Source organism: Catharus ustulatus, chromosome 3 (genome assembly GCF_009819885.2).
Source record: "Catharus ustulatus isolate bCatUst1 chromosome 3, bCatUst1.pri.v2, whole genome shotgun sequence".
Classification (NCBI taxonomy): Eukaryota; Metazoa; Chordata; class Aves; order Passeriformes; family Turdidae; genus Catharus; species Catharus ustulatus.
This window is the reverse complement of record NC_046223.1, coordinates 16,212,030-16,282,991: the sequence shown is the minus strand read 5'-3', so window position 1 is coordinate 16,282,991 and position 70,962 is coordinate 16,212,030. Positions and strand designations below refer to the sequence as shown.

General features: G+C 41.7%; 2 protein-coding genes across 2 annotated transcripts; both read left to right on the top strand.

Moving 5' to 3' along the window:
* Window positions 1-2,270: 2,270 nt before the first annotated feature.
* EPCAM (epithelial cell adhesion molecule) lies at window positions 2,271-8,830 on the top strand. The gene is made up of 9 exons (XM_033055508.1): window positions 2,271-2,496; window positions 2,870-2,977; window positions 3,545-3,785; window positions 4,058-4,123; window positions 5,328-5,391; window positions 5,746-5,847; window positions 6,014-6,211; window positions 6,598-6,639; window positions 7,265-8,830. The coding sequence occupies exons 1-9, from the start codon at window positions 2,430-2,432 to the stop codon at window positions 7,304-7,306; spliced, it is 930 nt and encodes a 309-aa protein (XP_032911399.1). The 5' UTR covers window positions 2,271-2,429; the 3' UTR covers window positions 7,307-8,830.
* Window positions 8,831-14,239: 5,409 nt separating this feature from the next.
* Window positions 14,240-60,100, top strand: MSH2 (mutS homolog 2). Its single transcript, XM_033055761.2, has 16 exons — window positions 14,240-14,465; window positions 15,961-16,115; window positions 16,511-16,789; window positions 17,104-17,250; window positions 18,248-18,397; window positions 20,504-20,637; window positions 38,737-38,936; window positions 43,920-44,029; window positions 46,014-46,137; window positions 47,178-47,328; window positions 49,531-49,628; window positions 50,669-50,914; window positions 52,373-52,577; window positions 52,947-53,194; window positions 56,222-56,394; window positions 58,433-60,100. Exons 1-16 carry the CDS (start codon window positions 14,246-14,248, stop codon window positions 58,601-58,603), a joined length of 2,811 nt encoding a protein of 936 aa, XP_032911652.1. The 5' UTR covers window positions 14,240-14,245; the 3' UTR covers window positions 58,604-60,100.
* Window positions 60,101-70,962: the final 10,862 nt, after the last annotated feature.

The window sequence follows — 70,962 nt, the reverse complement described above, 5'->3', positions numbered from 1 at the left end:
TAATCATGAAATTACTGTAAATGCTATACTACAAAAAGAAGCACAGTGCACCTGTGTTTGTAGCAGAGTTACCATAGTACTTTCTACAGGTACTAACTCATATTTTGCTACCTGTCACACCACGAGAGTGCCAAAATATCCTGTGAGAGGCACAAATACCCTAAGACCATTCAGCCAACAGACACTAAAGGTTACAGCTATTTTTTGACAGCAAAGATACCTATGTGGTATTTGAAGGTGGTTGTAGAAAGAAGCAGGGCAACTTTGAGCAGTAGTCACCCCAAGATTTCAAGACTGCTTGGATTTGTAAAAGTAGGCACAGAGGTTTGCCTACACATAAGAAGGATCAAGAGAAGAGGACAAGCTGTGCTCAGGCTGTTCTGTTCTTCGACATTTACGTATTAAAAAAACAAATAAATAAAATAAAGGCAAAAGCCTATCATAAAATTTATTGGTCCTTATCAAGGCTTACATAGGTCAGCTAGGCAATTTGATAATGACAAGACAGCTCTTATCATCTCAAACAGACCAGTACTTTAACATGGAGTAAGAGATTTATAGTAAGGCAGGCATTTCTGAGCTTATTGATCCTACTCATCTTTCTGGAAAATGCTATCACCCAGTAATGCAGGAAGTCTATATCTGAGACTTTAGTCTTCCCAAGTCTTCATATTGCTAGGTCAAGCTTTTATTTGAGACTTTAGTCTTTCCCAAGTTTCCATATAGCTAGGCCAAGCTTTCCTTTTGAGTCTTTGATAAGTGTAGCAGAAGAATACACTTATCAATCAGAAACCACACAAAACCACAAAAAGGATCGAGATAAGTGCTGCAAAACCCTGGTTCAGGCTATACCAGGAGCAAATCCAAAGAGCAGTCCTTTAACTTGGATCCATCTGAGACAGCAGCAGGGCAGTGAAGACAAAAAACAACACACAAAACCAAGTACCACACAAACACAGCTGCACACAGACATTAAGATAGCTCACTGGCAGTTTCACTTCAAACATGCAAAGTGTTCATACCGTTTCACTTAGTGAAGTCTACATGTGCAAAAGCAGAAACTTGTTTTTATTGTATACTGAACTGGTAAGAGGAAGCTTCAAGTTTTTGGGCAGAACGTTATTCTGGTTTTATCCTGTACTAAAATAACTTGTTTTTCTAGGGTGCTAATATATCCTTCAGAAAGATCTATGCATATTTTTTAATTGAATAAATAAACTCAAGGTTCACAAAGCATGGCTGGTGTACCATACCTATCTTTTGTCATCCATTTTGGCATTGCTTTTATACTTTGGAAAGCCATCTTAAAGCCTGCAGCCGGCTTTCCCGTGTTTCCTCCTCGGAAACCTGGCAGGGCTCTGGCACTACCTCCCATTTTGCAGATTCCCACAGAGCTGCGCTGCTCAGACAGAGCACTCAGAACTACTTTTTCCTGAGCGAAGAAACGAGGATACTGCAGCACCAGGAGCGTATCTTCAGAGCAACCTTGAGGTAGAGACATCGACTATGCATTCTAGAAAGGAACCAAAAGCGAAAATAAAGCCACAACGCATAATTAGTAAAGATCCTTACAAAAGTGTTCATTCTATACAGATAAATTTAGTTTTTCAGTTTACTGAGGAATTATTAGAATTTATGTCAAGTACGGAGTAGTTCACACGGCACCCCTGGATAGGAACAAAGCTCGCTAGAAAGTGCGAGTGTTCCCTGCTTGCTCTCGGCTCGCCGAGAGGGGAATGGAAACCCGCCCCGCCTGTCCCGGGGGAAGAGCGCGGGGCCGCCGGGCAGGGCAAAGCCCGCAGGGCTGCCCCGGTGCTCCCAAGGTCAGCGGCGGGCGCGGGGAGCGCGGGGCCGGGAGGGACGGGGCTCTGCTCCCTCTGCCGTGTGTCACGGGGCGAACACGCCCGGGAGCTCCCGGCCATGACTAACACTTTCCCCTCGACGGCGGGGGCAGCTGTGCCCCGGCTCCCCGCGGCAGCCCCGGCCCGCCGCCCCTCCGCCCAGGCGGGGCAGTTTCACAGCCCCGGTAAAAAGCGGGCACGGCCGCGCCTCAGCCCGCCCCTCGCACGGCCGCTCCCCCTCCATTCCCATTCCCATTCCGCAGGAGAGGCGCAGTCGGGGCCGGGCCGGGAGCGGGTCCCGCCCTGCCCCAGCCAGTTTCGCCCAGGTGCGGGGGGAGGCGGGCGCGGCGCTGGTTTAAGAGCGCGCCCGGCGGGCTCGGGGGAGGAGCCGCCGCCGCCGCTCCCCCCGCGCGTCCCAGGTGTAACCGGAGCCGGGAGGGCGCGGCGCACCCACCACCAGCACCTGCGGAACCTGTCGGGCGGCTCACACCGCTCCGCCGCCGCTGCCGCGCACACACCGCTCCCTCTCTGCCCGCGTCCCCGAGGACCTTCCCGCGGCTTTTCCGCGCCCCGCCGCCCTCCCCAGCCATGAAGCCGCTCTGCGGGGCTGCGCTCCTGCTGCTGCTGCTCTGCGCCGCCGTCTCTGCCCAGAGCCGTGAGTGCCCGTGCCCCTCTGTCCGCCCCGCTGCTGGCCGAGCTCCCCCGCCCCGGCACCCCCTCCTGCCCTCCGCTGAGCGCCCTGTGCCGCCCAAGTGACACCGTCCCTGTCCGCCGGGGCGCGGAGGGGCAGGAGCGCCCGGCCCCCAGAGCGCTCCTTTGTCCGCGCCCCGAGGGGAGCCCCGGCGTTCGGGAAGGGAGGGCGGGTGGCCGGGGGGGAGCGGGGGGTGCGGGCACGCCACGCCCGGCCGGCGAGGGGCGGCTTTGTTCGTCCTGCCCGGCGCCGGAGCGCGGGTGGCGCTGGCGCTCGGTGACCGGCTCGGTGGCCCGCGGTGCCCGGCGCTCGGCTCACGGCCGCGCTTCTCTTGCAGCGTGTGTCTGCGAGAAGAACAAGCGTGTTACCAACTGCAGGATGGACAGCGGCGTGTGCCGCTGCGAGGCCATCGGCTCCCCCGGTGTCACCGTGGACTGCAGCACCCGTGAGTAGAGAGGCACGGCCGTGCGGGTGGCACGGAAAGGCGCCCGCAGAGCGCCGGGGAATATGTGAGAATTTGAGTTCCCAGCAAATCATGGAGGCGAGGAAGTAGTGCTTCTTCCTGGTCTTCCAGGTCAACCGGTGTTGGAAGATAAGCGTTCAGGGTTTCTCTGCTTGTACTGATGCAGGCTCACATCTCCTCCTCTATATTTGTTCTCCGGTGGCAAGAATTTCTTGAAGATAAATGTGTAGCTTCCTTGTAAGCACATATCCTCACTTTTCCTACAAGTCTAAAGGGGAAAGAGCCTTGTGACAAGACCTCCCTCTGGGCTCAAGCTCAGATAAGCTGTGAGAAATGGAAGCTGTAAGTCCTAAGGCTGGATTTGTGGGGCTGACATAGCCCAGTTGTATTGATTCTATGCACCACCTACGCATTAGACATCTCTTCTTCCGTGTAATGGCTTCGAATGTAGTTGCCGCTGATGTAACCTTTTGTTTGTACGGGCTCAGAGCTCTGTTTTGGACATGCGTGGTCTGATGCTGCTTAACGCGACTTTCTGGTTATTTTTAGTGACTTCAAAATGCCTGCTAATGAAAGCAGAAGTGATGGGCTCAAAATCGGGTCGTCGTGAGAAACCAAAAGATGCGTTTGAGGATACCGATGGCCTCTATGATCCCGAGTGTGAGAACACCGGTGCTTTCAAGGCGAAGCAGTGCAATGGAACCACCTGTTGGTGTGTGAATACAGCGGGAGTTAGAAGAACTGACAAACATGATTCAGACTTGAAGTGCAAAGAGTTAGTCAGAACGATGTAAGTCTTTCAACAGGGTGTGCTGTGACATGAAAACATTCCTGTGTGAGGCTCTGCCTTGTGTGAATGATGCACTGGGGATGAATGAAGATGGTGCAATCAACACTTGGTTACTGCTGGGTTTTTTTTCTTCAGAAACAAGGAGGCATTGGATGGGTTTGGAAGAGTCTTTGCTTGGCTTGGTTTTGTCTCATTGTTCAGTTTTTTAACCTGGGGTTAGATTGTTTTGGTATGTTTTATATGCCTGTTCAAGAATATTCATTGTACTTCAGGTGGATCATTATTGAAATGAAACATGCTGAGAGAGATGCTCCTCTGAATGCTGAATCTTTAAAGAAGTAAGTGATGATAGTAATGTGTCGTGGTAGTGTATGCATGTCCTGCTAGATATCTAGTGTATTTCTAAACAGTTGCTAAAAGCACTGTAAGACCTGTGAACTCATTTGGAAGACATCTTAGAAGTGAGCTGTTGATCCTTCGTAGAATTGTTTTAATCTGTATTGGAAACAAATTAACTCCTAAAGAGATTCTCTTCCATTTAAAACTGATGGCTAGGTTTTTTTCCCCCTCAAATCAATATACTATAAGAAATGGAAGGTAATGGATGAAACTGTTCAGAAAGTAAACTGACAAAAGTGGCAAAAGGACTACATAGAAGTAATAGGAGGGAAACAAACGATTAGCCTTTTCTTTCTTGTATTTTTTTTTCCATTTTGTTAAAACAAAATCCTACTTGTAGCTATTAGTTCACCTCCTTTCCAGAACAAATGCTGCTGTCCTGTAGCTCTTGCTCTGAGCTCTTAAAACTGGTAAAGCCTCTTTTATCCAACACAGATGTTTATTTTACAGTAAGTGCATCTTCACTGTTAGGAGTTAATTGAACTCTAGTATGAGGAGAGTGCACTGGCTTTGGTTGGGGCAGAGTTAATTTTCTTGGTAGCAATTGGTGTGGTGCTGCGTTTTAGACCAGTGACCAAAAAGGTGTTGGTAAATCTACCAGAGTTCTAGCTGCTGCAGAGCAGTGCTTACATAATGTCAAGGCCTTCTCAGACTCATTCTGCTGGCCCAGTGAGTAGGCTGGGGATGGGCAAGAGGCTGGGAAGGGGACAGGGCTGACCTGAATTGACTGAACACTGTTGTATAGTGTCATGTTCAGCAGTAAATCTGGGGGAAAGTTTTTTCCCAAGTAGCCATTGCTCAGAGGTTGGCTGGACATTGATCTCTCAGTGATGACTGATTGTATTTACATCACTTGAGGTTTTATATTTCCCCCACCCAGCCCTTTCACTTCCTGGACTGTTTTATTTTAACCGATGAGGGTGGTTTTTTTTTTTTTTCCCCTTTGCATTTGCCTTTGTGACTCTTTTCCCAATCCTGCTAGGGAGAAGTGAGTGAGAGACAAGGTGAGGGTTTAGCTGATAGCTGAGGTCCGCCCACCACAGAGACTGCAGAAGAAAACAATTACACCATTCTTCTCTACTTCTCAAATGCTTTATGTAAAATAATACTGTTTTTACAGCCATGGCTTTCATATTCTTGCAGGTTTTTCACGGACACCATTACCAGTCGTTATCAGCTGAATGGCCGCTATATAGCCAGTGTCCTGGTAAGAGTCACAAAGTTTAGTAAAGTATCAGAACTTCATTTTGTTGTAACTTAAACTAATTGACTAATGCAATACAGCGTGAATTCTAGTAGAAGCTCTCAGAATAGTGATTAGTTAGCAAATAGCTGAACAGAAATGCTGAGAAACCACCCTGCTCTCCTTAGTCTGTAAGATAACTTCTTTGCTTCACTTAGAAAGTGGAATTTGAATCCTACTGTAAACAGTTGGCTTCAGTTCAAGAACCATAAACTTGAACCAGGATGCAAGTTCACAAACTGGATCATAATGTTTTGGTGAATATTTGATAGCTGGATTTAAAGTACCTTCTTAATACCATACTTTTTTTTTTTCCAGTATGAAAACCCTTACATTACCATCGACTTGAAGCAAAATTCCTCAGAGAAATTGTTGGGAGAGGTGGATATAGCTGATGTGGCCTACTACTTTGAAAAAGATGTGAGTTAGTCGTGGGTAAAGCCTGCCAGAGGCTGGGTGTGTGTCTTGCACTGCACTCAGAAGTCTGGCTGTGTACTGGCTAATAAAGCAAGGTGAATTATTCTTGTGACAGGATAAATGCCTACTACAATGTGAACTAGCAAGTCTCTTTTCCTCTCTGTTTTAGGTAAAAGGTCAATCCATCTTTCACAGTAATCCTGGACTAAATGTCAGCATTGACAACGAGCCAGTGAAGCTTGAGAAGACAGTGGTCTACTACGTTGATGAAATAGCACCGGAGTTTTCCATGAAGTCTCTGACTGCTGGCGTTATTGCTGTCATTGTAGTGGTGGTAGTAGCAGTAGTGGCGGCAATTGTTGTTCTGGTGAGTTCTAACAAAGCTTCCAAGCAGAACGGTACTGGTCCAACTTAGGAAGTAACAGCATGTATGTTTGGACTCTGACAAAAGTCTTCCTTTGTAAATTGGCTTGCTTCTTCAGACTTGGGAGGTGGGAAATTGGTGATGGGCACACTGTCTCAGGTTACAACTGAAGGGTGTCACCCGGAAAACAAGTACTGGGAACAATTCACAGAGGTGAACAAAGTGCTTCCTGGTTTAAAGTAGTTGAGTGTGACCAACAGCCTTGTTTGTACCCACCTCACCTTGGAAGGATGGGGAATGGACAACTTCGGGTTTTGTGTGTTTTAGTCAAAACCAGATAAGTTGCTTGTTCATCAAGACTTTAAAAATATTTCATCCTTCTCTTACAGGTCCTTACAAGGAGGAGGAAAGGGAAGTACGTGAAAGCTGAGGTAATTAATTTCTGTTTATGGTGCATATGTGGGGAGGAGGTTGACCAGGAATCCAGAAACTCCGAAATTTGTTGGTTAAAAGCCTGCTTTGGGTGTTTCAGATAAATTTAAGGAGACTGAAAGTATTCAAATTGTGTAGCTAGTTTTCACATCTGTGTAGTTCTGCACTAGTTTCAAAGGCAGCTGATGATCTGCTGCTTTTCCCAGGGCTGAGGGGGTGGGGTTTGGTTTTACTGCAAATTCTATTTTACATATGAATAGCAAAGGGCTGTGCAATCCACAGGATGTGCTGATAGTCTTGTTCTGTGGTGAACAAATACCTTTACTGAGGTATTTGCATGGATCTTGCAGTTTCCATTGAAGAGCTACTTTCCTGGTGCTTCACGCCAAGTGTGGAGCCTTTTGTGAAGGAATCCAAACAATGTTGTAGCTAAATAGTATTGTCTGCTTCCTGCATCTACCCTAAGTAGTGCTGCTTTTTTTTATTTTTAATTTTAAATCTGGTGGGTTTGTCATGGTTGGTTCTGTTAGTGTTGCATCCAATCCAATTGCTAATGAAAATCTGAGCTGTTAAGTCCCAATGATTTATTGGTATGTTTATCTCCCTCTACCTCCTCCCCTTCAGGTGAAGGAAATGAATGAAATGCATAGAGGACTGAATGCTTAACTAAATCAACTGAAGACAAGCCACATTCAAGCAAGAAGACAAAAACATTGGAGGCATGAATCTTAACTCTTTAAAGTTTCCTCCTGAAAGGAAGGCAATTGTGCTCACTTAATGATTGTTAAAACTCTTAACAACCAAGACTGATAACTATTCAACTACTTTTACTATTTGTTGAGAGTTAAATGCACCATCTTACTTGAGTAAAACTTAACTATTGCTCCCTGATTTTATTTTTTTTATGATGATGAAACGAGTTGACAATTGCTGTTACTAGGGTTTTGGAGCATACATGCCTTAAATGCTTATTTTACCCTTGTTGAGAGTTCCATTGAAAGTAATGATATTGTAGCCATGTTGTAATGAGATTGTCTCCTATATAACTGAACACAACGTTTTTATGGCAGTTTGTACATATTTGAAGTTGCTGTAACTTTTTTATGACTTGAATTAATAAAACTTTGAAACAGGCTTCTAATTCTTCCATGGTGAAATGATAATCTACTAAGTTATCATGCTTACAAATTTGTAGTTTGATAACTTCAAACAAGGAACCTCAGCATAGTTGAAAATAATTCTAGAACTCCAACTTCCAGTGCCCTCTAGTATCTCAGTAGCATGATATTTTTTCTTAAAGCTGTGAAAAGTGCAACAGGAGTGAAATGATAATATACAGATTGTTGCATAAAAAAACAACAGGCTGAGAATGCAGTAATTTCAGAAATGCATAGACTGATCTTTCAATGCTATCTAAGTATTTAAAATAAGTCTCTAACCTAGGACATCTCTGGTGCAGGGGTGGGGGTGGACAGGCTTTGCATCTGATGGTGGAGCTGGGGGAGAGCAATTTACCCCATTACTGGGATTTTTGTCTGTGGCAAACTCCTTGCACAGTAAGGAGCTATTTCTGCTGTTGCTCTCTGCCAGAGGTGCTGACCAGACTGCCACAGGCTCTCAGCCTCTCAGGACATGAGAGCGTGCTTTGGCTGTCAGTAACCTGTACCATGGATGTTGGCTAGCATGTCTGATTTATAAAGGAAATGCTGTAACTCCTGTTGCCAAAGAAATAATGAGATGCAAGATAAGGAACTGAATGACAAACCTTGTTACTAATGTGTGTGTTTTGACCCACCCTGGCTAAAACAGGAAAAGTGGGATAAATTACTGAGAGGATGTTCTACCTACAGTTCATTAAATTAAATGTGAAGCGTGTTCTATCAATATGCCCTGCGTATGACAGGGAATTTGCTGAACTCTGGTTGTGGTATCTCCACTGTCACAGTTCACCAGTATCCCTTCTGCCCTGTGCAAGCATGGTACCTCACATGTGTGCATTGCTGTGTTGGATAGTGCACAAAAATCTTCAAGCAGAGACTTTACTGGAATGTTTTGCAGGCTTTTCAGGCAGCTTTGTCAGTGATACATTCTGCAGGGCAGGCTCTCCCTCTGTGCTATTCTCTTTCTCCCCAGGTGTGCAGGCCATCTGCTGAGGTGTGATGCATTTTGTACAATTCTGTAAGCTGTTAACTAAATAAAGCCAAGTTTTCAGTAAAGTGGTCATGTGTATTACTGTCTTCCCCAATGCTTCAGTTTCTATCTCCTCTGCTTCCTTAAAATGCCTGCAATATGGTGACCTTGCCATTTCTTTCTTCACCCCAAAAATCTAATGCCATTGTTTTCTCTCCTCCTTCTTCCCTCCCTGCTTCACAGCATATTTCTGGCCTGTGGGATGGAAAGAGGTGTTGTGGGCTGGGCTGGAGCTTCACGTGTGCAGACTTGACTGGACAGGCTGGTACACAGCTGCTGTGTGGCCTGGACCTTGTCCCAATTGGTTTGTTTGAACATCATCTTCTCCCTGCTTTTCCCACACTGCAGGGAGGCATTCAGACACTTTCCCACTTTTTTTTTACTCAGTGGAGCTTTTTATGTCTGATGTGAAGCTTAGTGCTGTATCGTGGTCTTCCTTGTCAAACTTGCCTGAAACCAGCTAGGGGATTAGAAAACCAGAAAGTTTACAGAAATTCTTAAAAACCCCAGACTTTAACTAAATCCACAACTGAAAGGAAAGCACTGTTTCTAAACTCAGTTACTGTGGTACTAACATGTGCTGCTCAGATCTCAAAATGGTGATCAGTAATAGTTTTTCATTAGTTTCCCACCATAAATAGTTTTATTGATATGTTGGCCTTTGTTATTCTATTTACTAAAGACTGCACTTGTCCAGCTGCATAAAAGTGTGTATTTATAGAGAAATGGAAAAAGATGAGGGGAAAAATACCAGAGAAATTAGTGTATTGGTATCCTGCAGCTTACTGTTTTATAGATTTTTATACCAAGAGGAGACTAATGTGATGAAATTTAAAGGAGAAAAAAAAAAGCCATTATCAGATTGTGTCAATTCTCCACATATGTATGTGATAGTTCTCATATACAGAGCAATATGGCAAAAACTGATTGCTACTGAAAAATAACATTAAATGGTCGCTATTTTCATACTTGGATACTATTTTTAATACTATAGGAAAATATTCAGCAAAGTTAAGAAGAGAGTTACCTGTAAAAGAAACAGACTAATAGAACTTAATAAAGGACTAGTAGTCACTGCATCAATTTTTAACTAGGTAAATGTTTTGATGCTTCCATTTGCCTTATTCATTAACTTCCTTATGTGAAGGAGCATATTTTTAAAATCTAAAGCTCTGCATAAATTTGAGATACCATGTTTCCTCTCTTCTCACATAATGTTAATTTTGAGAAAGCATATGAAGGGCAGATTGAAAATGTATTAAGACTGGATAAATGAGATTTTTGTATTACAGAGAGGAATAGACACAAACTGCAAGAAACCTTAGTAATGATACATATCTTTGTCCCTATGTACAGCATTGGAAAATAGTATTTGTATAGGCAAGTGCAAATCGATTACTTCCTCATTATTATGCTACTAAATATATGTTATTATTACTGCTAAGTAAAATTAAATATTAAGTAAAGACAATTACAGACTTCTTAGAAGAGGGTATGCTAATAATATATTTGAGAAAACATGACTTTATCCAACTTTATTCTAAGAACTGAGTAATGCCAAAGCACAGTTTCCACAGCTAGAAAATGAAAGGTCAGTGTTGCATCTGTGGAGTCTGTTGACAGTACTGCATCCATTACTCTCCTGAACAGTCAGAGTAGTTTGGTGGGAGAAATAACACTGTTTGTGAACCATGTTGATTTATATCCTCATCTGCTGGGCTTTCATCACCAGAATGCAGTGACTTTGGATGACATGAAACAGCCAGAAAAATACTCTGGGAAACTAAAAATGCTAGCAGCTCTGCTGCTCCAACTTTACAAGTGCTAGTTAGGGAATTCTAGCTGTTCCCAGGAGAAGCTGCAGTCTGGTAAAGGTCCGTCCTAGGGCATGCAGGCAGTCAGGCACACTCAAGGGTGCCTTGTATGTTTGGAATAGGTGAGTCCAAACCCAGAAAGTTTTATGAACTTTGTTAAAATCCTTGTCTTAGCAGGGACATGCAAGGGCAGTCATGCACAAAAAGGAGGTGGTGTGTGATGGTAGAGGAAACACTGACCAGCTCAGAGTGTGTGAAAACCTCACACATGTAAGAGGTGATTTTTTTTCCTCTACTATCCTCTAAATGTACTGCAGAATTCTTACGCTTGCCTGCCAAGTAGAGCATGGCTGTGCCAAACCTGAGTGGAAAAAAGTAAACAAAAGAAAGTTAAAAGGTTTCTAAAAGGCAACAGCCATATTTTCTGTTTTCAAACTTACCTTATCTAAATATTCTTATCTTGTTAATGTTAAATCTCTGCTGCACTTTGATGCGTGCGCACACGCAGATACCCATCAATCTGATACCAGATTTTCTGGTGACATCCCCACCAGCTCGGAAGCATTAGAGCTGCCACTGATCACAGCTGTCTTCTAATTAACCACTGGTGAAAAATAATTTATTTTTTATCTTTTTCTTTCTCTGTAAAGTGATTAAAGGACATCCATTTTGCTAACTGAAAACCCATTAAAACTTTTCTCTATATGCTGCTTATGCCTAAGAAGGCAAAAAAAATAATTAATGGAGGTCTAGATAGCAGCAATTTTCCACCTGCCATGGGCATAACAATTACATTACAATTCCCGTCGCTGCTGGTAGGCCAGGGAAGGAGAGGGAGTGTTCTGCTAGAGCACAGTGGAAGAAGCCAGTCTGATGACAGAGAAATGGTCCCCACTCAGAGCTGACCTGTCCCTGCATCACCTGTCCCTGCGGAGCTGCCCAGAAGCAGCAGTGGGATGCAGGAAATGGCAGAGGCTCTAGGGGAAGGTGATCAGCACTGAGTTGTTCTGTGCAAGGGATGCCACAGCACAAAAGCTGCTCACGGGCTGTGGTCACCAGGCTCAGGGCATTAGCTGCCGCTTTGGGTGGAGGCTCGCTGCGAATGGGAGCCTGCGGAGCTGCCTTGAGCGAAGGGCTGGATGAGGAGGTGCAACCAGCCCGGGGCAGAGAGAGAGAAGTGCTGAAACACTCAGCAATTACAGCTTAGCAGACATTATTTTACCGCTTTTGAAGATGACAGTGAGGTCCCTGGAGTCCACCCTGTCTCCAGATGTTTATATGGGACACTCCGTTTCGTCTCCTGCCTTATCTGTAACCATCGGTGTGTACACAGACAAACTGTCCCAGATATTCAAAATGTGGATTCTGGGCTGACCTGCCATTATCGATGCTTGGCAAGGTGACACTGTGAGTGCATTCCCTAAATCACAGCTGTTTGTGCTGAATTTACTATGTGGGTATTGCTGTAAGCAAGCACTTTTGGTGGAGGGAAGTATCAGACCAGATAGTTTAGCTGCTTCTGAAAAGAAGGTTAGGAAAAGTACACTTATTCATACTGAAAATATATACATTTGGCTTGCCAGAGCAGTGTCATTCTTACAACTGTTATGGAGATAAGAGGAAGATTTCAGGCTACTGCAAAGCTGTCAGAGCTCTAGAGACCTGCCTGCCTACTTTCTTTTCAAGTCAATTTAAGGCTGATTGGACTTCTTCACCACAAGAACCACATGTGATCCTTCAGCAAATACATTTTCAAAAAGGCTTTGAAGGCCTTTGCTAGAAAAGCTGTGTTCCCTCAGAGGTGCAGCACTGGAGTTTAGGAGGCCAAGGTTAAAGTGTGGATGGGAAGCCAAAGGTGACACCAGGCAGAAATGGGGACACCAAAGCATTCCCTGGGGTGGAATGGGCAGCCCATGGCAACATCTTCAGACCGGGGTGGCCCTGTAAAAAAGTTAGTTTAGTGTGAAAACCTGAAGTAGCTCTTAAGTGGGCATTTGAGGGCTTTTTGGAAAAGCACCTATTGACACCAAGACATATTAAAGATGAGCACATTGATTCACCAATTGCAAAGAAGAGAGAAGCCAGGTGAGAAAATCTAGGAACAGAGGTCCCAAAAGCATTCCTTAGCTGGAAACAGGTGGGAGGGAGCAAGGAAGGAAAGATGGGAGATGAGTTTCAAGAAGCTGACTAATACAGGGAAGAAATAAAAGTGAAAGCAATGGTGGGCAAACAAGGGGATGTTCTGTACAAGGTACACAAACCAGAACATAACATTTCTGCAAGAAATACTGAGGTATGTAAAATAGAAGGTGTGTTTTGTCTATAGGTGATAGTGTGCAGGCAGCCGGATAGGGATACAAGAATTTGGAAATTGGGATACAGTGGTTTCTGACTGGAAAGATGAAATGCAGTGCAAGGTAAGAGAAGCTTCCAAGAGTTGACTTAGCTGATGAAACATGGCATTTCTCATGATTCTTAAGACAATAATCACCAAAAGAAAGATTGCCACCTATACTGTTTCTATTCCTTTGTGCCTTTACAGTAGAAGATAAAACAGGTAAACAAACAAAGAAAGAAAGAAAAAAAAAAAGAAAAAAAATTGCTTAGGACAGTGCAAAGAAAAGAGCATGAAAAATCAAAACCCTAAAGCATTCTGGGCATGAGGACCACCTTGCAGCCAGGGCAGCTCGGGATACTTTCGAGTGCCACAGGCCAGTCCCTGCCCCTTCTGTCCCTGGGCTAGGTAATCCCTGTGTGTAAATGGGGCTCAAGTCTCGGAATTTTTTGCCATTTGCCTGGTTCCTTGTGCTGCCTGGAAGAAGCAAGCCCCGCTGGAAGCAGGACAAGAGCTGCTGTCCCTGCCGGAGGGAGCACAGGGTCTCTGGACACCATTCCTGGTATCACAGCCAGGACAAGAGCTGCTGTCCTTGCCGGAGGGAGCACAGGGTCTCTGGACACCATTCCTGCTGTCACAGCCAGGGCCCGTCACCCGCAGTCCCGGCACAGGGACCGGCCCCGGCACAGCCCCGGGCTGGGCTCCAGCACTCTCCTGGCAGCCGGCACAGGACACCCTTCTCCTCATGGAGCAGGGACAGGCAGGGACCACCCGGCACGGCTGCCAGGGCCACAATGCCTGTCCAACATTAGCTTGGACATTTGGAGGAATTCTGCCCAGGGAGGCGGCGGAGTCACCGTCCCTGGAGGCGTTCAAGGAAAGGCTCCACGTGGCACTCAGTGCCATGGTCTGGTCGACACGGTGGCGTCCGGTGGCAGGTTGGACCCGATGATCTCAGCGGTGTTTTCCAGCCGAAGGGATTCCGTAGCTCCGACATGAAGCCAGCACGGAGCCCGGGCCCTGCAGCACCGCCGTTACCATGGCGGCGGCGCGCGGAGAGGCCGCGCCTGCGCGTTCCCGCAAGGCGGGCGGCTCAGGGGCGGGGCGGCCGTGGCGCGCGGAGCGGGGCCCTGCGGCGATAGAGAGGGGCGGGGCGGGAGTGACGTAAGGCGCGGACCGCGCAGCGATTGGGCAGCGCTGCTGGCGCGCTGGCGCGCGCGTGGCGTGCTTGGCGGGAGGCGGCGGCGGCAGCAGCGGCAGCGCAAGATGGCGGTGGAGCCGCCGCGGGAGGCCGTGTGGCCCGAGGGCGCGGGGGCCGAGGCGGGCTTCGTGCGCGCCGTGCTCTCGCTGCCCGAGAAGCCCGACACCACCGTGCGCTTCTTCGAGCGCGGCGACTACTACACGGCGCACGGCGCGGACGCGCGGCTGGCCGCCCGCGAGCTGTTCCGCACCCGCGCCGTCATCCGCCAGCTGGCGGGGGCTCCGGGTGCGTGCGGGCGCTGGGGCACCGGGAGCGGCGGGCGGGAGGGCCTGGGCCCAGGCCTGGCTGCGGCCCGGCTCGGATGGCCGAGGCGAGCGGGGGAGGAGCTGGCGGTGGTGGCCGCTGGCTCTGGATGCCCCAGGTGGGCACTGGAAGCGCAGGTCGCTCCCTGGCAGCTCGGTCGCCGAGCCCTGCGGGTGTCACAGGGATCTCAGGGTGGCATGTCGTGGGTGGCTGGGCCCTTCCCGGCGCGGATGGAGACGGGAAAGGAAATGCTGAGAGAATGCCCTGGAATCACTGAATGTCCTTTGCTTTCAAACGTTTCTGTGTGTTTCATAAGATTTGCTTTTCCGTGCACCTCGTGCTGCTTTTGGTTTATCACTTGGTGTAGGGCAGCGCAGCTTGCAGATGTCGGCTGTAAGAGCATCAAGATAAATTATCTGGTCGGAAGGTACAAACCTTAGTATTAGCCTTAATCTCAAGGAATACGATGTTGCTGAGTTATCAGCTCAGTTTTGCAAAATAAACCACGTATAATGATTTTTTGTGTGTGTGAGCAACAGCATTAAAAAGATTATGACAATCTCACATGATTTTTTTCACTTTCTATTGAGAACAATGAGCTCATATGTAAAAAAAAAAAATTAAAAATCCCAGCTCTCCCTAAAGCTGGATGTGTCTTCCTGTCTGGAAAAATGCATCAGTATTATTGTTGTATTTAATTTAGGAGTTATTTTGCAGATGTAATCACATAAGTACCAGCTCCAATTTTAAACCTTCTGAAGCCCTATCTACCATATTCAACTAAAACCATGAAACTGCACTTGTTGCTTGCAGGATGATTTCAAAATACACATGAACTTCAGCTGCTCCCCACTCCCTGCTCTACTGTATTGTATTGTCTCAACTGAAAAAATAAATTGTGTTTTGTTGGGACAGTTCTACTCTGGGAAAATGAATATAGTTTGTAGAATTAGGGTTTTTTACCTGTTTAAAATGTCTTGGCACACGTGTTGTGTGAGTGTGAATAGGGTGGCAGTCTTTTCTGTCAACAGAAGCTGCTTATCCAGGAAAGAAAAGATGCTGTCCAGGAGGAGAACCTGTAGCAGGCTTCTGACGTTCTTTAGATCAAAATGTGTGAAATTTTAATTAGTAAACCAAGTCAAGAATATTGTGAGAGAGGCAAAGTGAGAGGAACATGTGCCTTTGTATATATTAAGGTACTGATTAAGTGAAATTAGGAATTTTACATTGTTTTTATTTGGAGAGGGAGTATACTTTCTTCATTAGTATTAATTGTATGTTGTGGATTTGTGTTGTTTCATGGATTCTGCGTGTTTGCTTCTTTGATGTTAAGATGCTGTCTTCTGAAGGCTGTTCTTGGGGATTTTAATTACAGAAAATAAGAAAATAAGCTTTATGAACAAATTCAGGTATCTCATAATTATCTTTTTTTTCCTTTTTTGTTTTTTTCCTGTTTTTTTTTTTTTTTTTTTTGTAGGAACTCCAAAGCTTGAGAGTGTTGTGCTTAGTAAGATGAACTTTGAATCTTTTGTGAGGGATCTGCTTCTGGTTCGTCATTACAGAGTTGAAGTTTACAAGAACAAAGCAGGGAGCAAATCTGTCAAAGAAAATGACTGGTATTTGGCTTACAAGGTACAATTTTCAACCTTTACCTTTTTTATAACTGAGAGATGAAAAAAACCCATGGCTTTTTCCTGCTTGGAGTTCTGGGGTTTTAAGGGACTGATGATGAATAATCACATCTGATTGTTGTATCTTGGTTATATAGCTGTTATACATACCACTGTATTTTCTGGTGCTCCAAGGCTGAGCTTGCTCTGTGTCTTTGCCATAGGCTGGGAAATAAAGGAAACCTGAAGTGCTTTCCTCTGTGTAGGTGATATGTAAAATTCAAATGGTTAAAAAAATAGAATAGCTGTGTAATTTATATGAATGGACTATTCAGTACTTAGTTTTGTCGGTTGTTTTTAGAAAGAGATGAAGAAAGTGTATGTGTGCACTCCTTTTAAAAAGTGTTTTTCTAATAGGGTTCTCCAGGAAATCTGGCCCAGTTTGAGGAAGTTCTCTTTGCCAACAATGATATGTCCACAGCCATCGGGGTTGTGGGGGTTAAGCTGTCTGCTGCTGATGGACAGAGAGTCGTGGGAGTGGGCTATGTCGACACTACGCTGAGAAAATTGAGTGTTTGTGAGTTCCCAGATAACGATCAGTTCTCAAATCTTGAAGCTCTACTGGTTCAGCTGGGCCCGAAGGAGTGTGTGCTGCCAGGAGGAGAGACTGCAGGAGAGATGGGAAAACTGAGACAAGTAAGGAAGCACTGTGGCTGACAGACAAAACCTCTAAAAAGCTCGGTTCTGTTTCTTCAGCCAGGCTCTGATTTGTGGAAAAACCAAAGACCAACACCTTAATTCAAAGAAGTTTTGATTTATGCGTACAAAATGTATTATTTGTTGATTTATTTGCCCTTTAATCAACAGAAGTTCTAAAACGTTGTTTGTCATTCCTCTCCCTGCACCCTAGCAGTAAATAAAGATCCCTTCAGGGTTTGCTTCTGTGTGGTCAACATCTGTCCCTTAAATATTGAAATGAATTGGTAACTCTGTGTTTTTATAAACAACAGGTCATTCAGAGGGGAGGAATCCTGATTACAGACAGGAAGAAGGCAGATTTCACAACAAAAGATATTGTTCAGGATCTCAATCGCTTATTGAAATCAAAGAAAGAAGAGCAGCTGAACAGTGCAGCACTGCCAGAGATGGAAAAGCAGGTGAGCAATGTTCAGTGTTCATCTCTAAAAAATGGAGTGGTGTGTGCACCTGATGTGAGCTGATCTCTACATTCTTGCTGAAGTGTTCAGCAGTTCTTCTCAGCTTGGGTCTGTCAGAGCTGGATACCAGGGTCCTGAAAGAAATGGAGAAAAACTTTCACTTATCTCTTTGAAGCAGGAGCTCTGCTAAGCAAATAGTCTGCAGAAGAGGTGCCTCCTGTTCATAATCTGTCTAGCCTAAGGATTGAAATACCATTCCCTGGCTGTTTTGCATGACAGGAAGATTGGTATTTGAAAACAGTAACGTTTATGATAATATTTTTGTGTTGACTTATGGCCCAAGTATACGATTTAGTGCCTGCATGTTTGTTCTTAGCTACAAACAAGAGGCAATTTGTTGAGGTAAACAGGTTTTAAAATACCCTTCACTGCTGATGCTCACTGCAGGTGTGAGGTTCAGAATTACCCTCCCTTAATGTGTCATTTCATAACAGATGAGAGCTGTTTGAAGTGTGTTGCAGCTGAACAAGTCAGTCATGCTGCAACCTCTCTTTTGTGCTGGCACCTAGCAATGCCGTGCAGTGAGTCAGATCAGATGCTTGTTCTGGCTGAAAACTAACCCTGAAACCATGTCCTGAGATGATCCAGCATATCTCATTTATCTGCAGAATAACTTGTTTGTGTTCCTGAGCTGGAAGCATCCTGATAACAGCTTTGGAAAGCTGGCAAGGTGTGCAACTTCACATTTTGTTTATCAGATTATGCAGATGGCTCGTGTGTTGTTCTTGCACCTGCCTAGAAAGACTCTGCAGTGTGGTAGAACGCCCCTATGGAAATGTAGTCTTGTCAAACAGGATGAATCTCTCACAGCCCTGCCAGAATTGACATGGCTCAAAGTCTTCCCCAGGTGTAATTTTCTAGGAGCATTTATCAAACCCTCTTGGATTCAGGAATGTTTCTAACTGGAATGTGATGTGTTGTTTTAAAAAAACTTCAGGTTGCGGTTTCGTCTTTGTCAGCCGTTATCAAGTTTTTGGAGTTGCTGTCAGACGATTCTAATTTTGGACAATTTGAACTGTCTACTTTTGATCTTAGTCAATACATGGTTCTAGACAACGCAGCTGTTCAAGCTCTCAACCTTTTTCAGGTAAGAAATACATACTTGAGTTAGTAACTGGTTTACAATATACTTAATTACTTAGCTGCTTGACAATGAGCCTGACTGCCCAATTGCAATTCCCCAGATCCTGATTAATGGCAACTTCTACATTTTAGCTTAGTTCTCAGCTACTCCCCTGCAATGTGTGTTTTAAACATTTAGATACCCTTACCAGCTTTTTAATGTTTGCTTCTTGTTAGTTTAATTTTTAATTTATTATTTTAAATGTAGAAGGGGAGAGAAGATCGCCAAGGAGGTAGGAAGTGACCACAGTAGTGCTGTGTATTGGGAAAACAATACAAAACCGAGTTAGATGGTGCTAGTGGAACATGTAACACACAGCAGGAGCAATGCCAGTGGTGTCAGGAAGGGAGGGCTGGCAGTGAACAGGATAGTACTTGAGAACATTCTGAATGTGCTGTGTCATGCTGTCATGTTTTGATGTCAGTTTTACCTTTTTTACACACATTTTCTACAAATCTAGACAGTTTGACAGACCCCTTCATATCTCCTGCCAAGTCTGTTTCTCTGCTTTGCCCACTTCTGTAGTTAGAGGAAAACGTGAAGTCGAAGTGGTGTGTCTTACCAGCTTTTCTCCTCTGTTTTCACATTAGTAGAGCCCTGCTTAATGATCTTTGCTAGGATGTAATCTGCTTGCACTTCAGATTTATAGAAAGAAATTGCAGATTATGCCCTATTTGGATGAATTTCTGCAGGAAAACAGAGCACATATTCAGCATCTGAGCTGGTTTGCCCTGGAGAGAGATGTTCTGAATTTTAAATTTTTTTTTATTTCCTGCTGCTGTGCGCCTCTCTGGGGAATGAAGCAAAAATTGCATTTCTTCTCAAGCTTTATGGAGGGTGGTCTAGGAAGTTCTGTTTTAGCTACCTTCCTTTGCAGGTATTGTGTGTTTTGGGATAGGAAATACACTGCTTTGTCTTCAGGGGCTGTCGTGAGCCTTGGAACAAAGGATTTTCCATGCAGCAGGAAGCTGCCTGCATGGTAGGATGTGTTTGTAGAGATTTTTGGACAGTAGTAAAGCAAAGTCAAACTATTTTATAATTTGAGTTTCTCTGTGAAGTGTGTAGGTAAAGTTCTTATGGTGCAGCAGATGCAGTTGATTATATGGAATGTACTGTACCTTAAACATTGGATGTGCTGAAGTAGGTAATTTGTGTGTAATACATGTATGTATTCTGTGACACTTTCTTATTTTCAGAAGTTTTTAGTATGTAATACTGTCCAGAACACTGAAAATAGGCCCATACAGTTTAGGTATTTGGTATTCCAGGGGCTGAACGTGTCAGTATTCCTTCTCATGGCATTAATTTCTGTTGTTGTGATTCTAATTCTGCATACAGGAGCATCCAGACCTGCTGCTAGTTGAATGCTCGTGTGCTGTATTAATTGCAACTTTTCTTATGTAGAGAGGGTTGAGATTATAATTTCAAACTTGCTCATTATTAACCAACAATTTTGCTTCGTAGCTGTTTGTGCGAAAATAAAAGCAAACCGCAACAAAAATGCCCGAAAGACTGTCTGGAGTCAGCTACTATTAAACCTGAATTATAGGTAATGAACAGTAGTTTGAGCAGAGCTAAGTTTAGAGGTGTTTGTATCACTGCAGAGATGCTCTGAGGAAGCTTGAGAGAATTCAAGTAACTGTTCTTCCCCATTGCCTGATTCTGTTGTGTTGTTCCCTCCCCAGAAAGCCCCAGAGTTCTCAATCTAAACCACTTGAACTCAAGCCCTGTTTCTTCATGCTTTTTTATGAGGGACAGAACCCCTATTTTTTGACCTTAAGAAGACCAAACTTTGCTTACTCAAAGTGCAAACTGTCCCATGACTAAGTACACTTTTAGCTTTGCTCTTCAGTCAGGATTGGTTCCAAAGCCTATTCTTGCTTGCCATGTTCCAGGGACCAGAGTGTATTTTAATGCTGCACTATTTAATTTACCATATTTGGTGGGTACCAAGTTTAATAGAAAAAACACATGTTCTGTTCCTAAGTAGCTGTGGGTGTAAGTAAACTTCACTAATTTTTTTTTTCTCTTTTTTTTCCTTTATCTATTTTTTTTTTCCATTCTTTCCAGAGTTCTGTGGAAAATGCAAATGCTGCACAGTCTCTAGCTGGTTTACTGAATAAATGCAGAACCCCTCAAGGACAAAGACTTGTTAATCAGTGGATCAAACAACCACTTATGGACAAGAACAGAATTGAGGAAAGGTAACAATGTTGTGTGTTTAATTGACTTAAACATGTTATTAACTATTTTATATGCTATTTAGAATTCTACAACCAAGAGATAGTAGTGTTTGGAGTCTTTTGTGTGCCATCCTGTAGTGCACTGCAGTTAGAGCAGAATATATTTTTCATTGAGATGCAAATTGACAGGTTACTTTTAAATTAAATGCTTTTTACAATTATACATTTTAAAGAGGAGGTACAGTCTGTTTAGATGATCTGAATGATGCTGTGCTACAGGCTAAGGCAGAGCAGCAACCACTTACTGGCTGTTGTTCATATGCAAATGCTCAGTCTATATAATAGTATTATTTTTATTTAATTTTTTATTATTATAATATTACCAGTTTAAAAAAAAGTCAACAAACCACCCAAACAATTAAGCAGTTGTGACATCTTCCTGTTCCCAGAAGAAAGCTGCTTTTGGTTGCAGTAAGTCACTTTAATCATGCCTAGGTATTGTGGGAGCTTTTTCTTTCTTGCCCTTTGATCCTGCCCTCTTTCACCGTGTGGCTGCCCTGCTGTATATATATACTGCAGATAACAGTATCAGCTGATAGGAAGCCTTAGAGAATCTGGTATATCTGTGCTGAGAATGTACAGATAATTCTCAATCCTTCATAAAGGAAAACTGCAAAGTCTGTGTTCCTACTGTGTTTGTCTTGAGTACGTTCACCATCCAAATACAAGTTACACATTTTTTAAACCACTCCTTAATATAGCTGTATTCTTATGATCTAAAACAAAATTTCATGCAACTGTAGCAGTCAGCAGGTTAATGCATTACAAAATGTGTACTAAAGTGTGTCTTGACAAAGCAAAGGAGGCTGGATAATTTAACTTTGATAGATTCTCTGAGGCTCATATTTCAGGTAAGACATGGCAGGTATGTCTGTATATGCTGTTGGGCACAGATCCCTACTACCTACCAAAAAAAGAAATCTTGGCTTGGACATGCTGATATTTAAATAAGTTATGCAAAGAGTAGTTGTTGTGGTTTAAGTCCAGCTGGCAGCTAAGCACAGAGCTGCCTGCTCACCTCCCTAGTGGAATAGGGAGGAGAGACAAAATCCAAAACACAGCACTGTACTAGCTACTGAGAAAAAACAAACTCTATCCCAACCAAAACCAGGATGATAGTTTTCTCTCTTAGATTCTGGAGACTGAATTATTCTGCTTCTCTTTAACAAGTTTTTCTGCTTTTCCTAATCATTTGCAGAATAGTCTGTAGTAACTTGATCAGAACCCACTTAGAAACGTTGTTAATGTGACACTGAAAAGTTTGTTCCCAGGTTTATTGAACACTGTATCTTACTCTTGCATATGTTACAAAGGCTTTCATTGTTAGTTCTTGACTAAGTACCTGAGATCATCTGTACCTGTAAGTTTTGGATCCTAATATTTGAGCCAAATTTAGTTTTATGATTGTGTTATTTTTAACATCTTGAAAGTTAGAACTCCCATCTTTTAATTTTTTTATGTCAAAGTAAGTATTAAAAATTCTAACTTTTGTGTGACACATTTGCATGTTACTGTACAGAAATCTTCCAAGTTTGGAAGAGACAGTGTTTTCTTTACAAAACTGGTTGAGTTGTGGGCAGAAAATGTAACTTGACCTGTTTTGTAGAGTTACTATCACCTCTGTGTTTTGTGTTGCGGTTCTGTGTGGCTAATGTTGGCTGTATGTAGGAAAAGGTGTGTTTAAAGGAGGAGGGGAGCAATTAAATGGAGTTAAGCTCATAGTGAAGCTTGTAAAGGTCAATATATCTGAGTGTTACCAATTTGAAAGAAGTCTACTGATAACTTCTTGTATCTTTGCCCAGCTGCAGAGTCCTCGGACCTGCGATTTGTTAGAAGTGTTTTGCTTTATCCTCTACTCATGGGCACTGAAATACCATAGAGACACCTTTTCACTTTATTCTGCTGCATTCTGTCTGAATGCATCTTGCTTTCAAGTGCTACTTGGATGAATTCAATTCTCTGAGATAAAAGCAATGTAATTTACTTGTAAGCTTCATCCTCCCAAACTTTATGCTTTTCAAAGGGTGTAGGACTGTTCTTTTTTCAATCCCACGGAACAAATATGATGAGAGAAACTGTTAGTGGGGCTGGTGAGATGTACTGACAGATTTAAATATTTTTTTGAAAGATATGCAGTCACCAAGTTGTTTTTCTGAAGACTTTACAGTGCTTTGTGGCTGTTTTAAGGCTTGCAAACCACATCTTAGAACATAAGGTGACTTTAGAAGGAAATTCGTGGGCTGTTGTTCCTTTACGTCTCCTTTGTCTTCAAGGGGAGCTACTGATGGTTTCTTAGCTTCAAGTGTGCCGTGCTGAGGGACCTCATTTAAACACTAATCAATGCAGAACTCCTCAAACCAAGCAGAACTGCCCAAGCTGGACTGATGTTCAGTGGCTGTTTTGAAGGAAGCCTCTTGTTTTGCTCGTGCAGAGGTATTTGACTTAACTGTTGTCCCAGTAGCATAAAATTGGTGTTTGAAACGTGTACTTTTTTTTTTATCGTTGTAACCCTCTGCTAAGACCTGCAGGTGGTGCAAGTCATCTTTTGGAGATAAAGGAATCCACTTTTTTCAGTAGTTTGTTATCTGCAGCATGTTGTTAACCTGTATGGATAAACAGAGCTGCATCAGCAGTCCGTATTAACTATTGATACAGTAACAGCACAAATTAAAGTATACGATGCACATGCTTCAGATAAAATGGTGTTTACTGACAGGAGCAGCTCCTGATGAGAAAACACAGGCTCCTGATAGCTGCCTATCTTGTGAGACTTGGGGTTCTGCCAGTATCTGGCTGGTTTTCCTTGATTAAAAAAGTAATTATCAGTTATAAGTATACATGTGTATACTATTTCTCCTATGTGGTATGTTCAGAAAGAAAGCACATTAAGGTCTTGCTCCTTGTCTCATAGTCAGCATATTTGAAATTAAAATGTAGTCTCAGAGCTGCCACATGTGCAAATACAAATATTAATTACATAACCAAATTGACTGCAATACAGCAGGCAGCTTCAGTGTGTCATGTTTATTCTTCAGGTGCTGTAAAGTCTGAGAAATGTGGCACTGGATAAAATATTGCTTGTTCTGTTAGGTCCTGAGAAGAGAGTTCATACTGAATATATTTAATTTTTTTCTGTGTTTGAGATAAACTCTGTCTGACATTTGTGCACACCATAAATAAAAGATTCCAAGCTCACCTTTTTAGTCCTTTATGTATACTGTGCTTGATCCTCTTATGTGCCCGTGGTGGAAGAGATGCAGGGGTCTCAGAGGAGTTAAAGGCTGTGCTCAAACATCACTTACTCTGATCCAGGCCTATTCTGGGCTTTCCTCCTGTGTTTCTAAATATCATGGTGCATGGAGGCCACGTTATAGAAACAAATCTTGGGTCTGGCAGAGTCAGGAAGTAATAGATTTGGGAAGCTCAAGGTGAATAAATGGCTTGAAGGATAAAACTTCTAAGTTTGTAGAACATTTTCATACATCATGATTATTAAAGTAGCAGTTTGTTTAAAAAATAAAGAAAACCCAACCCTAACTTGTTGATTATGTTTCTTCTTGTCTCAAGGCAAAGGCCCTGGCTCTCTTGGGGCACCTTGGGTGAGGCATGAGGGTGGTCAAACTCTGGAATGTGTGCTCAGAAAGGTGGAGGGATCTCTGTTCTTGCTCAGTGTTTTACTGAAGTTAGCCTTGTTTTGAGCAAGGGCTGTAACCAGAGGCTTGCAGTTCCAGTGTGAATTATTCTGCAGTAAGTTTTCACTACTTTTGTGTTATTTCCTAACCTGCAACTGTCCCTGCAAAGTATTGCAGATAGGCTTTGTTGCTTTTGTCATTCTGGTTAGCAGCTCTGCAGACCTTCAGTGCTTTTCTGAGGACAGGTCAGGACCTCTCCACAGCCACAGACTGATTCCAGGCAGCTGGATTAGGGGTGTGTGGTGGCGTGTGCCCTCATTAAGGAAGGGGAAGATGTGACCAGCTTGGGGCTTTGTCTAAATGACCTCTTCACAATGCATTTTAGGCACTGGGAGTGCTCAAAATGCCTGTAGGGAAGCTTCTGAAATACAGATTGAATCTGAACAGATTTGAAGACAGAAACATGATTTCTTATTGTCATGGAGATCATGATGCAATAAATATTTCCCATGAAAGAAGTTGTCATTCCAGTGACATGAAAATGCTATGGGCTTCCAGTAAGCCTCTAGAAATGTTAGAAAAACGTCACCTTTGTAATTCCAAAAGTTACCAAGTTCCCTAGAGAAATGTGTGGAGCTTGAAGCCTCTTCACCTATGTTTACTGTTTTCAAAACTACTCATTTACCTCTATTTTCATTTGGATTTCCTTGTAAAACTGAGGTTGACATGGAGTGCTGTCTAGAGACGTTTAACAAGACCTCTGCTAGTCAAGCACTTGTCACACAGGCCATGTCTCTACGAAGGAATTGCCATCAAAATCCCAGGCACTCAAAAACTGTTCAAGGGTTTAGACAAAGGTTTTGTGTTGCAAGAGATTTATTTTTAGTTTTCTTGTCTGAGGAGCTGAAAAAGAGATTCCTTTCTTGACACCTTCAGGTGTGGGAAAGACAATATTAGCGTTTGTATTCTGTGTGTTATCCAGATCGTTTCTCTTCTGGGTCAGGGATCAGCAATCAGTGTTGCAAATCTGTAAATTACAGGTGGCATTGGGTGGTGCAGCACTGGAGCAGGTAGTCATAGTATCTCCTAGTTGGTACTTCCAGCTCACCCACTTCTTCCTGGCAAGTCCTCACTTGGTGCAAAATAAATAGAAGGATTAAGCTTTCAGTAATTTCTTTTGTGTCTGAATTTTGAGGCTCAACAGAAATGAAAATTAAACTAAGATTTGATTGAAATGTCAGATTGGTTTTCAGACTTGTAAGACATGATGAAGCTGCTGTTTATTTAGGGGAAATGTGAATCTGTAGCTGCCATACTGTTCTTTGGCTCTCATCCTGCCAAAATGAGGTGGATGGCACTTATTGCCAGTTAAATTTTGTTTAGAATCTGTAAGTATTCAGGACTATGCAGAGGTGCAAAGCTCTCAGGTTTGTAACAGTGTTCTTGGTAGTCACTGTTTTAAACACTGGATACAGGATTATGGTGTATTCTCTGTGAAAGAATAGTCACCACATTATTGTTTCTGCTTTAATTTATGTCCAAAAACATTAGAAAGGTGGCATGTTAGGACACTTCAATGGAAGCTCTTGGCAAGAAGATTTTGTCTTGACTTGTAATTTAATTTCATTTACCATGTGTGAGGATTGTAAGAGTCTTTAATGTTTTGTTGACATACCATTTTGAGTTTCTTCTGTACAGAATGAATGCAAATGAAGAAATATTTGTTTTTCAACAGCTAAGAAATAGAACTTGTTCAGTATGCTCAGAGTTTGCACAAGATTAAAGAAATGTACAGGTTAGCAATTTAAAAGGGTATTAATGTTGATGGAGTAGTGTAATAAATGTAACCTCTTAATTTTAATGATGTATGGTAACTTGTAGGGAATAAAGCACAAAAAAATAATAATGAAAATACCTCTCCTCAACTGACTAGTCTTTGAAGACCATGCAGCAATACAGTTTTGTCACTGGATCCCAAAAAGCCATATTTAATTAAAAAGCAAGACAGGCAGAAAACCTCCATGGTTTAAGGCATTAAGTTGGGAAACAGCCTCTGCTGTTTTCCATCTTGGGTTTCTCTGGAGGTTTTTGGGTGGAGCAGTTTCACTGTGTGGGGTTAGTGAAGGTGCCTGTGACTGAGTAGAATTTGGTGAATTCTTGATCCATCCTCTTCATTGTTCTTTGTTACCATATAAGAAGTGGAGGTTTATTAGGAATTCTTAAAAGATGGGCAGTTGTTTTGTCTCAAAGCCTTAAATACTGTGTTGTTCTTGTCTGTATTGAAATTAGGATCGTTTTGCCTTCATGTCCTTGACACTTGCTCGCAGTATCTGTTCTGTTTGTAGGGTTTCTTTGGTCTTCAGGTTTAAGTGTGAAAGTTTTTAATTTGTTTTTGACTCTTGTGTACCATGCAGCAGCCTGTGGCCCTGAGCTGTTTCATGGATGGCTCACACTGTCTGTACGCACTTTAAATCAAAAGGTTCATTCATGCTTCCCTGACTGTGGACTACCACCTGTTCCCTTGTAATTGGCACTGGTGTTCCTGTAGCTGACTCATTCATCTTCTGATGGGGAGTTTATCATGCTTAAACAATCAAGAGTGTCATGTTGGATAGCAAATAATCCGGAGAAACTCAACAGCTGCCAAAAAGGGCACTCCATATCTCCTACTTCCCTTTTTTTTTTTTCTTTTTTTTTTGGGTGCCACAGGTAAAGATCAGTTTGGTTTGGCTTGTTCATCTGATGAACGCTAGTCCATGAAAAAGTGAGGAAAGTTGTCATCAAAAGTTAATCCTTTTGCTCCTCTGCAGCTGGTCCATGAGCTGCTATTATGAACATCCTAAGTGCAGGTCAGCAAATACCAGAAGCCAGGATTTGTTCAGATTTAATTATCTGACTTGAGTTTGCTTTGTGTTGGTACTTTGACTGTTTTAGAGATTAGGCCAGTTGATTTATGTTGTGAGTTAGATTGCCAAACTTGCTACAGGAGGATAGAATGGATATCTGCCTGTCCTTGGATTGGAATAGTGAATCTGTGAAATGGAGCTGTGTACTACTGTTGCTCAATAAACCTGCTACTTTCCTGACAGATATGCTGTGAAGATGCTATTTGAATATTTTTAGCTCCTTCAGAAAACAGATGATGAAAATTTTATGAAAAAGACTAGATGCATGGAAATAAACATTGGGAAGACAGAAAAATATGTCTCTGACAAAGATTTTGGGAGATACTTGTTTTATGAGTGATCTTTGTGTCAGTTTTGTCTGTACACTTCCTTGAGGGTAAGAGACTTCTTAGTCCAGCAAGTCTGTGATGGGGTTTGAGGTGGGAAGGGATTTGTTGTGTTGAATATCCAAAATTCAACCTTTCTGGTAGATACTTTGTTTTTTTTCTTCTATAAGCATGCATGTTTAAAAGTTGGGAATACTATTTATCATTCCGTGAAGTAGTGTGTTACTATAAGATGAGAATTTCCCCTTTTTATGCCACTTTCTCTTCTGTGGAGCTGTTTAATTCATTAAAGGTAATAATTTTGTTGTTCCTTAACTGTGAAAGAGGAGGAGAGGGGAATCAAATCTAAATAGTACTGCTACAGAGAATTAGTTTGAGTGGCAGTTCTTGGTAATACAGTAATTTCACGACCATAAGGCGCACCGGAATATAAGGCGCACCCCCCCGGAGTCGGCAAAATTCGCAACTTTGTAGATCATATAAGGCGCACCGGACTATAAGGCCAAATTTTTTTTGCAGCGAGACTCCGCCCCAAACTTCCCCCGCACGGTTGCTGGCCGAGGCCTTGCGTCAACCCGGCATCCATGGGCCCCTTGGCCCGCCTCCACCTGGCTGCTGCGGCACTGCCGGCTCCCCCCACGGCTCACACTTCCGGGGTGGCAAATATCGCAACTTTGTACATCAGATAAGGCGCACCGGACTATAAGGCGCACTTCTGGGTTTGGGGAAAAATTTTAGTCAAAAGGGTGCACCTTATAGTCGTGAAATTACTGTAATTGAAAAGTACAGTAATTTTACGATTATAAGCTGCACCATTTTGACTAAAATTTTGGTCCAAACCCAAAGTGCGGCTTATAATCAGGTGCGGTTTATATATGGACAAAGAATGAAAAGTTACTGTTTTAGTTTGCAGGACAGGTGTCTGCTGAGAAAGGCAGGAACTTCTCTTTGAAATGCAGAATATAAACCCCCTCCCTCCAAATTATTATAATTTTGAAATCAAGGGGCTCTCAGGCAAAGATATGGGAATTAGGAATAACAATTCTTTACTAGGGAAATTAAAATAGAAATACAGTACTACAAAGAAACAAACTCCAAACCCTGACGAAGTCAGAGTACAACCTGACACCCTGTCAGGCAGGATGTTGGTAGCAGTCCCATTAAATGGTGGCTGCATCCTCCTGCAGTGACAGATGTGGCTCAGTTGAAGCAGTGCTCCTGTACAAGGTGCAGTTTCCCTCTGGAGGTCCAGTGGTGATGTGGAGAAATCCAGTTTTCCTCTGGAGTCCAGTGGAGAAAGGGACTACCTTAGTGTCCCAAAACCTCTGTTTTTATCTTGTTAAGAAATGTTGGGCTCTTCCCCCTGGCTGGAGCAACTCCCAATGGGATGCAGAAATTTTATCAGTCCCACAGTGGGACTCAATGGCCATTAGCAGAAAATGACTGGCTGGAGGAAGGATGGGTTGTGAGAAGATAAAGAACAATGCCCTGCCTGGTTTCAATGGATGGCCCATTAGCAGAATGTCTCCCGTGGAGATAAAGATCACTGCCCCCACCCTCAACAGATGGTGATAGAATAGACACCTTTTTTCTCACTCTGTATTGTAACATGCGGCTTATAATCAAGTGTGACTTATAATCGTGAAATTACTTCACTTTGTTCTTATTTGGGAAATACAGCTTTTGGGAAAAGAAAGTAATGGTTTATTTTCCTTGTCTATCACTTGTATACTGAACTGTTACTGTATGTAATACACTCAGGCTGAGGAATGGGAAATAAAAGACACCTGGTTCTGTTTGAACTGTTGTTGGGGTGACTGTGTAGGTGTAGTTTGGATGAACAGGTGTATGAAAGTTTCTTTAGAATCCAGACAGGAGCAGTAGTTCTTGTTGCAAATGTTCTGATATTTTCAGGAGCCGGGTTTTGTAGAGCCAGGGCTGGTCTGCCATGGGAATGTGGAACAGTCCCAGCCATGGGGTGAGCCCTCAGCAGGAGGTGGTGACAGGGAGATGTCTCTGTGTCCCTGCTGCAGGGCAGAGGTGCCTTCAGTCTTACCTGGAGAGGAGCAGTGGGAGCCCTGGCAAGCTCTGCTCAGCTCCTGCCTGCAGAGATGCTCCTGCAGGTCCCCTTCTGTGCTCCTGTGAGCACAGCTCACCGCCTGCAGCTCCTGCCATGGCAAGAGTGGGGCTCCATGAGGAGTGCTGCCAGCCTTGCCTTGTAAATGAAGGAAAGATGGGTCCTTTTCTTTTCCTTGTAGGGAGTTCCTGTGCCTGCCTCTCAGTCCTGCACTTCCTCCTTAGTTCTGGCTGGAGGAGGCCAGGCAGAGCTCTGCTGCTGTGGTGCTGCTTTATTTGCATGTTCTTCAGCGTGATGCCAGGCACTCCCTTCCGTCAGGGTCTAAAAATATTGCTGTTGCAGCAGTCTGCTTCAGGAGCAAAGTCTTAATTGCATCAAGTGGTACTTTGCTGACAAGAATTAAGACCAAATATTTTATTTTTCTGGTGAAGAATTGTTTTCTTCTTTACTTTGCTTGATCTGCTGAGGTCAGAAAGTTCATAAGCACTTGTGCAAAAATAATGAATTATTGGTAACATCAGACTTGGATAAGTATCTTGGGAGGAAAAGCACCTGATGTTATTTTAAATAATAATCCTGTTTTGTTTTTTTGTTCTGATCTTATTAGCTTGCCTCATAGTCAATACATATAGCTTTCAAATCTTTGATTGATTTTTATAAAAAATTATTACTTTGTGCCAGGTACCCCTGATAGAATCCCAGGGCTTTAATTTGCTCTCTAGCCTTTGACATAATACTCACATAATGTATTCAGAAATTCCTGTAGGGTGGTAGAGAGTCTGTTGCTTCCCTGATCCATATTAATTTTATGTTATATAACTGGTACAGAGAAGCATGAACTCTGTTTATTTGGAAGACTGCATTTATTTGAATTTCAACATTTACCTGTTAATATCCTGAAGTTAGAAATACCCATTATTGTTATTATGGTAGGATGGTTTAGGGACTAATCAGGAAAACTAGAAAAGGCATGAGACTGATATTTGAATGTGGCTTTCTCTTATACTGCTTGATATTACAGATTTAAGAGCAGGTAGCCTGATCTGTCCAGTTGCTTAGTAGCATACTCTGTACTCAGAGCTCTGGAAAGTGTGTGCAGTTTGATTTCTGTGGCTCTCCTAGTGTCTAAAGCTGCTCATCAAACATGGGACTCTGTATTACAAGGGATTATCCTTCAACAGGGCTATGAAAAATAGGATATTCGTGGTGTCTTCAAGTTCCATTTAAGATTAAAAGACAATAGCAGTGGGTTGGGAAGAGCTGCACTGCTGTAATGGAGTGAAAGCCAGTTGTCAGAGCTAAACACATTCTGAGGGCTTCTGATCCGTGCCTGCAGATCCCTTGGTTTAGTTCATTAAAAACTTGAGGGAGAGGGTATGGCAGGCAGAAGAGCAGTGGGTAGCAGCCCAGCTTCACCCTTCTCGTGGTGGCAGTGCTGCTTTCTGCCAGCTTGGAAGTGTTGCTGGGACTGGGGCTTGAGGGCATCATTTCCTACTCAGTGTAGGCAACATCAGGACACAGCTGGGCTTGTCCACAGCTGGCAGGGTGAGGTGGTTCAGGGGAGCCAGAGGTGAGAAGCAATCACAGCCACAGCAAATGAAGGTGTGTGTTTAAGGAGTGGGCTGCAACTGGGAGCATCACCCTGTGTCAAGCTAGGGTACCCACAGCTGCCCTTCCCAGACCACCAGGTTTTATTCCTCCATGCTTCATGGCTTCTCTCTGCAAAGAGCAGGGCAGCTTTCCAGCTGTTTTGGCAGAGGGGTAGTTTTGAAACTCTATTTGTTTGGGTCTAGAACTGTGAATGATTGCAAAATCTTCTAAGAGGCTGGGGAGATCATCAGAGTCCAGGGAATGCTGTCATCTTACTGGGGTGACAGCACTGTCTTTGTAAGAGCACAGACATTACAGGTGAACTTGTGAAATGCATCCCTCTGGGGCTCTTTGTTCTAGTTTGCTGTTTCTGTTCATCTCCTGTATTATACAGTATCTCCTCATTTGTTAAAAACCTGTAATTTCACATGCCTCACATAAAACAGAAATGCACTTCAAATACTGAATTGAGGAAGAATATTCACTGTTGTCCTTCTTCATTGTCATCTTCAAAGTTTTCATTTGTGAGCAACTGTCTTTCAGTTTAGCTTTTTTGGGGTGCTTAGATCATGGCAGTGGTTTTCAAGGAGGGAAGCTGTGAAGTAATTTGATAGTACAGAAATATTTGTGGCACATTAACTGAGGAAACAAACCCAACTTTGTGCTCCATGGCTGGAGGAAGCAATAACGGGGATGTGCTGTTTAGGCAAGGGCGGGTGGGAGAGAGGTCTTGAGCCATTTAGCGTGGAGGGGAATCCCTTTGAAGGTGCAGGCTACTCTTTTTTTGGCAGGCAATAGGAAGAACTCTTGACTACCTGGGCACAACCCTCTCACCTGGGCATTGTGGGATTGCCTGGGTTGTCTGCTTCTGAACTGTAGACCCTTGTGTGTCCATGAAAAATTTGGGAGAGCTGGAGGAGAGCTTGCTCAGGTGAACAGCTTGTGATACTCAGACACAGGATTTTGGACCCTGAATGATACTGTATGGCTAAATGGGTACAATTGCATTAAAACAGCAGTAAGATTTTGACCCCTTGCTTGGGATATTCTGTCTCATATGTAGGAAGTGCTGGAGAGTGTGTGTACAACTCATCCAGAAAGCAACATTCTGAGTTCTTGGTGAATCAAAAGCCTGGATTCAAATCTAGCATCTTCAAAGTACTGGAAGAACTGGTGCCTGTGGTGAACCCTTTTCAAGGCTATTCCTGTGGCTTGGCTAAATGTTACCATCAGCTGGAGACTCACTGCGAGAAACCAGAGCAACTTGTGGCTGTGCAAAGGCTCTGGTGTGAGCTGAGAGGGGATTGAGATCGCTGATCCTAAGCCTGTGATGTATGACTGAAATAAAATAACTTCTGATGGTATTAGTCTCTCTGAAGTTACTAATTCTTTATTCCTCAGGGTTTGTGCTAGATTTATTTCTAATTCTTTTCAAAGACCGCTCTAGTTTCATTAAAAAAAAATCTTTTGTGCATAACTAAGCACTTCCAAAAGCATGCGTGGGTTGCCTAGCTGTTTTGCATTGTTATTTCTTTGTGCTTGTCTGAGAAATTGTGGATGTTATTTATATAAATGCATGCAACAGCTCTGATTGTCTGAGGCAAAATGACCTGGGATGGTCAGTGTGATTTTTTATGCTGCTGTGCTGAATTGCTAAAGTAATTCTCAGTATCAGGGTTCAGATTTTTGTGTTTAGGCTCCCATGTGCCAATCTTAGGTGTCTGCTTTAATACTTCAAAGGCTGTAAAGCATACTGAACTTCTTTGGCATAAAAAAAGTCTTTGTAAGTTTAAGTCTCTGCTGCTTACCTGAGGTAACAAACTGTATTAAGGCTGATTTTTGGGAGAGATGATTGTCTAGGGAACAACTTGGTCACCAGGAGAAGTTTATCAAGGGAGCTTAGGACAGTGCCTTGCATATTTCTGGTTGGAAAAAAAAAAAGCAAGCCAGTATTTATCAACTAAAGCAACTTGCTGTAGTCTGGGTTCCTCCAGGGTGTTAAAATACTGTGTGCCTTGTGTGAAAAAGACATCCCAATTAGGACAGGTAGGGTGGTGGGTATCATTTTATGTGTCTGGGTTAAGTATGTCCAGGGAGGATTTGCTTTGGCTACATTGGATTAAGAAGAGATCTGAGTTTGAAAGAAACCTGAGGGAAACAAAATAATTGTATGTGAGGTGTTTTTTCACTTTCCTTTGTATAAAGAAAACATGAAATTAAACTGTGCATATTCTGAAACTTGTGGTAAGATGAAAGTCTCAGTTTGTTTTAAAGCAGTCCTTAATATGCTGCTTTTGTAAGTGGTATTTCTTGATTAAAATTCTGCATAATCAAGTAGAACAGTTGGACAGGAAAATTGATCTTAATCTGAAGTCAAAGAAATCCTTTAGCAAGTAGAGAATACAAATGTATGCTCTTCAGAAGATTCAACTGTTAGTCAGGGGAGTTGCAAACTTTAAAGACTTCTTAAAAGTAAGTCAGCCTCTTCTGTAAGAGAGTGCATTTGTAATTTGTTTTAGTGTTGACAGTTTTTCCTTGGATTATGTGGAATTTTTTCTGAAAACACCTATGAGTAATTGGGATTTAAAGTCACTACCCTGAAGTAATGCCTAAATATATATTACTCATTATTAAGTATGTATTAGTGATGACATATGGATCCCAGTTTCATGAAATGATTAAAACCTCAGAATCCTTTTTCTGAGCAGAGGTGCTTGAGGAAAGTGTTTTCTTTCCTGTATTCACGAGGGGTGCAGAGCTGTCCAGGGTTTTGTAGGATGTTGGTGGAGGAGAGATAAAAACTTTAGGTGTTTTATAACTAGTCTTATTGCACACTGGTTTTTTAGTGCTTTTTAATTGTTTTTTTTTTGTTGCTGTTGGTTTATTGGTTGGGGTTTTTTTTTGTTTTGTTTTTTGGGGTTTTTTACGTGGTGCTGGCAAATCCTACTCAGGTATTATAAATACTCTGTTCTTTTTTTTTTTTCATAAAATCTGTATACAAATCTGGCATGGTTAATGTCTTACTGTTAACATGAACATTGATATTTAGCTGTGTAAAAAGCTAGAAATATAATTAACCACTCCTGGCACCGTCTGTGTTGAGGCACCTTACAATGGTGATGAAAATTGCTGCATAGCAAGGGAAGAAGCAATCTCTTCTGATGTCAGATGTGCTACAGACATCAGTGGAGTGGAAGCAGTGTGTTGAGGCTTGGGAAAGTGTGTGACATAGATGGAAAGCAGATTTTTTGTTGTCTTTTTCTCTGTGTGTGTGTGTGATACGTTGGCCTTTTGTCATTAGTTGCTTCAAGAGATGCCTCTTATTAGCAGCAAAACTGGGGAAAAGATGGAATGTTTTGAGTTGGATTCTGAAGTATCCAGCAGAAACTTGGAGATGAGTGGGTTTTTTTCCTCTCAGAGCATGCTAAGCCTAATGATTCTTTTTAGTGCACAGAATTCAAAGCTGGTGAACAGCCATGGTTAGGCATAGCAGGAATAAAAGGTGGTTGCTGTTTCCAAATTGAAGAAAAGCACTTGTGTTGATTTTCAGTTACATTAGCTGCAGTCTTGTTTGCTGTTCCTGTGGTTTTATTTGCAAGTTTAAATAACTGTCTTGAAACAGATTTCCTTTATGCTCTAGTGTGGTTTTACTACTTATAATTGTTTCTGTTATCTTGGTTGTGCTGCCTTAGATCTGGGGTGGAAAGTTTTGCCCTATTTTCCTTTCCTTTTGATTGTGTGGCAAAAACGAGTTACCTAGTGTTGTCAGCTATTGTTTAATTACACTTTCTTGGATTTTTAAAATTTGTTTCTTTTTGTATTTCCTTTTTTTTTTTCCCCTTCAGCTGAACTTTATATTAGAAACAACCTGTCATTTGATTTCATTATTACTTGTGAGCATTATTCATGGCTTATGGTTGCATTAGCTTTCTATTCAGCATCTTGTGTGTATTCTTACCAACAGGAAATTGTTATGCAAAACGTGGCATGAACACAGACCTGTCAGATGTATCTTTGTGGTTGGCAACTGTAGGGGGGAAGATAGAACAGTACCAGGAAGGTCATGAAACGTTAGTCTAATTATCATGATTTTGGCAGAGAAAAATTGTTCTTGCTGATCTGAGAACTCTTTGAACTTGTCACTGTGGACAAAAGAGGAGTGGAAAAAAATAAATTAGAGCTTTTGAAACACCTTTGACAGATCTTTTCCAAGAAGCTGTAGAGCACGCTGAGGGAGTTGTGGGATGAAAGTGAAGGGTTTGTTTGAGCAAAAGGCACAAGCGGGGAAAAAACAAATCTAGATCTTGGTAAAGATAAGCTTAAGAGTACAGAAGATGTGCTTGAGATGTTCTTGAATGACTTTTAGCAGCTGTGCAAAATATACTAATTTTTCAGAAGTGATTCTGTGCATGTATCCATATGCTAGGATTATTGAATTTCTAAGGACCTCTTGGAAGAGAATCTAAGTTGTCTGACTTTAAACATAAGCCATGAGAGGGCAAGATAGGATATGATGTTGATGGTGAACTTAAGTTTTGCATGTTCTTGCATGTGTGAAATCGGTCATCAAAACAAGAAAAAAAGAGTTTTTATAGTTGAAATTTAAAAGTTGAAACCGTGGACTACTCAGTAGTTTAAGCAAGTTGGATAAACCCAGAAAACTCTTGTTTGCTGCTGCAGGCAGAAATAATATTTTTCTGGATTAAAATTCACTTTGCTAATGGATAAACATTCAAAATGTGGCTTGCTTTCTTCCTGGTGCTTTTTTTAAGTGAAGAAATATTGGGATTTTTTAAGTGAAGTGGTTTTAAACAAGAAATTAGTGCAATTTTCCTCATAATAAAACCTGAAGGTATTTGCTGCTAGTTCCTCTTTACACGTTGATGGTGTGATGGTATTTTGATAATGGAGAAATAATGAATAAGTTTACAAATCTTGCATAATAGCTGGGAAGTGAGAGGACATAATACCAGGATAGTACAACCTCTTGTGTATGTGTTGTGACTATAACTGCTAAAGAACAAGGAAAGTAACAGTAGGAATACATGGGTATGCTAAATGGAGAAGTTTGCAGTAAATCTTGTTCTGTTTTTGCCAAAGGAATTGTTTCCAGATTACAGGACTAAAAACGACTGAGCTACTTGGTTTCTGTGGGGAGGGTCGTGTTGGCAAGTTGGTCCCTTCTATAATTCCTTAGCGGGGAAGGAGGACATCTGGTTAGTGGGCTTGAATTTAGGCTGTAAATCAGTTTTATCATGTTTCTTTAGTTTGCTTCAGTTTTAATTGATTTTTTTGCCTTAATATTTAAACAATATCTGGTCCTTAAAAGCTTTGTTTGGTCAGCGGTTGCTGCTGGCACTTCTGAGAGCTGTGATGTGAGTCCTAAGTGAGGTCTGCTTGGTAAATTGAAGGGATTTGTAATAAACATGGCAGTGTATCTGCTGTGACAAGATCATGTAGTTCTTGTTATTCCTCCAAACCATTTGACAGAAGTCTGAAAGTTAGAAATCGTGCTCAGAAACACCAACAGGGATGAGAATGGAAAATTGCTTGGCTTTTATGATGTTTCTCATACTAGTCTTGTTATGTGTTCTTGCAGTAGGTATCTTCAGTATATTCCTGTCTACTTCTGACAAGCTCTGTGTACATGCTGAAACTTTAATGTTTCTTTTGGAAGTAAAGCACTCTTAGGTGTCAGTAATGTCAATCTCCAAATTTATGTATTAAGGCTGTAGTTGAATGGATAAATTTAGAGATAAATTTGATTTTTTTTTTTTTGTATAATACAGAAGATTCACTGGAGTAGGGGGATAGAATACTTTTTGCAACAGAAGGACATTCCTTTGGGCTCTCTACCTCTTGAGTTTGGCATTAGCCAAAGCCTTTGTTTCTTGCCTGTCTTTGCCAATTACCTGCTACAGTGGACTGTGTTAACCCCTGTGTGCTGTTGCCAGTGTCTGGCACTCTGCAGAGCACTGCAGTGTGTAATGTAGAGATTACTGCTGTCAGAATGACAAAAAAATTGTCATTTCCAATGCAGTTTGCAAATGCAGATGTTACTGTAATTGAAACAAATGCATTTTTCTGCCAGTAAGCAAACCAGCAGGAATAATGTGGTAAAAGCTGTCCTTTCTTCACTTGCATGTCTCTAGATAAAATTAACTTCTCTGCTGAAGCAAAGATATTGATAGATACTATTAACCAGAAATCAGCACAGTATGTAATATGTGGAGGTCTCTGAAGGAGGCAGAGCTCTTCCTTGGTATTCTGAAAGTGTGATCAAAGAACACTGACCTCCCTGGTGTTCCAAAATTAACAATATCCAATTTCTTTTTTTAACTACAAGTGCAAAATGTGTAGAGATGACAATATTAACTAATGCAAAAACTAATGCAAATGTATGAAAATTTGCTCACATTGTAGTGGAGAAATACAGTTTAATGCTCTGTCACTTTTATTGAGATTTATACTTGCTTCCAGCGCTTAAATAATATTTATTTCACTATTTAAAAACTCCCATACCTAAAATTAAAGAAAAAAAAACCCCAAAAAAACAAAATACCAAACCAAAATGTGAGGGAGCAACAGCAAGGGAAGGCAAGCTGGGAGTCAGTGGTGACAAGGCTGGCAGACAGTACCCTCATTAATAAGAGTGCAGTCCCACAGTGCCTGCCATGAGGCAAAAGTAGTTTGAAAGTAGTTGGCTTGGATTTGCAGAGGGAGAATTATGACTGGCTAACCCAATAACCTTCTACAATAAATAGACTGGGTGGTTGGACAAGGGAAGAGCAGGGAATGTTGATTGTGACTTGAGCTGTCACTGTCTCCTGTTACGTCTCACAAAGTAGGGACTAGATCAGAACAGGGGACTGAAAACTCACTGAGCTGCCAAGCTCAGGAGCATGAATCCCCATGGGGGTCTGTCATAGGGCTGTGCTCCTTGGGGATGCCCAGAATGTGCCTGGACACCATTGTGGGCAGCAGGCTTTAGCTGTGGTCCTGCTCTGAGCAGAGGTTGGAGTGGTCAGTGCTCAGAAGTGCCTTCCAGCCACCAGGATTCCCATCCTGAGGTCCAGGCTTGCACAGCTGCACAGTGGCCATGTTGGCCTTGACCACGGGGAGCTAAACTCTGCCAACAGTGGGATTTTTTTTCCTTCTTAATACCTCTTCTTCCATAGACTTCTGGAAGACTTTTTTGATAGTGTAGGGAAAGGATTAATCTCAAAGACAATTCTGAGTCAACTTTACCTACCGGGTAGACACTGGTGTTTGCACTTGGAATGACTGCACTCCATTGCTGTTCATTAGAAACCCTGACTGTTCAAAACTACAGAAGCTTGACACAGGTTAAATCTCCTTGCTTTCTCAGCTCATGTGTTCTCCTGTTTTCATTTGGGCTTTTTTACTAGGAGGGTTAGCCAGTGGATACAGCCATAGAGAAGGTGCAGATGGAAACTGTCAGATAACTGGTGACATAAAAGAATTACAGATCATGTCATGCTAATCATGGTTATGAATTCCTTATGTAGGTTGAATTTGGTTGAAGCTTTTGTAATGGATGCAGAGCTACGCCAGTGCCTTCAAGAAGATCTGTTACGTCGCTTTCCAGACCTCAACCGGCTGGCAAAGAAATTTCAGAGACAAGCTGCAAACTTACAGGACTGTTACCGAATGTACCAGGCTATCAATCAACTGCCTAATGTTGTACAAGCACTAGAAAAACATGAAGGTAATGCTACCCCCATCTCTTCTCAATGTTTTGTAGTATACTGATGATGCAGAGAAATAGAGTGTAGATTTCCAAAAATCACTTTTTTCCTGTGTGCTTTTGTTGAAGGAATAAAGCTTAAACGCATTTGAATTTTAAATGAGCTGAAATTCCAAAATGCCAATCAGATACTTAAAAATATTTATAGCCAAATCTTTACAGGAAAATGTGTTCTAATTAGCTTGTAGCTGGGATGCTTGAACTGTTGGATGATGGTGTGGGAATCTTTCATATGGACTTGTAGGAATTCCTGACCAACCATGCGAGTATTGTGCTCTTAGAAACAAGATACCATTCATACAATAGTGTTATCATCCACTTTGGGTTGTAATTAAACACAGAATCCCCCCCAGTTTAAGTATTAGTGGTATAACTTAGAGGGCTTGGTTTTTTTATTCATAATGCTGCTGTATTTAATACAAGTAACATGGCAGGATTTCTTAAAGTCCTCATTAGTAGGAAGCACAATGCTGTGATAAGCAAGTCTAGAAGGTACAAAAGCTGCTATTTTTTTCTTTTCTGTGTGTTACTAAGAAAATGCAGAATAAAATCAGCATAACAAGGGCGTGATTCAATTTAGCAATAGCAGTTCTGACCTACCAGAAAACTCATTTTTGTAGAAGCCCATTAATTTGTTAGAAATTCCCTTTATGTAAAGCAAGCACCAAAACCTTAAAAGTGAATGTTGTTTGAAATGGTATGGTTACAAAAATTTCTTTCCTCTATTTGAGTAGAAAATAAAGCTACCCAGTGTCTTATACTTTCCTGTACTACAGCTGTAGCTGTTTTACAGCTTCAAGTAATGAAACTTCTACATTATTAATCTTAAATCAGTTTTTGTTTGATAGCTGCATTATTTCCAAAAGCAGTTAAGATCTGAAACTCTGAAGGAACTGATAGATGTAACTCCTTTGCTTGTTTTTGTTCTTAAAGAGCTGCACCACTCTTTAGCTGCCTCAGTCATGTCCATTTGGCTTTTCCAAACAGATTGCTTCTTTTAGCCTTGACAAGGAGCTCTTGGATTCCCATCCTATACTGGGGTGTTAGTTCAGAATGCTGGCTTCCTGTCTTTACTTCTTTTTATATTCATTGCCATTTGGATCCACAGAGTCCCTCTGTCATACCACTGGGGTAGGAAAACAATGCCATTTTTAGTTTTGAGGAGCAAGCTGTGTAAGGCAAACTGCTAAACTCACCATATGGAAAAGTTAATAGACTGCAAAAGGTTCTTCCTGTTCTACACATGAATCAGTTGGACTTAGTAGGGCAATCACCACCAGCAGTGTATTAAAGATAGTTTAAAATAGTTGGCGTGTTATTTTTCTTTTTCTTTGTACTTGTACCACCTGTTCAAAATACATGAATGGTCTGGTAATTTTCAGTGTACATGAGTGATTCAGACTGGATCTGGTGATTTTTCTCTTTCTGACTGTATAGAATGTTTTAGCTCATCAAGGGATGGAAAGTCAGATTTTTGACAATTCTGAGTATGTGCCAGTTTCAGAACTCCCTTGCCTATGAATGGCTATGGGGATATAGAGCAACTAGAGGAATATAGAACAACCATGAGGTCATCAGCTGTGACTGCCTCTCCCTCAGTATGAAGCACTGTTTTATTGAAATCCTTGTTTTTATGGGTGGTGAAACCTGAGGGGGGTGATGAGTGAAGATGACGTTTTTCTGGTTTAGCCATAAGAAGTCTGCATAAGATGGGAAAGGACTCTGAGTCATCAAATCATTTTGCTCCAGCTGGCAATAGGGAACAGTTCTTCATTACTCAGATTGCTGGGGCATGAAATTTGGGTCCTTACAAGATTTCTGTCCTTAGGAAGCTGCTGAACTATGTTCCTTGCCATCTCACACCAACACTCTTAAGTCTGTAGATATGCAGAATACAGGAATTGTGTGCTGGGTTTCAGGTGTATTTTTACCATACTGTATACTTGAATACCCCTTACTGCTTGTTTTAGTCCTGTTCTTTCCCAGACTGTTGCACTGGTGTGTTACAGCTGTGTTATGATCAAACTTGGCTGTTTCCCATCCTTTGTCACATCCAACTATTTGTTCCCTTACTCACAGTGAAAACACATTTCTCTATCAACATGTCATCTTACTCAGTGTTTTGTTTTACTTCATTTCCATTAGCCCAGTTTTCAAGGTGTTGATCTATTTCTGATTTATCTTATTCCAATATAATCTACTGATATCTTCCATATTGTATATTTTAGTGACATTTATAAGCAGCTTTCTTTTGTGTATTAATATGAATTCACGTATCTTAAGGTAAATGCTTCTGTGAGCCCTGAAGGAACTGATGGCCTTTCAGCTTGTTCATCTTTTGCAAGTGGGTGATGTCCTCTTTATCTGCACTTTGGTCATGGTATAAATCACAGATCTTGCACCTTGGCACCTCCTATGACACCATGCTGAATGCTTCAGAACAACCCAGATTAGGTCTGCAGAGTTCCTTTTGTCTCAGGCGTTCAGTATTTCAGGCTGAAATATTGCACTATATGGATATTATCTGCCTGTAGTAAACCTATATTTTATCCCAATTTCCATTGTTCTTTTCCTTTTATCGCACTTTCCATTGCACTATCAAAATGACTGGTGCACTTAGTCATCTGGATTTTCTGTTTTACCTGGATAGAGTAGTGTCATTTGGCTGCCAAACTGTGTCTTTCAACTCTGAAGATTAGTGTTTTAATTGCCAGGCAACATTTTTAAACCATATTAATGGTCAGGTCTTTAACATGTGTAATAAACACGTGTCTGTGCTTCAGAAAGTAAATTATGGTTTAAATTAAAAACTGCACCTGGGCATAGATGGCCTTTGTGATCAATATGCACCTCTGCTTTTGATGGTGCATAGCTCTGTTAGTCTTTCTCTCAGTGGTTAGTTTCCATCCTAATGTTGACTAGGTGCAAAAGAGGCTTTGTTTTTTTCATTATGAGTTTATGAATACAGGTGCAAGACATGTTGGAGTTTAATTCACAATTTTTCAGTGGTGGTTCTTGCTCATATTCTAATGTAATGCCAGGTGTTTTAAGAAAACCATATGCATATAACTTTTGAAAATCCTCGTTATTTGCTGACTCCACTGTTTTGTTTCCTTCAAGTGCTGGATACTGAGTTTAAAGTTGGATTAAAAGTGCAAATAAATTTTGCGTTGTATCGGTTTGACCTGACATTTGTATTTTATTTACTTAATAAATCAATGGATTCTAACTTTTGATTAGGACATCTTCCTGTGCTGAGATGCACCATCAAAGCTTAAATAATGAAATGGCATCATGATGCTTCCCTACTTACTCCTTTCAAAAAAAGAAATTAAAATTGCTACTTTAAGTCCAAGCACAATAATTTTTCATTGATTCAAGAATACTGAAGATCATTTCATTGTGTGTGCCATGTATTCCATTAGCAGCTCTGGGAGCTACTAAGCCCAATCTGAAGATTGGACATGAAACTTTTTCTACTCTTCAGGCTCTTCATTCTTTGACTGTTTTTATTTTTTAGGTTGGTTTAGATGTGTCTTCTTACAGGAGGGAACCAAGATATTAAAAGACCAAGCAAGAAATTTGGAATTGAAAGCAATCTTTATTTCATATCTCTTGGTTTTGAAGATTTTTAGTAGGCAAAAAACTCAATTTTTGCAAGTTCAGTAATCTTTCAACAATATCTAATTTTTTTCTCTATTAATAGATATTAGATATTATTTGGAGCTTTCATTTTAAATGTTTGTGGGATTGGGGAAGCAAAAAGGCATGGGAGAAAAAGGAATCAAATCAAACATTTTCTTTCTACTTCGATTACAATGTTGAGAGAGATTCACTTGGATAATCATGTCCTCACTGTGTGACTTCTATAAATTTCTGTGGCAATTTTTCTATAAATTTCTGTGTCACTTTTTATTAGGAAAGGCTAGGACTTTTTTCTTAGTCTGGTAAGAAACTGAGAGGCTCTGGAATAGCCAGAGCTTAATTCTGTATTTCTCTGTTATTATGCAAAGCCTTGCCTGTAAACATTAGAGGCAAGCAACATAATTCTGTACATAATTCAGTGAGTATAAGCTCATAGTATTAGATTCATTTTGAGGCATTTTTTGTAAATCATATAGTCCATAATGCTAATCTTTCTGTGATTAAATCATAACATGAAGTGGCTGCAAAGATGTAAACATGCATTTACTGACAGAACATTTCCACAGCTGGCTGCTGGATATAGGTGCTTATTAGTGGCTTCTGTGTACCTGAAGAAAACACTTCCTTCACAAATTTGGCAGTATCTGTGTGCATTAAGTTGACTGTGAGCTGCTCTTGGTGTTCAGTGCTTTTGGTGTTCCATGGACTTCCAACCAGTATGTGTTCTATGCAGTTTGATTTGCTGCTACAGAGTATTTCTGTTAATTTTGATGCCTTCCTATCTAGTGGAAAGAAGTGACTGTAAAGATCTGGTTATAATATGTGGTCTTTTTTTGTAGAAAATAAAAGCAGATAACATACGCCTCAGTTGTTATGTCTATATTGTAATTACCCAATATTCCCAGCATTAGGTAATATTTTATTAAGAAGAATTAAAAACTGTGAGTGTGGATGATAAGACCTACATTTTTTTCGCAGAAGGCATGTCAGCTTTTTTATTGGTAATATTCAGACAGCAGGTTTGCTTTTATACTGTTGTTTGTAATTTTACTCATAGTAGAAGGGAATTAATACCCCCAGATATGAACAAAGATGACAGAATTGGTACAAGCTTAATCAGAATGTAGATGGGATAATGCCAATTTTAGAAAAAGGTACATGTTTTTCAGTGAAATAGTCACAGCCCATCTTTGTAAAAATAAACCAGCTAAGCTGTTGTGTTGTTTAACTTGGATAAATGAATTCTGGTAAATTTGTGGGAGTTTGTGAATGGTAATTTTTCTTCTTTGTTCATAACAGGAGCTCACCAGATGTTGTTGTTGGCTGTATTTATAACACCTCTTACTGATATCTGCTCTGACTTCTCAAAGTTTTTGGAGATGATAGAAACAACGTTGGACATGGAAAAGGTATGAATTGTTGTGTGGGCAGGGTTTACTCAGCAATTAAAGTTTCTTATTGAGCTTTGCAATCTGCTCTATCTGCACTAAATTTAATTGATCATCTATATTAAGTAGTTAGTGATAATTTAGCTGTGAAATATATGAAGACTGTTACTAGTATATCAGGGTACTCAACAGAACATTCACCTCCTATCTCAAATTATCTAGCCAGTGAAAAAATGCTCTGGGTGCATTGATGCTGTGGACCTGAAACTATTTTTTAAAGATCTCATTAGTATTAAAAGTGGAGAAGTAATTTCTGTCATTTCTCTACTTCTTTGCATTTTTAAACTGATATGTCTCAAATCTAGAATGTATGTTTAGGTATGTTTATTACTTAGGGAGTCTTTTAGGATTTTCATTTTTTTTAAATTAACCAGGAATTAGGATTATCCTAAGTGAAGGTCTCAGCTGAGTGTAGAAGTAAGAGGACTACCTAAACATGTGCCAGATGTGGTAGTAAGGGCAGTTTGTTGAACTTGTGGAAACTGCAGTGGCTTTAAAATTTTGAACATGCATACTTTTGTCCAAAGGCAGGAGCACTGTGTTTTCTTTCTTTGTATTGTGTTGTGCATCCATCAAATGCATTTTACTGTTTATGGAAAGACTTGTTTGATTGACATGTTGCTGTAATTTGTGATGTATGGTAATGAAGAAATTTATAGCTTTATACCAGTTACAGACCATCTGTTGATGCAGTTTGTGTGCCCTGGGACTGTTTTCTTTAAAACTAACAGCTGTTTAAGCCTTCACCCTTCATAGTCCAGCCCTTCAAATTTCTTTTCAGGTTCTACTTTAAAAATGTTTTGTTCTCCTTCTAAACAGAATAACAAGTCAGTTATTTTTAGTCAAATCCCATAGAATCTGGCATGTTGGATTTGCTTTTTCTCCCCCTTCAAGGTACTGGAAAATGCCTGTAGATAAGCCAACACTGGTTTTACCAGAAGAATAAACCTTGTCCCTATGAACATGAGAATTTGAACTTTGACTTGAAATTCCCCTTGGATTTTGAGGGAGTTCAAATAAAATACGCAGTTCTATTCTGAGTGCAATTGAAGGATAGGTTGTCATAGCAACTGAATTATGTCAATAATCCATTCTAAGATAAAAAGAAACATCTAAGTTCAAAAAGCGTGGGATATGGTTATTCATTTACCTAGCTGTAATAAAAGTTGAGAAACTGTCACTTCCATTCCTATATATCACAGAATCATAAGGGGCCTTTGAAAAACCATCTACTCCAACCTCCTCCTCAAGTCAGGGCAACTTCAAAGTTTGGTGGTGCCTTTGGTTCATAGCCACCTGGCAGTGGGAGCATGGGGAAGAGGGAGAAAAAAGATGAAATACAACATGCTTCATCCTTGCCTCTGAAAATGTTAAGTTTAGAAGGAACCCTATCTGCTTTTAAACTCCAGAGCTGGGCTGCAATTGGTAGGATTTTTGGTGATACTATGTAGGCTCCTTCCTAAATCTCTAGAATGTCTTTTGGGGCAGAAATTACTGTTTAAGAAACTTCAGTTTCCAAAGGCTTCTTGTTTTGAGACACCCCATGGTTTTACACTCTGTCTTGATTAGCTGCCTGAATCCAGAGTAGCAAACAGATTACATGACAATTTAATTCCCTCTCACCTCCCATTTTGCCCTTCCTACTGCTCAGTTATTTATTTGCAAGTAAGTGTGCAGGCAACATTTCAGCAGAAAAAAATCTGCTAAATTGTTATATTTTGCTTGTATGAAGTGTATTAACTGAGAAAACAAGTATTTGAGATGTATTTGTTTTGCAGTTGAATTAGACACCAACTGTCACAAACAACATTGCATGACAAGATTATATATAAAAAATTGAGTGAATTATTAATTAGTAAATTCATTTCACTGTGTATACGTAGGGAGAGGATTTTTTTTTTATTGCCTATGTTCATATAATTTTTTTCTTGTTATTTTTGTCTAGGTGGAGAATCATGAATTTCTTGTCAAGGCTTCTTTTGATCCTAATTTAACAGAATTAAGAGAGAAGATGAATGAACTGGAAGAAAAAATGCAGTCTTTACTAAAGACTGCAGCCAAAGAACTAGGTAGGGCTTGGAATTGCCTTTAATTCATGTCTCTTTTGTAAAATGTTTTGCAATCAGGTGATGAAAACTGGTATAAAGGAGTTAAAGGGTTAAAGGATATTTGCATTATTTTATTATTGAGCTGGGGTCACTTTGGTTGCTGCAGTACAAGCTGTTGTAAACAGAGCGATTTTTGGTTTATAACTTGGCCTTTATTTATTTAAAATCAGCATTCCAAAATATTTCAGAAATTCTCACATGTGTTGCAGAATCCATTTTGTAGAACTGGAACTCATCAAACTCTTGGCTGAGTCTAGTTCTGTTTTACATTCTTTGAGGACCTGCACTGAGACTTCCCCCCGCCCCACATGTGCATTATCCTGAGTGTCCATTCAGTTTTCTCTTGCTGTTCCTTACAAAATGTAATTTGTGAGCAAATGAGACATTTAAAGAGTTGATTATCCTATGCAGAAAATTCCATGTGCATCTGATGAATCAGGCATTGAAAGAGCAACTTTAAGAAAAAGCCACCAACTTGTAATGCAACTATGGCAAGGAAAATTGGCAACACTATACTTATTTTGGGTTGTACCTTTAAGAGCTTGCATTTTTTCTCTCTATTTTTTTATTTTTAGTATAAAGATGATACCTTGGATAAGAAGAAGGAAAACCAAGGTTGTGTAGGGATGGAATGAGAAATCTTGTGGCAGAACTATGTGTTAGTGGAAGGATCACAAGAGTGCAGGTGCTGAGCTGACAGCAGCAATGCAGAGTGTCCTTGCATTTTACACATTCCTGGGGAATTCATGGCAATACAGTAATTGTGAGCCTGATTAGAATATGCAGTTTGAAAGCATCTTAAAGTAAGAGCAGAGAATGAATCCATGTATTTGTATTTGGTCTGGGTATTTCTCATACCTGTACAGAAGGAAGGAAGTCTACTCAATTAGCAAGTGTACCAAATTAAATCATGGAAGCTGAGGGTAGTGAGCAGGAATAGCATAGGCTGTAGAAATTGTGATAATACACCTGGTTTCTTTTTCTTTCTTTTCATCTGAAAGGTCTGGAAGCTGGCAAAAGTATCAAACTGGAGACAAATTCACAGTTCGGACATCACTTTAGGGTAACTTGTAAGGAGGAAAAAGCTCTCCGTAACAATTCGAAATATGGAATCATTGATACACAGAAGAATGGTGTGAAATTTACCAACAGGTAGGAGATGATAGTGGTAATTTTTAAGCCTGTTCTGAAAGTAATATAATTGTGCCTTTATAATTATGCTGATAAAACAAAGTTTCACCTTTTAAATTGGTTCACAGATTGAAATATTGAGCAGGACTGGCGTAGAGTTTGTTAAAAGCTGCATTCCCCATTCATGTTGCCAACTGTTAGCTATTTTTGGTCCTGTGACTTGAGCTAATTTCTCTTTTTTAGCTGCAGCAAGTACCATAATTGCTTTTATGTTGAGTGTTTTTACAGACACAAACTGCAGCAGGGAAAGAGTTATTTATGTTTATCACCAAATGTGACATGCAGAATTTTGTTGGTGATTACCTTTTTTCCCCCCTTTGTTCCAAGTCCTCTCTAATTTCTGTTACTCCTGTGCATTGAACTTCAATTCTATGGCTCTTTTGATTGAGCTTTTAAAAAATTTAGGTCTTCAGGTTAATTGCATTGAGGCTGTTTCACTGTGTCCTTGTCTGGACAGCAGTTCTGACACATATCAGCTGAAAAGTCTGTATTTTTTTGTTGAATTTTAGCTCTTTTAGAGCATTTTAGCAGTAGCAAGGTCTGCATCAGTCATCAGATGTTTGTCTGTTCTTCAGTGTTTTTACACAGAGAAAGTTGCATGTGCAGAGTTGGGTAATAACTTAGGTTGAAGGCTACTTCTTATTCCTCACTCAGAGCAGATGTACCTTGGAAATTAGATCTTGTCTCAAGCTTAGATGGGGTAGCCCAAGGCTTTGCCCAAGTGCCCAACCTCTAAGTCTCCTTCACAGCCTTGTGGGGTGCAAGTTCCAGTGCTGAATTACTATTTATGAGAACTTTTCTAATCAGATCTAATGAGAATTTTCCTAGCAGAAACTTGGCATGTTAGGATCTCATTCTTTCACACTGCACCTCCAAGGAGAGTCTGTTGCCTCTTCCCTCCAGGCTGACCTCAGATTCTCTCAGCCTTGTCCTTGCATGCCATGTGCTCCAGCTCTGCACCTTTGTGGTGACCATCTGCTCCAGGTTCAGTGTTGGCAAGACAAAACCCAAAACCAGAGATGCCATCTCAGCAGTGCTGAATAGAGGGGAAGAATGTCTTCCTTCAGCATGCAGTGGGTCCACTCTGACAAGTGCCAGCATTTCTGCCTCAGGGGCACACTGCTGGCTTGTGTTCAGTTTCTTGTCCCCTGGGTGTGATGGTGTAGTGACTGGTTTCTGTAAATCACTCACTTCCATAGTTATAATTCCTTATCTTTGAAAAGGAGGGCAAACATATTGGTTCACACCAGCCAATATGCTGGTGTATTTCGCACCAATTTACTTAAATGAATAAAGTGTAAACTTTAATTGCAGTTTGTTTCAAAATTTACTGAGGATATTTTTTAAAAACATCCCTGAAATGTAAAACAGTTTTTTTTCTGGTTCTAAATATGTTGTGAATCTAAATGTATGATGAAGTTAGGCTTTTCTGTAACTGAGAAGATGTACTTAGAACCTGTACTGTGTCATCTGTTACTTTCCCTTAGTGAAGCAGCCCATGCAGCACTAATAAAAAAGACTTCTTTGTGCTTAGTTAAGTTATAGTTGCTTCTGTAGGTGGTACTAGAAACATAAGACTGACTTCTGCCTATGGTGTGGGCACACTACTTGGGTGTGTTTATTATTCAGTCTTGCAGACTCTTGTTCTTTGTTCAGGAGACAAGCTTAAGAAGAATAAAAACTTGTTTAAACTGTTGTGTTTATTTCAGCTTACCTTAGTTTGAAGACCAGAACCTGTTCATAGTGACAGTAATTAACTTAGGTTTTTACTAAGTGAAGGAAGTTAATGTCTGATAAGCCTGTTGTATGACTCTGGGTTAATTGCACAGTTGCTTAGCAGCAAAATGTAGCAAAATAGCCAGAAATTCAGTTGTAAGAGCTAGTCCTTATCACATAACAGCTTTATAACAAACACAGATGTTTTTGAGAGTCATGGTTGATGCTAGAATTTCTGGTTTGGCCCTTATCTTAAACTTGGAATTAATCTTGAGGCTGTCTTGGTGTGGATGAATTGTAGTTCAGTTGCTTTGTGGTCTTTGTGCTGAACCTTGCTGATAAAACAGGTGGGAACACTTGGTATTGACTCGGATGAGAGGCAAAAGTTTGGCATTGTAGGTCGAGGCAGAACATCACAGCTTCTAAATGCTCTTGTTTTGTTCACAGCAAACTGAGCACCATCAATGATGAATATATAAGGAACAGGGAAGAGTATGAAGAGGCTCAGGATGCAATTGTTAAGGAAATCATTAACATTGCTTCAGGTGAATATGCCACTGTTGATGTGTGTCACAGTCTGGAGTGCTGGGAGGACTTGCTGTTTCTTTGAAGGTCTTTTGCAGAGACAAACTGTAATATTGCCCAAAGAATTAGTGTGAAAAGTGAGGGGTGGCTTTCAGACAGCTGTTGAAAGTTTGAAATATAAATTGTCTTCTGTCCCCAGACCATTTCCTGACATTGCTGCAGATGTGCAGTGATGAGGTGTGTGGAAGTGCTAATCCCCTAATTGGAACAAAAATAAGGCCATGAAGGCACATCTGTCCTCCACCTACCTCCCTGACTCTGGGCACCTTCACCCAAACTGCACAGGAGGTCAAGGAGAGCAGAGAGCTCAAGGAGTGGGACCTGAGGTCTGAGAACATTGATAAGAAATACAAGATCAAGCAGTCATTGCTTACATGGCTATAACAATTCTTGGTTTCCTAAGTTATTTCCGTATATTTTGCTCCAAGACTGCCTACTTACAGGGCATTCTTTACTATCCTTCATCAAAAGCAGAGGCAACACTAGGGAATTTGAACTGTAGACTCCAGTGCCTCATCCTTTTCACTGAAGAAAACCAAACACCAAAACTTAAAAAGCTTGTACTGGAGAGACTGGGTCATGTAGCCTGGTGTCACAGGCGCTGTATCTGACAGACCTCTCCCTCCCATCATTTACACAGACAGAGATTGCTGCTGTGTCTGACCTGTCTGTGCTGTGTGTCTCTGGTGTCTTGGCTTGCATGAGCATCAGGATGCAGTGTGTTGTTCAGGAAAGAAACGTACTGGATTTCCAGATGAGGGAAAATAATCAAAATGGCCTCACCTCTTCCTTTCTTAGTCTGAGGAAGTCTCCTTGGTATTGAAGGCTTGGAAACTTTAGGATTGCATCCTAGACTCTCGCAGGAGGGGACTTTCATCTTGAAGAATATTGTTACTGCAGATGAATTAACTTGATGGACTCAGTGTAGGCTGCAAGGCACCTTCTCAGCAAGAGCAAAATCATAGCTAATGATAATTTGTGTCTCCTCAATGCAAACCAGGTTATGCAGAGCCCATCCAGACCATGAATGATGTGATAGCTCAGCTGGATGCCATCGTGAGCTTTGCCCACGTGTCCAACGGAGCGCCCGTGCCTTACGTCCGGCCCGTGGTTCTGGAGAAGGGACAGGGCAGGATTGTCCTGAGAGGTGCCAGGCATCCCTGCATCGAAGTGCAGGATGAGGTTGCCTTCATCCCCAATGACATCACATTTGAGAAGGGCAAGCAGATGTTCCACATTATTACTGGTAAATATTTCTGTTCTCTTTCTTGTTTGTTATTTACTTTATAAATGTCTCGAGTATTTCCAATAATGATGTCTTTTTAAAAAGGAAAAAATACAAACCAAGAATAAGCAAAACAAATCAGCAACCTAATAAAATTCTGTCAAAACAATTTCTCCCGTTAAGGGCAAGTAGCTACTGAGTTACTCATCTTTCTGCATGGGGAATAAGATTTGGAAAAGAAGGGAGGATATTTGTAAACTATTATTTTTTGCTGTTACAGATTATAATTTTTTTTAAAAGTGTCCACAATGTTCATGTGAAATGTTACCTTTGACTGTGAATATTCTACAAGTTTCTGTACATACAGGCATATTTCTCATCATCCAAACTCGTAGTAATGGAATTGGTTATTGTGATTTTAGTTGTAGTGTACTGTTTGGAGAAGGTGATCACTAATTTACAAACAGCTATTTGTGAAGAAAAGAGAGGCTGCTAGGACAGTAGAAAACAAGAAGTTAGTCCTTCCTTAAAGTAAGGCCTTAGTGAATGTAACTCCACAAGCCAGGCAACCTGAGGAGCTGGAAAGCCTGACCCTGCTAAAGGGATTTGGAAAATTCCACTAGGCATTAATTGTACTGTAGCCATGTTTTTGTAGGCAAGATTTTAAGCAGCCTCTTTGTTAGTGTTTTCTTTGTGGAGTATTAAAGTTGATTTTAAATGCAAAACATGTTTCAATGACTGTACCATTTTTCACCCTTTTCTCTGGTGTAATTAAGATAATTTTACTACACATGAAAACATTTTTAGTGTTTATAGATTTAATTGAATCTTAATTTCCATCCAGATGTCCTTAACATACGTTCTGAGTAGCAAAGATCTGAAATTAGAGAATGATTAATGAGCACTTCTAACATAATCAAAAAGAAAAACTGAAAATCTGAATAAATACATGGTAACACGCTTCTTTTTCTGGTTAAGGAAAGCGTAAAATTGGTTTTAATGATCAGTTTTCTGGATAATACTTTTTATTTCATTTATACTTCAGTTACAATTAACTACTTAATATCTGGGTTTGCTGGTTCTGAGTCACCCATTAGCTTGTACCCAGTCTGAACTAAGCTGTTTCATTTTTTACAGAGAAATTTCAATAGTTGTTTGAGGTGAAAACAAATTATGACAATTCTTAAGCAGAAATAAATACTGATTATTTGTAATTTAAAGCTTATTAGTTTTAGAGATCACCACATGTTTTAGATGACTGCTTGTACTTTTGAAAAAAGTCCTAAAACTTACGGAGGCCTCTCATGTTCTTGGATCACATTTCTTTTGAAAAAGGAGCATTCAGTAAGACAAACAAGCAAGAGAGTAAGAAGTTTAAACCCTCTTTGTTTTAATTTAGAGACTGTTCTCCTTTAAAAGAACTGCTGAATTGTAAAGATGATGCTTTTAAAAATAATTTATGGACAAATTCTTCTTTAGGCCCTAACATGGGGGGAAAATCAACATACATCCGACAGACAGGAGTGATTGTTCTTATGGCCCAAATTGGGTGTTTTGTGCCGTGTGAGTCTGCAGAAATAACCATTGTGGATTGTATCCTGGCTCGAGTGGGAGCAGGAGACAGCCAGCTGAAAGGAGTGTCCACTTTCATGGCTGAAATGCTGGAAACTGCTTCAATCCTTAGGCAAGTCTTGTGCTTTTGTTTAATTGTTGGTTGGGGTTGGTGGGAATGGAGGTGCACGAAGAGAGATGCATTTAAGATTTTTCTTTTGTGGGGAATCTCAAGATCTTTTTAGCTGGCCCATAAGTTCTTGAAGTAGCCTTCTGTTTATTCCAGTGGTCAATGCAGGGTTGCTACCAAGAGACCAAAGCCTAAATGGGACAGAGATTCTAATTTGGAATGATCTGTTTGATGCTGTGTCTGCACTATGTTTGTAAATATGAAGGGTCTTTTGCCTCTTCCATGCTCTGCATCCACAGCATAACTTGTGATACTCCAATATCCAGAGTTCATGCTGCCATCAAGTGTTAACAAATGTTCTTGTGTTTTTAGGACAGCGACTGAAAATTCCCTGATAATCATTGATGAGCTGGGAAGAGGAACTTCTACCTATGATGGCTTTGGCTTAGCATGGGCCATCTCAGAATACATTGCCACCAAAATCTGTGGGTTTGCCATGTTTGCTACACACTTCCATGAGCTCACAGCTCTTGCTGAGCAAGTGCCAACAGTGAATAACCTGCATGTCACTGCTCTGACCAGCGATGACACGCTGACGATGCTCTATCGTGTCAAGGAAGGTAAGAACGTGGCTCAGCTTCATTTTGCCCTGAGAGAGAAAAATCTTAATGGAAAAATAATACCCCCCCTCTGCCAAAATAATGGCATACTCCAGGCTTGGGGTTTATAATATATACATACATATATATATATATCTATATATATATTCTTCTTTGAACATAGACACTGTATGTGACAGGAGCTCTGTCCGTGTGTGAACACAGTAGGTGATGTTGATTATTTCTTAATCTTTCTAGGCTTGGCCACTCAAGTTGATGTTTTTGAGTTGCTCCCTTTTTCTTTTTTAAAGACAGAGAGAAGGATTCCAGAATGTTACTTTCTCTTTTCCTAAAGCAGCCATTTTAACCTACTCTAATGGAAGAGACTTCTATTTCTTAAACTGTTCTTTTAAAAGAAATAAGTGCACCTTTTATGTGCTGAAAGTTTTTTGTTGTAATAAGACTTGCTCTTAAATTGCCCAATTTATACATTACTTTGATGTAGGAAAAACCATATGGGTAATTTTTAGCATATAGTGAAACAACTTTTAGCATCATAGTGAAACAACAAGTAGCCTGTTTTGTTAGTATAAGATCAGTTTAATTGTTTTTAAACTGTAAGATGTATTTAAAGTCTTTCAGTGGATCCAATTATTTCCTTCATTATTAAATTAAACAATTTTTAATTAACCATAAATTTCATCTATTCCTCCTGCTTCTCTATATCCCCTATCAATTGTTTTTACTTTCTTCAGTAGGAGCCTGTATTTGTTGCTAAATAAAGCAGAGATGTAACTGTAGTTTGCAAGGTGTGCCCATTTATGGCATTCTAATTTAGCTGTGAACTCTACAGTGCTTTTGGATTGTTCTCAATAGAGCATTTCAGTCTGGTTGGCAACCCCTGGGCTGAGATTTTGATTTAAAATGTGGGCAGAGTATTCCTTCTTACCCTGTATACCTCTTGATTTTCCTCTTCTGAGTTCCAGAACAAAGGAAAGAGTTAGGTATCACTTGAATGGGTAGAACAGGGTTGCTGTAGAACATTCTGCTTATCCTGGATCTGATACCCTGCTGGTTTTACTCCTATGACATAACTAATTGCTGATTTCTTACTCATTTCTTCTGGTTTTAAATCCATGAAGTTGCTTCATTTCTTGCCATTGGATTACATTTATGACCACTTTTGTGTTCCCCCCTGGCTATAATTTTGCAGTTAGGTTTTGGGTACATTTCTGTGAATCCTGGGAGACTGCTCTGAGCAAGGGGAATCACAGCAGGAGCACAAGTACTGCTCTCCTCTGGCTTTGCTGAGAGTGTGCTCACAACTGGGTGGATTAGCTCTGTCTGCCACAGCCCTATGCCTTTAAACTCCATGTCCTTTTCTTTTGGGATCTTTATTCCTTAGGAAAGGGTTCTGTGGGAACACTTTCCTAGGGAATGCCCAGTTTTTGCTTCAATATTACTCCCAGTTGCTGTGGCCCTGGTTCCCAGCTGGTTCCAGTGGAGAGGAGGTGTCTGTGGTTCTTTCCTAGTTTGCTGTTTCCCATCTTCCCCAGCACACATTGAGCAGTGAAGGTTCATAGCCCTCTGAATGCACTGCTCAAATTGGTGCTTAAAAGGTGATTTAGTGTGGCATTGGAACTGAAGAAAAATAAACTGCTGCAAGTGTACATGGAAACCAAGTGGTTCTGGTGCAGCAAGAGAGGGTGATGTACAGAATCTGCAAATAAGCCATCTTTAGGTGCCTTATTTTGACTGTGTTTGGTAAGGAGTGAATCAAGATATACTATATCAAAACCTGTTAGCTTCTATATCCTTTGGAACAGCACCTCATACAATAAAACCCTGAATATTCCCCAGACAATTGGGTGAAGTCTCTTTCTTATACCCACTCCTTTGAAAACCTGTATTAATTCAGCCATTTTGGTTGTGTTGAAAACAGTAGAAGCCCAGTTTTGTATTTTTCTTTAATCAGTTTTGCCATTTTTAGTCATACACGTCTTTTCTTTGTATGTGCAATGTCTTTTTGTTCCGTCCATTTTCTTGGAAGTGCTACTGAGCGTGGAGACACAATATTTTTCATCTATCTACTCAAACCTCAGTCAGAGGAGATACAACACTATGAAGTCTTCATCTTTAAATATCTGGTCTCCAATAAACCAGATAAAGTCTAAATGCTAAGTTTTTCTTCGCCTGTTCTTTGGTTACCCAGTATTTAATAGATGATTAGTTAAAAAAAAAAGACTGTCATTTTGCAAGTGTAATTAATTTATTCTGAACTCCTTGCTGGAGACCAGAATTAAAAGGATGTAGTAATATCTGTGGGAGGACATACAAAATTATGGTAATGTAAACAAATAAGAATTGATTGATTTTATCAAAGGGCTTTTGATACTGAAGTGAAAATTATTTTATGTAACTGTGTATGATTTACGTATTCTGAGCAATTATGAGGACTTTTCTCAAACACATTATAAACAGTGTATTAATTGAAGTAAGTGTGAAGCTACAGTTGAAAGCTTTTGATATAATTAAGGATGACTCCTGGAGACTGAGGAATTGTGTGGTACAGATGTAAAGGAAGAGAGAGGTGATTGAGACTGCAACATTTTTAATATTTATCTCTACACACACGTATATGTATTTATATAGGTATAGAGTAAATGTCAGAGATACCTATTAAAAACATGCAAATGATTATATTCTACAGACTGTGCCAAAATACTTCAATAAAAATAATTGTAAAATTTCGTTCAAGTACTAGAGGGAAATTCTTTCTGCCTGAAGAGTTTTCCATTTCTTCTTGAAGCGCTTTGGAGCTCTGCAATTACTGCTCTAATGGACCTTAATTAAATAAGAGCGTATTTTTTATTCTTTAATCATTTTTAGTAGAAAAGGTAAATCAGAAAGTGTTGGTGAGAGCCAAATGATGTCACATACTTAATTCTTCAGAATAGAGAACTATTGCAAGCATGTCCATATAATCTCTGTGTAGCCATATTATCTTCTGAGAATTCTTAACTGTTGGGTTTTTTCCTCTGCATCCAGGTGTTTGTGACCAGAGTTTTGGAATACATGTAGCAGAGTTGGCAGCTTTCCCAAAACATGTGATAGAAAGTGCAAGAGAAAAAGCTTTGGAACTGGAAGAGTTTCAAAACATTGGCAAGTCCAAGGAATCTGAAGGAGAACCACCAGCCAAGAAATTACACAGAGAAAGAGAGGTTTGTTATCAGAAATAATTTTAAAAATTTGAATAGCTGAAGCAAAATCATTTAAGGATTCAGATTCCCCCAAAGCATGAGGATAATTACCCTGTAAATGTATTTTTCCATAAAAAAGTGGCTTGGCTGCAATGTTCATTAGGAGTTGAGATGTTCAGGAGTAATGGATCTGATTTAGACTAATTTCAAGTTAATACAGGCAAGAATTTTATCTAAAAACATAGATTTAAGATACAGCTTTTGTTACCATTGTGTAGAATGTTTTTGGCTCTGCAGCTGGGTCATGCTTGGTTTTGCTCCCCCTAATCTGAGTGTTCATTGGTGCTGAGTTCTTAGAGCCCAGTGTGATCTGTTCACACCAGAGAAAAGCTGAATATTCAGCCTTCTCCCTTGTGCCGTTGCATGCCCCATCAGAAGTGTCACATCTCAGAAGCTGATCACATCAAAGAACACAGCAGTCAGTACCTGGAATGTCTGATTTACAGGTGTCACAAAATGAAGTTTCTTTATAGAAGCTTCGTTAGCAGGCAGTGTGAAGGAAAACAAAGGCTGCAGGAAGCTTTTACAGAATGTCCTGTGTTGCCTTATTGCTGCACTGAGAGTCCTGACAGTGGCATCTGTGGCAGCCTCCTGGGAAATCCCCATGCTGCTGCTTTGTGGCTTGTGTTGGTTTTTGTGGGTAGCTGGGTCCTCCTTGCTGTGTGCATGCAAACCTGCTTCCAGAGCTTAGTTCAGTGTCCTAGCAGCCAGCCTGAAGCTCCAGTGTACATGTCAGTGCAGTCAGCCTTGTACCCCATGTGCTGCCTTCTGGCAGGCTCCGTGCTACTCCAGTGTACGGAGGGCTTGAAATGTTAGTCCACATCCCAAACACTTCCTGCATTTTAAAAGCCTTTGCCTTAGACAAAGGCTGTTACCCGTTACTTTATTTTCAATTTCAGAGGTCAACTGCATTTGTTGTTCTTGGCTCAGGAAGTGAACTTGAGGCATTAGATGAACAATCTGGTTTGTTCTGCTTTTTACTGCCAGAGGGCTTTAGCCTCCAGCTACCTCAGTTGCTCCACTATTACCTTTCCTGTGTCAGGTATCATGCTGAAGGAAGTTTTAGATTAGTTGGACCTGGCTGCATGGTCCTAAGTTGGTGTAAATTAAATTGACATAAAAACACTTGTGACAAATGCAGCATCATGTTTTATTCTAGGGTGTTTCAGTAATACATAATATTCCATAAACCCTCCAGTCAATAGAATGGCAGAGCTTTTAATGATTCACCCAGAGAATTTGTCTGCCCTGGTTAACATCAGGTGTAGAGGGAAAGGGGTGCTATTACTTTTTGGAAACTTCTGCACTGAAAACTATTTCATCAGTCTTAAATGATAAGAGGAAAACTGAGTAAACTTTTTTAGAATTCTACATTGCAGTGGACTAGACAACTTCTGTATTCTGGGCCAACTGTTTCCAGTATAGGGATTCTGAATATTGTTCATTGCAATGTTTGTTCTTGCTATTTAAGTCAGATTGTTTAGAAGCTCCACTTTGCCTGTTTGTGTAAAAGCATATGCATAAAGCTTAATTATCATCTGTTCTCCTTGGTGACGACCACTCTGCAGTTGCTTGGTTACAATTTGTCCTTTCCTTTTGCATATTGAAATATTGCTTTTGATTGACAGCCCCTTCTAAAAGTAACTAGTTTGGGTAATATGACCATTCTGGTGCTGTTACTGCTGGCAGTCCTCACCTCATGTGGCTGCACACTGGAATTAAATGTGGAACTTTATTGTTAAATACTGTAGTCTTAGATACTGTATTTATGGTGATCAACTGGTGCTTTTTCTCATGCATTGAAAATGAACTTCTGGTTCCAGCATAAGTGGTTTGTTCTGGTGTTCAGAACTTGATAGCAAGGACAGAAATAACCATGGATTTTGCCTGTACTGAGTTTCTGCTGATGAACAATACTTTGCATCTATAGGGAATTTGGAAAATTCCTGCTTGCAATCTAAACATCTTTCCTGTTTTCTTTTCCTTCTCTTCATTTCAGGAAGGTGAAAAGATAATTCAGGATTTTCTTTGTCAAGTGAAAGCATTGCCCCTGACAGATATGTCAGAAGAAGACATCAAAGTCAAGTTGAAACAGCTGAGAAATGATGTTCTGGCAAAGAACAACAGTTTTGTGAATGAAATAATTTCTCGAACGAAAGTTACATCGTGAAATGCGCGAGAATAGGATACAGGTCTTGAAGATTATTTTGTATTGAAAGACCTATTATTTTCTTGTCTTGTAGCTTTTGTACTTTATTATACTTGTACTGATTTATGTTGGCATTTTTTTCTTGGATTGTAATTATTTTGTAAAAAACTCTGAGCACATTACGTGTCAGATTCCTGCTTTAGTTGGGATCATTTTATCCTTTCAGAAGTTTGCAATAAAATGGTTTTTCATATTGAGAGTTATTGACTGTGCAAACAAAATGTGTAATACTTTACCAGAAGTGTGCTAGAAAGTCTAACAGTTGAGGTATCAAACAGTTGCCAGAGCCTAGGAAAGCAGCGGTGTGTACACAGAATCTTTGTCCTAGACCCTGATTCTTTTATGTGTGATGCAATTATATTCGTCAATTCACTGAAGATTTAGTAATGCTGTGTTAATGCTCCATTAGAAAAAAAACATCTAAGTGTGTCCAGTTAGCCAAAGAAGGCCAAGGGTATCCTGGTCTGTATCAGCAAGAGTGTGGCCAGCAGGACCAGCAGTGGTTGTCCCTCTGAATGTGGCATTGGTGAGGCCACATCTCAAATCCTGTGTCAAGTTCTGGACCCCTCACTACAAGAAAGACGTTGAGGTTCTGGACAGGCTCCAGAGAAGAGCAGTGGATCTGGGGAAGAGTCTGGGACATAAGTCTGAGGAGCAGCTGGGGTTGTTCAGCCTGGATAAAAGGAGGTTTGGAGCAGACCTTATCACTCTCTTCAACTCCCTGGAAGGAGGGCGTAGCCATGTGGGGATTGGGCTCTTCTCCCAAATAACAAGTGATAGGACAAGAAGAAACAGCCTCAAATTGCACCAGAGGAGTTTTAGACTGGGTATTAGGAAAAATTTCTTCACCAAAAGGGTTGTCAAGCCATGGAATAGACCACCTGGAGAAGTGTCAGGATCACCACCCTGGAGGGGTTGACAGTTAATGTAGATGTGGCACTCAGGGACACGGTTCAGTGGTGGCCTTGGCCGTGCTGGGTTGATGGTGGGATTCCATAATCTTTGGTCTTTTCCAACCAGATGTTTCTGTGGTTTGTCAGAAATTTTTTGCTTGTGTACCTGCACAGGGCTCAGGGGGTGAGCAGGATTTTTTATGTTTGTTACGTGAATGGTAGTGCTTGAGCCAAATATACCGCATGCCCATTCTTCCTGCCTGAGTTGTGGTTTTGTAATGTAAGCAGAGGCTGGGGTGAAGTTGCATTTTAACTGGAACATCTGAGCTGGTCACGATTAGTGAAGGCTGTCTACAAAGTAAGAACAGATTGATTTTTATCTGATGTGCTTCTCTCATTGAGACAGTTTGAAAGCATGCTGGTACAACTTTATTTTCTGCTTGAAATTTAGCATTTTAAATTGTAACTGAAGAATACTACCTATATTTAAAACTGTCAGCGTTGAAAGACTAATGGGAAAAGGTGTTTGTCGCAGGAGATGATAGAAATAAAATCATGCTGAAGATGTTATTGGCAAACTCTCACTGTGTTCAGAGATTGCATCAGTGGGTGTATGCTGGGGACAACAGTGCTGCTGTTAAAGCTGTGCTATAGCCCTGTGTTGGGGATTAATATGTTGCAGTGGTCTGCATTTAAACACTTAGTCATGAAAGAGGTGTGATGTTCAATTTGCTGTTGGGTTATGCTTGTACTTAGACCAGGACTGGGACATATTAGATCTGCTTAACAGAAGCACTAAAGGCTTGTTTGAGAGGTTGGGGTGCTGCATAACACCTTTCTGGCCTTTAAATTAAAATGCATTCTGCTTACAAAGACAAAAACAGGTTTGCCTTTACAGCACAATTGATGCATGGTCTGGAAAAGCGTGTGATGAAGAAATCTGTTGCATAAAGTAACAATGTATGTTTTTGTGATTTTGATTATTTCAACCATCAAAGCATCCAAAAATGTTGGCTCAGACTGCTTTAGTTATTGCTAGAAAGGGGCAGTTCCTGGGAGGCAGGAGTGGCTGGTACTGACAGCCTCTTCCTGTGGATGCTGCGATCCCTGCGGTCTGAGCAGAGATGCCCCTTGCTCAGTGTTGTGTCCCTGTAACCAAGAGAACAGGCATAAAACCATCAGAGGTCATCTCTTCCAGGAATTTCTCTGTTTTCCCTTTGACCCTGTGTGCACTTTGCCAAGGAGTTCCTCACTGAGCTGCTACCAGCAAGAGGAGCCGCTTCTCTGCTTCCCTCAGTCCCCTTTATGTTCTTTGTGTCCACTCTCTCCTTTCTGGGTGCAGTGCATCAGTGCTGCGTGTCTGCAGTGTGCTGAGGACAGGCTGCTTTCATTTTTGTATTGCAGTTGGAGGCTGATAGAGGTGTTCCCCTGTGGTCAGATTTGCCTCTTTGAGGGTGAAAGTGCTCAGGTGTTACTCAGTGATGGACCAGCTTTGGGCAGCACCTTCTGTGTGCTTCAGAAAGCGTCTCATGTATCTGCAGCAAAGAAGATTCAATTCTTCTCATGCCCTTCAACACTCACAAGGAAGAAAGGTGCAAGTTAACAAGATTTTAAAACTAATCTTTTGAACTGTTTTTTTTCTCTCTGTACTACACTTCCCCCTCCCTCTGCTGCTGGATATAGGCAAGAGAAGATCAGGCAGGGTTAAGTCTCCATATGTCAGTGCTGCTTGCAAACTGGGTTACAGGTACTGTGATTTCATGTGAGCAGGCGGGGTGGCTATTTTTGCTAGTTCCAATTTAGCTTTTTGTTCAGAAATGTACCTATGGGGCAGCAGAAATTCCACAACTTCTCTGCTTATTACAGAGCTGTGCCAGGGATGCAAAGTTTATCCAAGTTTCAGAAGAAGCAAATGAGGCTGTTGAGGAGCGGTGAGGCCATGTACTGTCAGCTTTGGATGAAGATGCAAGGTTCTGTTTGCTCATTCACCTGAGAAAGCTTGGCACTGAATGCTGCAGGCAGTGATCTTTTTGGTCTCTGCTGTTACTGTGCTGCAGGCAGTGATCTTTTTGGTTTCTGCTGTTACTGTGCATCCAGGAGGCTCTTTGTGAAGAAAGCTGCATTAGATGAGGTAAAACAAAACAGGGGACATGAGCAAACACTGAAGAAATTAATTTTCCTTTGATGATTTCACTTCCTTTCTGATCAGGAGCACCTGGTAGCCAGCCTGATGAGAAAGTGTTGGGTTTACCTCTTGAGTTGTGGTCAAAGGCACCAGTCAGGGTTGGATGACTCCAGGGATCAAGCTTACAAATCCAGGGAATGCTGCCTACCAGATCTGGACCTGGAGGTGTGCCTGTTCATCTCAAATAATAATGCAGTCAACAAGTGGCTCCGTGTCTCTTTCCTCTGCTGGAGCTGAGGTGGTTCTGGAATCAGAAATGGCAGGAACAGGACTGAGGTGAGTCCTTGCCCACTGGCAGCTGCACTGACACTGCCCTGAGGAGACCTTCAATCCTTGGAGAGTGTCAGCTCCCTGCTGGTGACAACTGGCCCCTTGGTGGCCTGGCTTTGCAGAGCATCACAACTTTGCATTAGCTCTTAGTGCATATGGCTGTTCTGGACTGACAACCACCCTGTCAGTGACTGGCAGTGCTCGTGGTCTAACTTTTCCAGATACAGGGAAGCCTGGGGGAGAGCTCACTGCTGAGGTCTGGGATTGTGTGAGCAGTTTCATTTGGTTTGGTGCAAGATTATGGTGATGGTTTAGATTGGTTTTCATGGCGTTAATTTAATGAGTTTCAAACACCCGACCACTAGACAGACTGAGCAATTTCTCTGGCTACGAAGCAGTGAGACAATTGGTCTTGCTATTCTGCAGTGGGGCACATTTATTTGAAAAATCAAGGGAGAGCAGTTGCTGCTCTGCATCTGAAGTAGTGTGAGGTCATGCATTGAATTCTTTGCCTTTTGCTGACCTTGGCAGAAGGAGAAGAAGCGGCCTCAGGAGACTGAAGCCTTAAAATACAGGGGAGAGATGCTGTCATCTTCCTGAGATGGCTGTAACCCTTGGCTCTTGATGCTGTTTGCTGAAAAAACCCTGTCAGCTGTTGTGTCTCAGATATTCCTGTTCCCCTCCCAGCCTGTTGCCTTTCCTCTCTCTATTCCTGCCAAGCTCCTGCACTGTTCCTGTACACAGAGGAGCACCTTGCAGTGCTTCTTTTATTGTATGTGTGTCCAGTTGCCAGCAGAGCTTTTTATTTGCATGGGGTGGGACAGGGGTAGATACATTTCTGCACTTTGTGCTGCTCTGCCAGTCAAACTGAGAGGGACCAACCTCTGCTGTTAGAGAGGGAAGTGACAATTTCTGATCATTTTTAGTGGCAGCTGGGACTCACCCTCCTGACTTGGTGTCCCCTGCGGCCTGACCCAGCAGCAGTGCCTGTAGCTGAGGGAAACAATCCTGTAAAGCAGGATGACAGGCTGTGTTTGCTCCTGCAGCTGCAGCGAGTAGTGCTTTCTTAGAGGTGAGAAAATGTGTTTGCTTTTTTGCCTTTGTGGGGAAAAGGTGCCTTGGCACCTAGTTTGAGCCGCTGGATTTCTGTGGCAGTTTCCTTAAGGATGTAATAATTGTTCCATCTTTGTGGAGACAGTTGGGAAACTGAAAACAGCTGTGCTAAACAGCAAGAGCCGAGGGAAGAGCTGAGAATAAATAGCCTGTGTCTGTAAGAACATTTCCCCTGCTGATCCACCCATCCTGCTGCATGCTGCAAAGCCATTGCTTGCCAGGGTGATGCGCTCGCACACGGGGTGGCTTCAGTGTGCTCGCTCTTTCTCCAAAAATTAGGCAGGAGGGGGAGGCAGGAAGCTGGGCAGCACTCCTGAAAGTGTCTGTGCCTGCCTGATGGTGCTGTTGTACATCCTGATGAACATTATTTTTTCATACTGAGATTTTGAAGTATCTTCTGTCCTGCCCCTTTTGTGCACAAAACTTCAGGAGAACATCCACCACTGTGGGTTTCAGACCAGAGAGGGTGAATCTTTTCAGCATGCCTGCTGGTTTCCCTTGTGTGGCTGCTCCCAGATGCCTCTGACAGCAGGCAGTCCAAGCTTTTAAACTTCCCTGCACCCACCTGACCCCATCCAGAGCTGCCTGGGGACCTGCTGTCCCTGTGCAGGTGCAGCCAGAGTGGCACTGTAGGGAGACAGAGAGAGCCAGCAAACTGTGCCATGTGCTGCACCTCCTCACCAAGGTCTGTGGTTCAACAAAAAGAACTCTACAAAGGATCAGAAATGTAGCTGTCAGAATGTGGTCCCAAGCCTTGCAAGGAATGGCAGCATGTGTTACCATGGTGCAAGTCTCCCAGGTTTAGGTGGTTGGGGAAATGCCATTCAGAAGCAATTCCTTTCTGCCTGGATAGTTGCAGTGATTCTTCCTTGTGTCTTTCTGCTGGAGGTTGTTGCTGACCTGAATGTCCCTTTCTTGGTTTTCAGGGTCTCAACATAATGGCAAGTAGTTTCCTTATGCTTTCATGTGCTAATGAAGGAGGTAAAAATAAAAACCAAGCTTCATATCAATGTTCAACACCCAAATTGCCAGCAAGATTTTTCTGATGCTCATTTTAGTGCAGATGCTCTGGCTGCAGTCTTTTTTTTGCCATGTCCTGGGAGGGCAGCATAAGAGTTTTGGTTTCTGTACCTACTGACTCTTTTCACCTTGGGCAGTAATAGATTTTCCAATCTCACGCTCCCTTTCTGCTTGCAGGAAGTCATCTTTCATATCTTCATTCTGCTGTGGCATTTATCATTCAATTCAGGGACACGGGGATGCTGTGTAGCAATTCACTCACACCTTGGTAGCAGTCAATGACATGAAAAGATTAAAAAAAAGAAGCCTGCTGTGTAAGAGGATGTGTACTGTAGTGCCCAGGGCTGGTGATGTAGGGGCAGGAGCTCTGTGAGATGTTCCCTCTCTCTGTGGATGTACATCCCCAGTGAAACTCAAGTAGCCCCCAGGGTTTAAAATCTGCACTTCATGCTGGCACAAAGGCCCAAGAAGACAAGAGTGACTGCACCAGCTGGGAGCAGCCACCTGGGCTAGCTCTGATAGAGCAGAGTCCACAGCATGGTCTCCTTTGTTCCAGTTTGGGGCACCCTGCTTGCTGTAGGAGCCCTGGCCCCCAGCACAGGCTGGCCTTTCTCCAGAAGTGTTCTGGAAGGTGAACATTATTGCCTTTAACTAAAATTAATCTGAGACCAAAACCACCTGTTTGAGGTTGCCCCAGAAAATGAACAGCACTTGCTAAGCAGGCAGTGAACCACCAGTACTATGAAACATTTACATGGCTGGGTGGCTTGCTTAAAATATTTGATTTCTGTGGGGGAAGCTCCTGTGAGACCCCAGCTTGGACCTGTCCTTGCAGTGCAATGACACAGCCCTGGAGCAGAGTGAGCCTGGCTCTAATAGATCTAAATCATATTATCATATTCCTGGTTATTTCCCCTGCAGTAGTGTTTTAATGGCTCTCTCTTTTTTTTTTTTCTTAATTTTTTTTCACTCTGGGTAGGAAATCAATTTCTGAAAGGGAAACCTTGCAGAAGCCTCTCTTTCTGTGCTGCTGTGGCTGTATTTCAAGCATGATGTAGTATGATACAACACAGGTTATGAAAAACTGCAGTGCTGTTTATCTTTCTGCTGTAGAGAGACACAGGATTAACCTTCTAATCTCTCTTGTAAGAGATGTGCTCATTCAGTGTGAATCAGAGGAGCTGCATGAAGTAAATGCTTTTTTTTCACCCTGAGATTAGATGGCTGTTGATTTGGCCCATGAATCCACGCTAATGCTGTTGTGCTCTCAGTAATTCTCAATGGTTTAATTTCTCTCTGGAGTGTAGTTTGTAGATAAAAGTGTAATTTTCTTACTGCAAATCTTTGGAAGCTGACGAGTATTTTACCCATTAGTATTACAAAGTTCAGTTTTACTGGTTTTTTTAAGAATGAGAACTGATCTCCATCAGTGACTAGATGCTTATGTATCCTGTGCACATGAGAGGAAATCAAACCATCCAAGGCTTTGCTGCACCTCCCGTGCATCCTGACGCATGCACTTAGGATTTTTCTTTTGCTATTACCGTTATCAAAGGACATCATGCAAGGCATCAGGCTGCTTAAAGGTGTTTAATGTGAACAAGGAGTTTTTGGGGGGAGTATGGTAACCAGTGCAGTAGTCTGACATTTGCAGGTATGGCCTGAAAACTTCTCTTTGGCCCTTCCAGGAGGACACAGTAGCATGGGAGGGGTGCCTGCTATGAAATCCTGAGCTGCCAGTCCCTTTACGAGGCCTGCCCAAGTCGAATCTTTATCCAAATGGGGAAATTTAGTCTGGAAAACAGATTGCAATGCATCTGGTCTATAGAGAGCAGGCAACCAATAATGCATTTCACAGGGAGCTCAAAGAAACCTCCACAGCCATCAGTCAGGAGGGTTTTGGAAAACCTTCCCATGGCTATAGTGGTCAGGTGCCTTGCACACCTTTAGGATGGTGCTGGACACCTTTGGTTGCTGAAGGAGGGATGCTCTTCCCTGCCTCTCCTGCAGTTTAGTGTTTTCCCAAACACAGCCCTGCTTTGCACTGCAGCCAGCACAGTGCAAATGCTCAGTGTGAATTCATCTGGTTTTAGTGCTCTGGAATTAGACAGGCAAATAGGGACAAGAGGAGGAGCCCAGCCATGAGGAGCATGAGCTTAAACTGAAGTGGTGTGAACCACAGGGTTTTGACTTCACGTACCACAGACTGCTTGATTTTGCTCTTATGTGAGTTAGTGACAAAATTTCCACCAATTTGAATAGAGCAGGACGAGGTCACCATGAGTCTGTGTGTGATGTTTCAATTCTCACTTCCTGGGGTAGTGAAAACAAGCCCTGAGCTCTTTGACACTGAATGGGGTCCTGAACCTGAAGGCTGATGTGTGGGGCAGGTGGGAGAGGATGTAATTTTTGTGTGTCCTTCACATGCTACTCTAAAAAGGCCCCAAAACCAAACCAACAAAAGCTGTTTGCACTCAGAAAATAGTCCTATTTCTTCTTTTAAAAATGTCTACACTAGCAAGTCTTTCAATTCCAGCTGAGAAGAAGAGTGGCTGCAAAGATTGGTGCTCTTGGATGTGTGCAGACAGAGCAGCTCCAGGACTTGGGTGGCAGAAAGCTTGATGCCATCAGGTTGTCTTGTGCCTGCTGAAAATTCACCTTTCTAGAAAAGCTTTTTCCCACTGTCTTGCACCCTCTGTCAGATCATGTTAAACACATCCATGAGAGATATCCATCCAAGCTGTGATGAGTAGGATGTGAGCCTCTATGTCAGAGTGTGAGCTGTGGAAAAGCCCTGGCTGGGCTCTGCTTGTAGCAGTTTCAGAGAGAGCAGCTAGAAACTAGCCTAGCAGAAATAAGTTCTCAGCTTCAACGTAACCTGAAAGTCAGCAGTTCCTGTCTTAAAAGGGACTGAGTGGCCAAAAATGGTTGCTGGAAAAACTATATAGAGAGATATTGGTTTTTATCCAGTTCAGAGCAGAAGAGCACATGGACAGGGATCCTTGCTGATGTCCTGAAAGGAGACAGGCTCTTTGCTTCCCCCTGAAGCAGGACCCTAAGTGAAACCACTTGGGTGTCACCCTTGTCTCCCCACTCAGGCCTTTCTGGGGACAGCAGTATTTATTCTAACCCATATTTTCAGTGGCTTGCAACTCTACAGCCTGTCCAGATATAAATGCCCATTAATAATACATTGGGATTTGAATGGTTGAATTTGTTCAGCAGTGGGGGAAGAAAATCCATTTGGAGACTTCTCAGTTCTCTCTCCCTGGAGTGCCTCCACAGCCTGTGGTATCTAATCAGAGAGGAGAAAACCTTTGCAGTTTGAACTGAACACCACACTACTCACAAGGCAAATATTGCCTACTCAGAGCTCTCCTCATGGTCTCAGCATCCACCTTGCAGGTGCTTTAATACCACCCACAACACATTTCCTGTCTCTACAAGAAAGCACTGAGCCAAGCAGGAACAAGCTCTCTGTAGGATGATGCTCCCAGATCCCAGAGCTGCCAGCATGGCATATTAGACACCAGTGGGGTACTAGAAAAATACTGGAGGGTATAGGACTGATGCTAACAACACCCAGCTGCAGTTTCTGGAGTTTTAAAAGATTTTAGAGCAAAGATGTCTGGCAGTGATGAATGATGCAGTGAATGCATCCTCTCCTGACTATATGGGGTGCTGCTGGTGCTAACTTGAGCATATCAAGATCATCTCTTGCCCTGAGAAACCTTCCCCTCGGCCCTGGGCATCTGTGGGTGCCAGCAGTGTCTTGGAATTACTCTCTTTATGGGGATTGTTTCTCTCCTGGCAGTTTGTGCAGGCCCTCCATGTCAGCACCACATTTTCATCAGCAGTGGAAGATGTGGGAATGGTGCCACTGCTGAGCCAAAGGGCTTGTGGGCAGAGAGGAAATGTACCAGATAAGCAGGATGAGAGGAAATGGTTAGATTGGATATTAGGAAATGATTTTCCATGGAAAAGGTTGTCAACCATTGGAACAGACCGCCCAGGGAAGTGATGGAGTCACCATCCTGGAAGGTATTTAAAAACTATGTAGATGTGGCACTCAGGGACATGGTTTAGTGGTGGGCTTGGCAGTGCTGGGTTAATGATTGGACTCAGAGGTCTTACAGGCCTTTCCCAACCTTCATGATTCTGTAATACTATGATTCTCTGAAAGTCCTCCTGGGAGCAGCAGTGTCACCCTGAACACCAGGCTCCTGCCAACCCACCACCCCTCCCCTCCTTCTGTTGGGCAAAGACAATTTCTTTAAAACCCTTTAATAAAATTATGTTCCTTAAAAAAGCAGCTTCTGAATCTTCTCTGCTGGAGTTGTTATGTATTTATTTGCTTGAAGGGCATCCAGGAGCACTTCTCTGGGCACCAGTGCCAAACCATCTTCTGCTTGCAAATGGGATGGATGCTGACTGTGCTCTGGATGCTGCCCCAGGCTGACAAGGGAGCTGAGTGTCACAATATCTGCACAAATGCTGCCATGCCTGGGCTCTGTGGCACTGCTGCTGATGCAGGTGCCCAAGAGCCACCTTGCCAAGGGGACATGGGCACTGTGGTGGCACCCATTCCCCTGCTCAGAGCTGGGACCTTGAGGTGTCCTGCAAGTCTGACCAAAGTGAGAGGCAGGAAGGTGGGAAATGGCTAAAACACCCCATGGTGTCCCCATCCCTCTCAGTTGTGCAGGAATAGCCCTGGGAGAAGGGTCTGCTGAGATGGCTGCTGGACAGCCCCCAAATGCAGCTCAAATTGTTCCAGAACCTCCAGATCTCCCCACATTTGGCTTTAGGGCTTTGGGCACCTGATCCCACGCATGGCAGTGCACAGGGAGTGACCCCACTTGCACTGGCTGCTGCCTCTGCCTGGTTGTATTTTCTGCTGTGGAGATGCTCAGAGGGTGCATGAGCCCTCTCTGATGGTGTGTGCTGGCTGTACCCATCTTCACCACCTCTGCGGAAAAACAAGCAAGAGCACCCATGACATGAGGCAGGATTTTGCACTGGTTATGTTTCCATTTGCTTTGGAAAATAAAGTTATGTGCTCTAGCAAGAAAGTGCTGTAACAATTCTGGGGACTTTCCAGCAGAGCCTGTCTGTGGCTCTGGGTTTCTCTGTGGTCTCTGCTCTTTGTAAGTGAAAACCAATCAAAAAGAGTGAACAATCCTCACAATTGTTTTCATGTGCACTTCTGATGTAATTTTTTTTACAGCATTGCAGTGTAGATCAAAATGCATTTAGGTTGGGACATGTTACCATAAAGTTAGCTCGTTGACTTTTCAGTGCCTAGGTACAAAGCAAAAACAAAGTAATTTTTAGGATAGCTTTAAAAATTGCTGAAAGATGCAGCTGTCTTTTCACTGGCAGTTTCAAAACCCAGAGCTATGCTTTTTTTAGACTACTTTGATAAATGGCTGTTTTGTTACAATCCCACTGAGCTGAGCTGCTTTCCAACTCCTGCTTCCTAATTCTGATACCTGCACAATGGGAGGATTTGTCCCCACCAGCTTTTTACATGGCAACATCTGCTTTCAGCTCTTTCAATTGCCTTTAATAATTATACTCTCAGCAGCCTGGTGTCCACTTCTACCAAATTTGTGTGCACAAGGGAGTTGGTCTGGTGAAAAATTCAGAAACTGCTGAATACTCTGTGTTTCTGTTGGAGCCAAGCTGTTCAAGATTTGTAGGGTCAGGATTCTGACCATCTTCAGGAGAAAAATGTGCTGCCCACAACGTCGATCTGGAGTTCAAGGATGTGCTGTTAATTCCTGTATTGCGGTGGACAAGTCTTTGACTCTGGTATCTTTCTATGTATAGACTTACAGAATCATCCAGGTTGGAAAAGACTCACGAGACCATTAAATAATGTATATGAAATGAGGATGCCAAAAATGCCTCATTCAGAGGCTTGTGGAGAAGCTTACAGCTGGTCACGAGATGCCTGGAAACCACCAGTGACAGAAGGGAGCCAAGATGGAATATCTGATTCATCCACAGGCTTCTCATTATTGAAAATGCTCTGAGGGGCTAGAAAAAAGGTAATTGCTCTTCAGATGGAAACAATGACTAAAAAATTATCCTTAATGTTTCATTTTTTTTTCTCTAAAGGGCTGTGGATACAGCCTGTAACTGCCTATAACCATTTTTAATATGAGGCAATTTCTGCTTTAATGATCTCACAGATCCCAAGGATATGCTAACATTTACCATCAACTATTATATCTACATAGGAATATTTCACTTCTTCAGTACCAGCACATGATGCTCACGAGAGGTTGCTTAATTATACCTACATTTTTGAAGATGAGAGATAAAAATAAATATTGGTACAAATCAACATGATTATCTGGGTATGAATAATCTTGTCTATATTGGCTTTTTCTTTTCCCATTGCTGATGGTTTTTACCTGATTTGCAGAGATTTCAGGGATGAGTGTTTCTCTCCCTGCCCAATACAGATGAATTGGTTTGATTTTGCATTGCAAATGCAGTTAATGTAATGAGACATGGGCTGTTGCAGCTCCTGGCATGCACACAGCTCTGACCAGGAGTGCAGAAGAATTCTGACCCCGTCTGACAAGGCAGGAGTGAGCTGGGGAGAGCCTGAAGCACATGGATGAAGCACAGGTACCCCTTCATCTTAGCCCAGAGGAGTCCTTCTGGTTTGGTCCCTTCACTGATTTTATCACTTATTTTTCCATGTCATTAAACTGCAGTAATGTGTTGGGCTGAAGAGTTTTTCTTCCCAGGACATCACAGGTTAGCAGAAAACCTTTATTTGAAAGACACTCAGATTCCCACGTTTCCTACTAAAAGAGCAGAGACTT

Coding starts and splice junctions, on each gene's coding strand:
- MSH2 (XM_033055761.2), top strand. CDS start 14,246: ATGGCGGTGGAGCCGCCGCGGGAGGCCGTGTGGCCCGAGGGCGCGGGG. Junction 44,030..46,013: donor CAACGTTGGACATGGAAAAG/GTATGAATTGTT, acceptor ATTTTTGTCTAG/GTGGAGAATCATGAATTTCT. Junction 49,629..50,668: donor AATCATTAACATTGCTTCAG/GTGAATATGCCA, acceptor AATGCAAACCAG/GTTATGCAGAGCCCATCCAG.
- EPCAM (XM_033055508.1), top strand. CDS start 2,430: ATGAAGCCGCTCTGCGGGGCTGCGCTCCTGCTGCTGCTGCTCTGCGCC. Junction 5,848..6,013: donor CCTACTACTTTGAAAAAGAT/GTGAGTTAGTCG, acceptor TCTCTGTTTTAG/GTAAAAGGTCAATCCATCTT. Junction 6,212..6,597: donor TGGCGGCAATTGTTGTTCTG/GTGAGTTCTAAC, acceptor CTTCTCTTACAG/GTCCTTACAAGGAGGAGGAA.